The 72,089-nt window shown below is 40.0% G+C and overlaps 4 protein-coding genes and 1 long non-coding RNA gene across 5 annotated transcripts in view; 4 read left to right on the plus strand and 1 right to left on the minus strand.

The window, feature by feature from the left end:
- Positions 1–2,700: 2,700 nt before the first annotated feature.
- LOC129105087 (motor neuron and pancreas homeobox 1-like) lies at positions 2,701–5,068 on the plus strand. Its single transcript, XM_054615972.1, has 3 exons — positions 2,701–3,163; positions 4,317–4,477; positions 4,733–5,068. The coding sequence occupies exons 1-3, from the start codon at positions 2,701–2,703 to the stop codon at positions 5,066–5,068; spliced, it is 960 nt and encodes a 319-aa protein (XP_054471947.1).
- Positions 5,069–6,842: 1,774 nt separating this feature from the next.
- Positions 6,843–19,279, plus strand: cfap65 (cilia and flagella associated protein 65). Its single transcript, XM_054615829.1, has 35 exons — positions 6,843–6,931; positions 7,065–7,147; positions 8,196–8,383; positions 8,700–8,802; positions 9,173–9,339; positions 9,582–9,790; positions 9,932–10,068; positions 10,156–10,381; positions 10,513–10,781; positions 10,875–11,069; positions 11,236–11,456; positions 11,578–11,734; positions 11,937–12,065; positions 12,331–12,582; positions 12,688–12,827; positions 12,963–13,047; positions 13,161–13,307; positions 13,427–13,592; positions 14,050–14,178; positions 14,280–14,493; positions 14,693–14,821; positions 15,007–15,097; positions 15,213–15,298; positions 15,437–15,503; positions 15,751–15,861; positions 16,261–16,452; positions 16,775–16,933; positions 17,036–17,173; positions 17,331–17,447; positions 17,594–17,728; positions 17,805–17,855; positions 17,976–18,196; positions 18,298–18,429; positions 18,613–19,029; positions 19,165–19,279. Exons 2-35 carry the CDS (start codon positions 7,067–7,069, stop codon positions 19,277–19,279), a joined length of 5,376 nt encoding a protein of 1,791 aa, XP_054471804.1. The 5' UTR covers positions 6,843–6,931; positions 7,065–7,066.
- A 1,649-nt stretch (positions 19,280–20,928) lies between these two features.
- On the minus strand, positions 20,929–21,522 carry LOC129104188 (uncharacterized). The gene is made up of 3 exons (XR_008531793.1): positions 21,460–21,522; positions 21,186–21,300; positions 20,929–21,007 (listed from the first exon to the last, which is right to left on the minus strand). It is a non-coding gene; the product is annotated as an uncharacterized LOC129104188 (long non-coding RNA).
- Positions 21,523–34,640: 13,118 nt separating this feature from the next.
- On the plus strand, positions 34,641–54,661 carry wnt6b (wingless-type MMTV integration site family, member 6b). Its single transcript, XM_054615447.1, has 4 exons — positions 34,641–34,720; positions 44,427–44,647; positions 52,487–52,791; positions 54,200–54,661. Exons 1-4 carry the CDS (start codon positions 34,641–34,643, stop codon positions 54,659–54,661), a joined length of 1,068 nt encoding a protein of 355 aa, XP_054471422.1.
- A 13,818-nt stretch (positions 54,662–68,479) lies between these two features.
- wnt10a (wingless-type MMTV integration site family, member 10a) overlaps positions 68,480–72,089 on the plus strand; it is a 21,523-nt gene continuing 17,913 nt past the window's right edge. Inside the window, exons 1-2 of the mRNA XM_054614834.1 lie at positions 68,480–68,541; positions 70,279–70,544. Coding sequence (XP_054470809.1) covers positions 68,480–68,541; positions 70,279–70,544 — 328 coding nt within the window. The remainder of the gene's footprint in view (positions 68,542–70,278; positions 70,545–72,089) is intronic.

Here is a 72,089-nt window from a genome sequence, read left to right on the forward strand (position 1 = left end):
TTGTCAGATAGTTCCTGAGGTGAGCCTCCTTTAGAGTGCATCTTCAGAAAAAAAGGATATACATTGATGACTTATAGTGTGACCAGTGAGATAAAATATTTAAATTTGAATTTGGTTGACGTTTAAGATTATTTTAATTTATTTAGTGCAACTGACCACAAAAACATTCATTAGCACTTTAGAGAAGAAAGAAATAGGAATAAACATAACCCAAACTTCTGTCCTGCATTAAGGTTTTATATTGGTGCACAGGCTTCAGTCTCTGAATTGTAAATCCATTTATTAATATATTATTAGACTGACTGCTAGAAAACATTTGCAAATATCCACAAAAAAGTTGATATAGCTTAAGTAGTTTGAACAGCTTTGACTCCTGACGTCTTAATAAATGCTGCTGGAGATGAAGAGATGCCATTGATGGATAATATTTCCATTCTAATCAAACAAGACATAGGTTGACCTCATACAACTGATCGTTCCATCCGCAGAGTATATTACTGTACAAAGTATCAGGCTATGACTGCTATCTATTTATTCAAATATTAAATTATATGAACAGACTACAAAGACTCTTTTGTTATGGGTTATTAACATGGCAATTTAATGACCATAAATCACAATTCCAATCTATTACCAAACATAATACCTCTCGGTGGTGTGAAGTTTTAAATGCAATGTCCTTAATATCTGCAGAACATTATGTGCTATTTGTCCCAGGTTATAAAGATATTTTGAACTTTATTGAATGGTGATATATATTCTCCCGCATCTAATGTAGAACAGATCACAGAGTATTCATTATTTCACAGCTGGCTTTTACAACCTCAGTCCTATCCTGGCACTTCACACATTACTGTGACCTGTCCGACTAGCAAGGGCATAGAAACGAATGGCCTAATCGCTAAAAAATAAAGCATATATTTTGACATAGTTATGACTATGATAACCTTTTATTTGCAATTTGAATACTTCCTATTGTTGATGTCATGTTCTCACAGATTATTTATGACCGCTTCCTTATGGCCATTTCTTATAACTTTGCTTTTGACTCTACTGTGGTCTACCTGTGGTCTATGGGAAGCGGTCTATCAGATTCTTAGTAATGATTGATGGTTGAACTTGTTAATTATTAACCTATTTCTCCTGAAAGATGACTTCAAACATAAAACATCAAAGCCTCTTCAAACGTATGTGTGTCTTATGAGTCATATAAGGAAAGAAGCGTTATCACTTGTGAGTTCATTAAACTAAGTATTATCTTCAACTGCTATTCTAATTAGCAAATGAATATACTTTCTATCTGCAACTGGGGGAACATTGTCTACTGGTTAAACGTAAAGTCTGAAAACTGTCATATGCTGATAAACATCAGATAATCATTTGCCTTGATGGTCATACAATATAAACACATGCCTGCACACACATATGCATCTTTATGTCTTTAAGTTTATATTTTGGGTAGCTCAGCAGGTGTTGGTGTGTTTATCTTTGAAGTGAGAGCAGTTTGTTTTCTCAGGCCTATGTCTCTTATCAGTCCAGTATAAACCAGCAGGAAAGCCCCACTGGTTAAACTGTGGCAGGTAGATGCAGATTGGACGCTGTCGGGTGAAAGAGAATTGAGGTATCGTTCCGTATCAGGTAGGAATCAGTTTAGGTTGACAAGAAGATGTCTCCTGCAAAACTGTTGGCAGAATTATTTATATAAAATGTTTAAGTGTACAGTTTCATCCAGTTATGGACTACCAGCTGATCCAGTGTGAGGCATGTCATCCACTCTCCACACACAAACAACAAAAAAGCCTTAAAAAATAACTTTAAATAAGTTACGGACTTCCTATATGCACATATCTTACTACCTTTTATGACAGTCCTTGCATATTATAATGTGTATTGTGATTGTGCCGGACAGCTGCTACAGGTTAACCTGTCCATACTTTGTTTGTGTCTCTGGTGTGCGGGGTGAGAAAATGAGTTTACTCCCTTGTCGGTTTACTGCCCCTTTTATCTGCTCCATGGTGTGGTGATGACCGATAATCATGGCAGCAACCGCTGATAAGAACTGTTAGGGTTTCTGTCAACCTTACCAGACAATAAAATGTAATGAAGACTAAGTTGTAAAAAGATGAATTTCGTCATCTCGCTACAGTGAGATTACAGTCATTAACGCAATATAGTTTTTAAGTGTCTGTGAAGTTAGACCTCAATTGCACCTGAGAAGTGATAATATTATATTATTACATTGGAGGTTAAACGGCACAGACAGATAACATACAGACTGAAAGATAGAAAGTCACACACACACACACACTTATTCTTCTAAGATCAAGGATTGTGATTCCTTAAGAAGGAATGGAAGGTAAAGAATGATTACTTTGCTGTATTGGATAGTATCAATGCAACATGCAGGAGTGCACCAATGCCTGCAATTAACCCTTAAAAAGAGAGAGCATACCCTGCCCTTGTATGGGCTCTGGCCAATCACAACGCAGCAGACTTTATAGCGCTGTTGGGTGAGAGTAAGTTCTCAGTTCACTGCTGGAGTGAGTGAAGTGTGTTTTTACTCAGAGGAGGGAGTCAGAAAAAAAAAGGGAAAAAGACATCTCTTCAGGGAAAAGTAGTAAGAATATAGCCAGTTCATGAACAGTTTCTGTTCTGCAATTAGAAACACTTTTGTTTTGCAAAAGTTTATGAGTTAACAGAATGACCACCACCATGGAGAAATCTAAAAACTTTCGTATTGAAGCGATTCTGGCGCACGACGTGGAGCAGAGGGCGGAGAGTGATGCTGCGTCTCCGGGGTTGTGTTACAGCAGAAGTCCCGGCGGCAGTCCGGTGTCAAACTGCGGCTCAGAGACTCCCTCCCCTCATCCCAACCCAACAAACTACCCTCCAGCCCAGCCGGGAGTCCTCTCCAAGTCACAGCTCTTCAGCTTGTCCCAGGCAGGCTTCAGTGCTTTGCACCAGGGGGGTCTGTACGGAATGCACCCGGGCTCCATGTATCCTCTGGCCGTCCTCGGAGGCCAGCACCCCGCCTTCATGTACCCAGGTTTTACGCAGCTGGTCCAACCGTACCCGGATCATCTGAAGGGGGCCATGGGGACGCACCCTCTGGAGCCCTGGATCAGAGCCGGGATGATGATACCCAGACTGGGAGAATATGGAGGTAAACTTTATCATTCTTAAGATAGTGAGAGAACTATAATGCATGATGTTCAACCAGAGTTTATCAATCCCTTAACAATGACATGGGTGATCCAAAGGTCATAGATTGCTAAGATTCTAAATGTTAATGATTATTATTTACTACTACTACTACTACTACTACTACTAGTATGATTATTATTATTATTACTACTACTACTACTACTACTACTACTAGTATGATTATTATTATTATTATCACTACTACTACTACTACTACTACTACTAGTATGATTATTATTATTATTATCACTACTACTACTAGTAGTAGTAATAATCATAATAATAATCATCATCATAATAATATGTTCAAACGTGCATTATTATATTTATTCATAGCATGAATTATAATCATGTAATATCATACAGTATGATAAAGTACTATATTTATGTATTCGTAAATATTAAATCTTTTTAATTTGTTAAAATGAACACACAAAAATGATTTGTTTCTTGTATTAATCCTTCTCATTTATAAAATAATTGTATATGCTTATATCCTTTATATGCACAATAACTTACAAATATTTTTTTCAAATGCCGGATACACAACTACTCCAGCTAAGACCTAATTAAAATTATTTTTTTTTCTTTTTTAAATGGGAAGGTCAACAGCCAATTTATTAATATTTTTAGAGTCTCCTAACACCTGTGTGTTGGTATTGGTTTTGAAAGGACCATGACATTGAGATGCTTGCTTTTAAGAACAATGTATATCATAAAAACATGCAACATTTATGATAATGGTAACACCTGAAATAGACCTACTTAATCAATTGATAACATTTACAGTGTTTTCATTAAGGTAATGGCCTCCTGTGATGGTTTTATTACACCTCCAAAGCAATATCCTCTCACCAAAACCTCACATGATGGCAATAAATGTTAACGGACAGAGAAAACAAGATATACAGGCAGGAAGACAGATGGGCTTCAAGAGAAACCAAACTGGAAGATTTTGTAATAGCCTCTTTTGAAGATAGGCCCACTATCCATAATAGTAATAAGCAGAATTATTTGGTGAAAATGAGATAATGTAAATAAGGAAAAATGCACAGAATAACCCAACTCTCTGCTTCTGCTTGTCTCTGCCTCTCTCTGTTTTCCCATTTTAGTCCCGGGCCAGGCAGGTTTGTTGGGGAAATGTCGGAGGCCCAGAACAGCTTTCACCAGCCAGCAGCTGCTGGAATTAGAAAACCAGTTCAAGCTCAACAAATACCTGTCCAGGCCTAAACGCTTTGAGGTGGCCACTTCACTCATGCTGACTGAGACTCAGGTGAGAGAGTCAGAGCCTGTAGGATGTACTGTATTGAATATTGTATCACATGGTACATTATTTTAGTGTGTGAGTGTATTCCCTTTATCCACATCCTTCAAAGTCAGTTATGTTGCCTTGCTTTTTTAACATTCTTCCCCATCCCCAACAAGAAATCCATTCAGAGAAAGAGAACACATATTTGCATCCTGAACCCCACACAAATAAATATGTTTACAGGATTTAACTGGAATGATTCCTGTTGTTTTTCACCAGGTTAAAATCTGGTTCCAGAACAGACGTATGAAGTGGAAGAGAAGTCGCAAAGCCAAGGACCAAGCAGTGCTACTGACCGACACAGAAAGAGCTGAAACGGATATTCACAGCACCAAGCCTCAGAGTGATTCACACAGCTCGAGCCTGGAGGATGAAGAGGAGATAGAAGGGGATGAGGAGGATGACAAAGAGGAGATAGAAGTGCTGAGGGCAGGCTCTTTAGGCTCTGTAGGCTTCATGAGGTGTCCTGGAGGAGGAACAGCAAACTACAGTTCTTACTCTGAGGAGGAGCTGGAGGAGGGAGGCTCAAGAACAAGAAGTGGGGTTTTCCCATAGTCATAAAGTTCAGCATGCCTTTATTGTACGTTGTTTTATGTTTATTACTCTTGAGAAGACAATATACAATGCTATCAGGTGCACAAACATGGTGGCATGAAGAGGATCATTCATTTTTCACAGCCGAACATGGTGCCAGATCTGTACCTGGAGCACCGATATTAGCAAAAGGGCATGTCAACATCTACACATTGGGCCGGATATGAAAACTAATAACATCAACCCATAATAATGCCATATGTATGTGCTTGGACATTTAATGGTTTAAAGCTCAGTAATCCATCTGATTTATGACTTCAGAATCAACAAATAATTCAGAATTATAATGGGCATTTTTGTGCATGATTTACTTGTGATTTAAACAGTACAAACATACTGAAAGCTTATGTTCCTGTTTTGTCATTTGCAATTAACTAATTTATCTATGAATGTACATGTACTTAAACTGCATAAATGGGGTTGATGATAGCACTTTCACGGTAGTGGATGAAGAGACAGAAAAATGACTTGAAGACTCGTGTTGTGAAGAGTGTCAGTGTTACATTGGTGTCAGGTCTGTTACAAATGGTGGACAAATATTTTACCAACATTTAAATTTTTTCATATTTGTAACAAGACAAAAAATGTATATATTCAACCTTTCGTTTTGTATTATCTTTTTGAAACTGCATGTTGTATTTAGTAAAAGCCACACACACACACAATGGAATGGCTGCACGTACTGTATGGTTTTTAAATTTACAGAATTCTCCCTGTATTTTGTAAACGGCTTTCATATGAAGCGTGTTATGTTGTCAATATATAATTTAACATGATATAATTTAATATATTTTACTCTCAAAGCAACTCAAGTGTTTTTGTGGAGATGAATAGTTTGGAAATAAAGTTGCATTCATATGTGTTGAGTCTAATCCAGAGAGTGAATGAAAATCAATGCAATTTACAATTGAAGGTATAGTTCACATTTATAGCACAGGTAAGTAATTAAATAATGCTGGAGGGTGATTGCTTGAGTTCTGTCATCGATTCACGAACAATATTTCTATCACAGCTTCTTAATAACGCAAAACAATAAGTCATAACATCGTACAGTACCAGTCAAAAGTTTGGACACACCTTCTCATTCAACTACTTTGAAGAATGTAAAATATAAAACATATTCTGGTTTGTTGAGCATTTGTTTACCACATAATTCCATATGTGTTCCTTCATAGTTTGGATGTCTTCAATATTAATCTACAATGTAGAAAAAAATAAAAAATAAAGAAAAACCATTGAATGAGAAGGTGTGTCCAAACTTTTGACTGGTACTGTATATACACATATATATATATATATATATATATATATATATATATACACATAAAAGTTTGGACACACCTTCTCATTCAACTATATATATATATTCTGTGTGTGTGTGTATATACAGTACCAGTAAAAGTTTGGACACACCTTCTCATTCAACTACTTTGAAGAATCCAAAATATAAAACATATTCTGGTTTTCTTGAGCATTTGTTTGTTTACCACATTTCCATATGTTTCCTTCATAGTTTGGATGTCTTCAATATTAATCTACAATGTATAAAAAAAATAAAAAAAAATAAAGAAAAACCATTGAATGAGAAGGTGTGTCCAAACTTTTGACTGGTACTGTATGTCCTAAACACTCCCTAGTATCTATAAAAAGGCTCTCTGCCACTTCGCGAATTGCAAATGTCCCTCCTGTGTTGCCGTATTTACCATGGCGACCTCAAACAACTGCTGGTTGCCGTGGTAACGCCGTCGCCGACAGACTTTTTGTTTGTTGATAGAAGTGTTTTAATGCCTGAATGAAAAGCTGTAGTTTGACGTTTGAAAGGAGGTAAGGAGACCAGCCGTGTTTAATATATAAATAATATAGTAAGTGGTAATATAATAATATAATAATATACTTATATACATGTGCAGTTCAGCTACATGTCTTAATGTTGGATGTCTGATGTGTTTTCTTTCAGCCATGTTGGGTAATCCTCAGGGCCCTGAACCTCTGGCTTCAGGAGCAGCATGGAGGCCCTCCAGCCCTGGGAAGGACAGCAAAGTAACTAAAGTGTGAATTGAACCAGCATGGTGATAATAATAATAATAATAATAATAATAATAATAAATAATAATAATAATAATAATAATAATAATAATAATAAGATAAGATAAGCAGCATAGGTTATAGTGCAAACAAGAGACATAGTAAAAGAAAAGAAAAGTATATATATATATATGTGTATATACAGTAGCAGTCAAAACAATGTATATAAAAATAAAGTAAAACCATTGAATGATATATATATATGTGTTTGGACACACCAAAAGTTTGGACACACCTTCATTCAACTACTTTGAAGAATCTAAAATATAAAACATATTCTGGTTTGTTGAGCATTTGTTTGTTTACCACATAATTCCATATGTGTTCCTTCATAGTTTGGATGTCTTCAATATTAATCTACAATGTAGAAAAAAATAAAAATAAAGTAAAACCATTGAATGAGAAGGTGTGTCCAAACTTTTGACTGGTACTGTATATATATATATATATATATATATATATATATGTGTGTGTATATATATATGTGTATATATATATATATACACACACACACCGGGGGTGAAGCAGCCGGTGTCCTGCATGGGGTGGGAGGTGTTGTCCATCAGGGATGACAGCTTAGCCGTCATCCTCCTGTCTCCCACTACTTCCACTGTATCCAGTGGACACCCCAGCACACTGCTGCCTTCCTGACAATAATATAATATAATGGCTAATAATAAATAACTTGTAACAGACATTATAACTGAACCTGTGTGTTACATTTGATCAGTTTTTCTCACTCCCTCAATATGCAAAATAGTCCATGAGCCACAGCAGTCTGTACCTTTACATATGATTGAATTACACAAATCTGTGCATGTAGAGATTGTGGCCTTTTCTGATATACCTATCAGTATGGCTGTTCAAGTTTTGCAATAAAAATGAAACACTAAATGTTCAATTTATAATGTCTTTAGGGCCTCTTCTGAAGTTCCTTGAAAAGTAATTTATATGTCCAAAACTATCTAACGCTCACATCTTCTGCAACGCCCCACCTCTGCAGTATCCAGGGATTCACCAGAGGCAGCGGGGTGGAAAGTACCAGCGACAAACGTCCAGCCAGACAAGCGGTCTCGTAGGGTTGGAATTGAAGCCAGAGCTGGTCTGGGAGACCTGGGACCTGGGAAGAGAGTTCACCAAGACAATAGTGTTGAAAAGTACTCATAGCAAGCTGCAGAAGCTACATGTCAGGTCTTAAAAACACACACGGTCATACATATGCAAACACATATACAGTACCAGTCAAAAGTTTGGACACACCTTCTCATTCAGCTACTTTGAAGAATCTAAAATATAAAACATATTCTGGTTTGTTGAGCATTTGTTTGTTTACCACATAATTCCATATGTGTTCCTTCATAGTTTGGATGTCTTCAATATTAATCTACAATGTAGAAAAAAATAAAAATAAAGAAAAACCATTGAATGAGAAGGTGTGTCCAAACTTTTGACTGGTACTGTATAAGCTTAGTATTCACACAATATCCTGTTTTTGAACCCTTCACAGGCCTCCAGTGTCCAAGTTTTTCACCACCGTCATTCCTCAAGTAATAGTTCTCAGCCCAGGGACGTCTTTATCCATGCCAGTCTGCTTTCGACCACTCAAGAGGGTAACGCATCACTAATATAAATGCATGTATACTTAATTGCATTTATTAATAGATCAGTTTTTGAAAGTATTGTGCCCCAGGGCTTTCAAATGTGGGCTGAATTCAAATTTCTAGACAAGTAAGTTACCAGTCTTTCCATTAGAAATGGCCAGCTACTGTAAGTCTAAATAACTAGTGAGGATGGTTGAGGGAGATGGGCCAATAACAAAAAAAGAACATTCTAGACTGTTATTATCCTATTTTTTATTAGTATATTGTCTATAGCTTTACAATGATGAATGATTATCATTCATATAACAGAAGTGTAACATGATCTACTTCTCATGTCTTTGTGTCTGTGTTTGTGTGTCTTTCTGCCTGCTTGGGACAGTGTGAGTATGAAGACAGCATTGAGTTTCAAGGTAAAGATGGCAGCTTCCAGGTATGTCTCCGGGCCATCATTCCCTGCCATGCCCTGGAGGTGCCTGACTCCGTGCTGCTGCCACTCTGTGCTGTTCAAAACTCCTCCAATACTGTTTTCATGCTCAAAAATGTCAGGTATGTATGAGTGTGTTTTAGACAAATGCAGAAAAGTAGGAGGGATGAATAACCTGGTAGGAAAGGAAGCAGTATGCTTAGTATGAATGTTTTTTAACTGTTTGTGTGTTTATGTTCTTATTGGTGTGGTTGTGCTTTTGCAGCAAGTAGTAAATCAAATTATGTCAAACTATTTTCGCTTTCACTCCACTTATCTCTTGTTAATCAATCCCTCTATCTGTTGCATACTCTTTTTCCGACAGTAAACTCAAGACATGCTTCCAGTGGATGTGCACAGCACCGTTCCAGCTAAGCCCCGAGCAAGGCCTGTTGAGGCCCGGTTACGGGTGTCACATCACTGTGTCCTTCCGACCACAAGAGGCACTGGTGTACCAGCAACAGGCCTACTGCAGGTTTGGAGAAGAGGGGGACAAGGCAGAGAGCTGCTGCAGTGTGCTGCTGCAGGGACTAGGTACTGTAACTACCATTAACAAAGGAGACAGGATAATCCACTGATTTGGGATATAGTACGTGTGGTAAAATAGATATCAGAATAAATAGGAAACAATACTCTCTCTCTTTCCTCTTATCTTGACTCTGCCTTCCTTCTCAGCCAAATACCCATGTATTCAGCTTAGAAATCCAAGTACCAAGGATGGAAAAGAAAAGTGTGGTCCAGAGCTTCACTACGGCTCTGTGGCTATCGGACAAAGTTTGCAGAAACACTTTGACATCTTCAACCCCTCCCCTGTAAGTAGTACACAAAGATAACACAAATGCAAATGTACCTTCTCAATGACCTTCCCTATCATGGCTCTTTTTGCCCCTCTCCTCCAGGTAACTGCGTCATTTTCTATTTCACAACTGTCCAGTGGGGTCCACTTGTTGGAGTCAGAGTTCAGCTGTAGTGTGACCAGGGGTGAGGTGGCACCTGGAGGATCACTACGGGCTTTAGTCACCTACACTCCAGCTGTGGTGGATAGTGTCTCTGTGGAGTACTTATCTGTAAAATGTAGAGGAGCATTGAATGAAACTCTGCTCAAGCTCATTGGAAACTGTGTAGGTAAGGGACACACATAAAGGAACACACATAGTCCGTAAATGCATACTCCACTAGCATATTTTCCCTCTTTTTTGCATGAAAAAAGGAAGATAATCGACTACTAGATAAACACTTTTTCTTTTTGTAACTAGGTCCCACAGTGACCTTGTCCTCCTCTGTGCTGGACTTTGGCTGTGTTGAGGAAGGAGGAGCAGTCGTACAGACAGTGGAGCTGGTTAATTATACGCCTGTTGAGGCTTTCTACCAATGGGACCTTGACTGTACTGGGAACAGTGTGTTCAGCATCCAGCCAGCAAGTGGCACTGTATGCCCGCACAGCGTTACCACACTCAAGGCTGTCTATAGGCCCACGCAGCCTATTGCACATCACAGGAGAGTGTCATGTATCATACTGCACAGGGTAGGAGCCAATATGCAGGTGCATACAAACTCACAGCACACACACAAACATAATCAATATTCATTCTATCTACCTACTTACTCTTCCCTGTAGGACCCCATATTCCTTGACCTGATTGGTACCTGTCACTCAGAGCTCCAGAAACCAGTGATACTGAAACCTGAGCACTTGGTTCTTTACAATCTCCACTGGTACCGCAAACAGAACCCGCCTGACACTCTCACAGCCATGCAGCAAGATAATAAAGAACCCTTGGACCAACCGGGAGAGCTCTGCCCGGTGGAGGAGGTAAAGTACCATAAAGAGAAAAGAAACATGCAGATCTGTCTAGATTTAGAATACTTTTTTAATAAAACCTAAATCCCTTACTGTTTGAACAACAGATGTCACCAGTAAAGGGCTCAGTATAGGTTTGGTATTGTCTCTCTCACTCTTTCTCTGTGTCATTTTCTAGCAGTCACACCAGAGACCAGACAAGAGAACTCCCATGGAGGAATATTATCAGTCCTGCTTGGGTTGCATGGACCCCCTCTCTTGCAGTCCTTTATCCTCCCCACATGTATCTGTGGTGCCCCGTGAGCTATTGTTCAACCACAAAATATCCTCCTCTTTGTCGACTTCATCCACTCACTCTCAGCCTGTCTCCATCACCAACCACACCAGGGGGAAACTCAGGTAACAGTTCTTGCGCTGGATTGTGGCTTCTCAACATGGCGCTATACATATGCATGCTTTGTGATTCCAAATAAAACCTGACGAGAATATCTGGTTTCTGTTGCATGTGATTCTGCTCCAGCCTGGTGTGGACTGCTGCCCAAGACTCTCCGTTCACTGTCTCTCCCGCTTCATGTGACCTGGCTCCTCTAAAATCCACTTCATTCAGAGTGACCTATGACCCCAAGCAGCTCAATACTCTGCACGGAGCGCAACTTGAGTGCTTTGCATACTATAAGGTATTGCCATTAGATCATTTATATACAAATTCCATTAAAACAAGTGATTGTGCCTTTCTCTTTCTGAATAAATGTCTCAAAAATCATTCAAACTGTTCAAATCTGTCAGCTGACTTTGTTGACAGTTCAACTACAAAAAATAACAGTGTAATGTGAGACATTTGGCTCTGACTCTATTGTCTTTCTTCGGTGGATGCTGCAGGACAATCATCACATAGAGGGGCAACTGCTGTGTCCACCCTGGTGTGTGACTGTCAGAGTCATAGGCCATTCCTTCCAGCCAGGCAAAGAGAATTTCATCCCGTGCTGCTCCTTGAAGCCTCCTCAAGTGGTGAGTTAGAAGCAAGAAAAAGAACTCAAATGCTACAGCATATCTGTCTCTCTCTTTTGGAGTCTCTCATTTATCTATAGTTTTGCCATTCTCTCAGAAAACAGCCAAAGATTAAGAGCGTATTCATGCTTATTTCCCGAGAGCGAAAAAAGATGAAAGCCTTGTCAACTAAACATTTTCTTTGAAACCAGTATAAATGGCATTGTAACACCGCCATACACTAAGATATAATACTCCGGTAACTGTAATATTTTGTTCTTTCAAGGTGTTTCCAGCCTTTAGTGTTCTTTCCTATCGGACAGTGCTCCTCCAGAATTCTGGAGACCTGCCCCTCACTTTCTGTCTGGACCACAGCTCAAACCCTGCATTAGCAGAATCCGTGTCTGTGGTGCCGAACTGTGGTCTGATCCAGCCTGGGAAACACCAAATTCTCACCCTGAGAACAACGCCCACAGAAGACAGTCCCAAAGAGGGATACAGTTTACACCTTCAGCTCAATGCAGCTAAACACACAAAGGTACCAATTCACACTACACAGGAACACAGAGGACAAAAGGTGCAGCACTCACCGCACTGTGCTTTCAGGCTGTTTTATCTGTGCATCTGTTTCTGCGTCCTTTAGGAACTGAACGTTGTCAGTGTGGTGGAAAAGCTGCGTGTGTCTCTGGAAGGAGACAACAGTTTGTATTTCCAGCCAACAGCTGTGGGCTCCCGGACGCAGCGCTCCCACCACATCAGGAGCCTCAGCCGCCTGCCTCTACGGTCGGTTGACATAATGGTTGTTATTCCAGTGCTGTATTTGTGAAATTTTTCATTGTATTGTTTGTAGTCTGGAGTTATCCCAGTATCATTAATCTTGTCTACAGCTGGCTTACTGTGATTGTCCTTTTATGATAGATTCCAATGGAGCATTCCAGAGCCAGACCAGGACCTTATCTCTGTTGAACCAGATGCTGGTGAACTGCATCCCAATGAGAGCTCAGTGAGAGACTGAAAGAATCATACTTTTGTTTATTTAAGCAGAGACTTTGCACCTGATGAAAATTCTCAGCAAACTGACTTAATTAACCGTTTTTGTACTATTGTTTGTTACAGGTCCAGAAATGGTCCTTCAGTCCACTGGAAGAAAAAACATACACACTCAAACCTACTCTCACCTTCTGGCCGATCCAGACTCCTGGATCTAACAAGTCACACCTCACCCTTACAGTGGTGGGGTCAGGCTCTAAAGGATTCATAGAGGTGGGACTGTCATTGTGTGTAATTGTATGTGTGTGCATATGTACTGATGTATGCATGTGTGCATTTTCAAGAAAATTCAATAGACAAAGCAGTGTATGCATCTTTCTTTTCCCCCCCAGGCAGAGAAAGCAGTTCTGGATGTGGGAGAGATTCTGGTTGGAAGCTGTCGGGCAATTCAGGTCCCTCTGGTGAACAACAGCCCCTGTCCTGTCTCCTTTTGTCTCTCTGTACAGCAGATACTTCTGGATGAGGTTCTTAATTATGACCCCGGGACTGAGCCAAATGGTAGTATATTTTTGTGAGGTCCTTGCTGTCTTTTGCATACTGTATTTACATGATTTTGATTTCAGCATGTGCAATTGCCAGTAAGGCAAACGAAGAGTGATCACTGCACAACCTATGTGGATTTGATGTTATGACTGCCCATCAAACAATTGCACCTTACCATTACTGTGACCATTCAACCATTTAATGTGCTGTTAATAACATATTTTTCATCTATTAGGGTAACCATTCAAACATAAAACTGAAATTAATTCCATATTGTTTTGTTTTAAAAGTAACTCCAACAATGTTAGTGCTTCGTTAGTACCAGTGCTGTGACCTCACCTGCTGTAACTTAACTTAAAATGATGACCAAATGAAGACAGACAATAGAGTGGAAACAAAATTGCCTGCTGAACAGATACAGATGTAGTAAGTCCAGTGTTGTAGACTAACTTTGTCCTGTCTGGCCCTTTAGCCCTAGAGCTGGACTGTGAGAGGGGAACCATCGTCTCACACTCCAAATTGCTGCTCCGATCCACTGTCAGACCACACCGACGAGCCCAGTACCTGTGGACCATCAGCTACCAGATGCTCAACGCCAGTGGTAAAATAGAAAACACAAACACTATAAACCTGAATGTACTTTTCTATTACTTCACACTAACTGCTCTCTCCCTTTCTATATCTGTCTGTCTCCCTCCCCAGGATTTGCGTCATCCCCTCCCGAGGCAGTGTGTGAAGTGCGGGCTAAAGGTGTGTTTCCCACCCTGCAGGTGATTGATGTGTGCAGTGGTGGCAGTGTGGGCAGACTCAGCAAGGTGCACCTATGGAAACTCTTCTCACTGGACAGCCTCAATGAGCTCATGCTGTCCAACCCGTCCCCTGCAGAACTCACTTACAGAACCCCTACCAGGCACAGGTGAGGGGAAGAATATATTCATTCTCAATTAGATACTGTTTATTAAAAAAAATGAATAAGATACCAACATAAAATATTGTATGAGAGTTGTTGAGGTTTTGCATTTATTTTGCATTTTGTTTCTTTATTACAAAAGAGAACGGAATAATACTTTAATACTATAATGTTCTGTCTTAATGTCTTCTCTTTTTGCATCTAGTCTGAGCAGTTGTCCTTCAGTCTTCACCAAAGCCATGTTGGATTTCAACTTCAGTGCCACTCCCATTAATTCAGAGCCCTCAATTTTTGTGTTGATGTTTCACAACCCGGGCTCCATCCCTGTAAACTGGTGAGTAAACAGCAGAATGTAGAGAATACAGTCAATCCAAGGTCAAGATATGTGCATTTACCATTTCATTTATATTTGTCATACAATGCTCAATTTACATGTACAGTGTCTTGGAAGATTTGAATGGAATTTAATTTTTTCATTATCTTTAATTTAATGATTTTTGGCCTTCTCTTCAATGTTAGGGCTTTCTTGTTTCCAGCGGACCAACAGATAGAGTTGGAGTACTGGGCAGAGACTGGGGAGTTTAGCGCCACTGAACTGTACCAGATGAAGGTCAAGCATGTCTTTTCTTTATTGAAAAAACAGGATGGAATTGTAGATTTGATTGAACCTTTCTGAAAACCATACTGACACTAACCTTACATATCTTCCTTCACATCATTGACAGGTTCAAGACAACCATCTGTTCAGCATATCTCCCCGTTCTGGCACTCTGCTCCCTGGCCAGCAGAGGGCAGTACACTTCACCTACAGGTCAGATATTATCACAAGGAATAAAGCACAGAATGATACATCATACACTTTGTTAATATAAGCGAGGAGGAGAGTTGTGTGAGAGAAGATAACAATAATAATATGATCCCACAATAATCTTAGCTTTGTCCTTCACAGCCATGACTTCGCTGGGCCAGATCGGTTTCCTGTCGTGCTCAAACTTTCTTATGGTAGAGAGATCTTGGTGAGGCAGAGCTCCATATACATTTTCATGATCCTCATATTTATTCTTATTCTAAGAAAAAAAAATGTGATCAACTATAACGGTTGAATCAAAAATCAATTTACAATGTTTTTTAGTTCAGTGGCACTATTCCTGTCTGGTCCCTTGACCTTATTTCACCTACTATGTCACTAAGTGTGTTGAACTCTTTAAATGTGTTTGATATTTATGTTAACTTCACATGCGTGTGATTTGGCTCTGTGTGCAGCTGAACTTTCAGGGGATGACGTTGGAGAGAGACAGGCCCTATCTCCACTTTGCCTCCAAACAACATGTGTTCACCTCTGTCACTATTGGGGACTGTACTCCGCCGAGGCAGGTGTGTTACATTTCTCCAACATGCAGCCTATTTGGAGGGGACTATTCTCAGGGAGCTGAAATGAATCACGCTCTTATTAATAGTATAATATTACATATATAATATCATATTCAGTGAAACAGCTTCCACAGATTTATCCTGTTATTTAACTTGCAGCGCTGGATTCCATCAGAAATCTCAACATAGTTGTGATCCACTAAGCACCAAATGACCCATAGAGTCTTAAATTGAAAGAAAATGTCCCATAATAACTGAGGGGATATTCACTGTTGTCCATCGTTTGACTGGCATGTTTTCCTCTCTATTAAAAATACTTGTTACTGTTATCAGTACAACCTGAGCTTCCCTAAAAAGGTAAACAAAACCCACGTGACTTGGCTTTTTTTTCTTTTTCTGCAGGTGTATGAACTACACAATTGTGGTGCAGTGCCAGTCCGTTATGAGGTGGACACGGCTGTGTTGTCACAGCTAAAGGTGGACAACTTTAACCACCCAGTGCTCGTCTGCCTCAATCCAGAGGGAGAGGTCCTACCTGGGAAGACGGGCATGGTGGAATGGATCTTCTCTCCATTGGAGGCTAAGATGTACCAAGTAAGGATTGAGCCAAACAGCTTTGCTTCCTTCCCCTGCCCTCTTATCCCTGTCCCCTCAAACCGTTTATACAACTGAATTGGGCAGTATGTATGTTAGGCACAACGCTTCTCTCAATTGTACATGATTTTTCTGTAGCAATGTAATCAAGTTTATAGCAATTAAGAAATGAAGCTGACACAGACAAATACAAAATGAAATGGGTTTTCAGTCACTCATTTATTCAGAATAACGACACATACCACCATAGCATTTCTACCATTAGCAAAGAACTTAAGTGTCCAATCCCTGTGATTTTAAATCTGTCTTTGTGCATCACCAGATGGATGTTCCTATCCATGTCCAGTTTGGAGACTCCACGCTGGTGAGGTTTGAAGGATGTGGGTTTGATTCTCTTCCACTGGACTTCACAAACCCATTTAACTGCAGCCATACTAAGCCATCTGAACCATGTGTCAAGAGAGTGCCCTTCCCGGGACAGGTGAGAGCAGCTCTTTTTTTTCGTGAATTAATTCTGCTGAGTACCATTTTGTGTCTGTGACCATTTGAGGCTGTATGCATTCATTTCAATGTGTGTGTGCAGGTGGTATTTCTGTCAGAGGACAGTGTCTCTCTTGGCAACATCCCTGTCTGCTCACGATCTTCAAGAATCCTCTTCCTAACCAATGTATCCCACACAGACTCTGTCAACTATATATGGGACAAGCAGAGCTATCAGCAGGTACAGGAAGGTGTACATACATTTCACCATTTTGAAGGTGATACAAGTAGATCCTCCCTCTATGTGTCTGACTGTCCGTCATATGCAGCACAAATATACCTAGGTTGTATTTTTGGTGATTCTCACTTATTTGTATGTGTGTTTTGTGTTGTGTCAGGTGGTGCAGATCCATCCAGAACGAGGACGTCTTAGTCCAGGAGAGAGTTCCCTTTGTGTCCTTACCTTCACTTCTACTGACTACCCCACTTGTTATCAGCTCGATGTCATCTGCAAGGTACCACAGCAGCACTAGGGTAGATTTACAGCTGCATTAAGTGGCATAAGGGTTCTGCCTTTTTTTTGTTGTTGCCATTTTAGTTCAATATCGAATGACATTTTTGTTCTGGTTTGGCAGACAAATGTGTTATCCTCCCCTTCTAGGTTATCCAGGAAGCTGCAATAACTCGGTATCGTGATGCGTTGCAGCTTCGGGAGAAAGAGAAAGAGAGACGGCGAGATGAATTCACTATCACGGATAAAAATCTTACAGAAAGCCAAGGAGTTCTGATAGATAAGGTCAAATTCAAATGATATTTCTGACAGCGATGTAACAGTCTTCTTCACCATATTCACCCTTTTGTCTTTGTTACAGGAAGCTGTAGCAGCTCCAGTAAGAAAAGGGCCACCACTCAGGAAATACAAGGTGTTTTTTGTCTTGTGAAACAAAAATGAAAGTAATCAATTTCAATTTTAGACATAGAGTAAAACAAAAGCCTTGCTTCATATCGACGGCCCCTCTCTTCCTCACCCCTTCCTCCCTCAGACTCTTCCTCCCATCTGTAGCAGTGGTAGCTGTGAAACAGTGGGCACGATATGTACCAAGATAACGCGAGCTGAGCGGCGGGCCCAGCGAGAAACAGCAAAAGCACTGAGGCGCCCTGAACCCCCCCAACCTGCTCTGCTGCATCTCGGGGTTACAGCACACTCTCACGGGCTTCCGGAGTACCTTCCACACCTCTTTGACCAGTCCAATGAGCACTATAGGTAAAGGATATAAAGTTTTTCACTGTGCATCACAGGCACAAAGACAGACTGAACTTTGATTCACGCCACAGAAACATTTACATGTGTGCTGTCTTACTTAGATGCTTCCAGTCGGTCAAGCCCCAGCGACCTGAAGGCACTTCTTTAAGGACTTCCTTTCCTGCTGGGCTGCCCTCAACGACACATGGCCCTGAGAGAGAGATCACCATGCATGTGCTCACCTCTCTGCTCAGGTAACACTTACAGACACCCAGATACATCCAGTAAAGACCTATATTCATACATCCATCCTGACATATGCACCAGAGTGAACTTGTTTTTAGAATTAGTTTTTATTGAGATGGTTGAATTTACAGTTTGGAGCACACAGGCAATTGTGTATATGTGTGTGTATTAATGTGTCTCTCCTCTTCCAGTGGCATACTAGATGATCCAGTCTTCACCCAGTCTCTGACTACTTTGCCATCTAAGCCCATCCCCTACCAGATTCAAGAAACTAGTTCCTCCCACTGCTCCTCATCTCCATCTCCATCCTCCCTCCCTCCTCCTGACTGCACCACATCTTCTCACCTTACACCCAAACCTCAGAATCTGTCGAGTGGGACAACGGAACAGAAAGAACAGCACAACACAGTGGACAAAGAGGGAACTGCAGGATATTCGAGTAACAAGCCCCAAACACAAAACACACCACACACACAGCATGTTCCTGCTGACATGAATGAAGATGTTTTGCTGAACACCCTCCAGAACCTGATGATGGAAGCTGTCAGAGGAGAGCTGGTCCTCACAGCACACCCCCGCACTGTTATCTTGCCACCTGTTTTTACCAGGTGAAGACAGACACACGTCGTACACACACGCACACTTTCTGTAGCTCTGGCACTTTAACCTTCCTCTTCCATTTGTTGTATTAGTCAGAAATAAAACATTACACCAAATGGCTAACATATTGTGTGTTCCATTAGAACCAGGAAGATGTCCAAAGCCATGGCCGAAGAGGAGAGGGAAATCTTGAGGAACAAAAAGGACACAGCAGGGACTCACCATTTACCAAACGTCCCAAAAGTCCCAACTGCTTAATTTCATGTGTCTCTTTTTCCAAGTCTTTTCAGTTGTATGAAGATGTTGTTTTGGGCATTCCGACTTATTATATTCCTTTTGTATTGTTTAACATCAAAACACTTTGTCAGTTGATTTGTTTGAATGGCAAGTTAATGAGAAACTTCACACTGGCAATGATATAATGATATATTGTATACTAGATTTTGTTTCTCACTGCATTTGTGTGACATTTTGCAACACTGTTGGATAACATCTGGATGCCGTAATGTACTGCATGTTAAAATTACAAGATCAGAGCCACGAGACAAGACACAAGAATGTTGTATGTTTGAATACAAAAATGACAACAGTATATTTAAATGTTGTCTTTGTCTGAATTAATTCATCAATCTTATTGCACACAACCATTTACAGAACATTTGGATTTTTATTTCAGCACATCAGGTTTAGTCCCGTTCATTTTGCTCAACCGAAGATCTTGATTATACAGTATATTTTTAGTGTTAATATGTTTGTCTGTCTAATGAAATTAATGGCAATAGCAGTCAATAACAATATTGGTATTTATAAAGAAGGGGGATTCATTAATAGCCGTTATTGACAATTAAATCTGTTAATACATTTTTTTCTCAAAAGAATTCCGATAAATTAGAACCTGTACATTTCTGGAAAAATGTTCAATCAAACGTTCTCAGTAAGAATCAACCACCAGTCCAAGGTTAATAAAGATAAAATGCCATTTATGATATATCTTCAAACATCAAATAAAAACATATTTCAAGTCACACATTTGTACATCTCATGTACATTTCATTTCAAATACCTCGGGCATCTTGTCCAGTAAATGAGGTCACATTATTTCCCCTATCCCAGAGAAAACTGGACACCAACGGCACAGCAGGGCAAAGGTTGAAACAACAGCACTGTGCCACTCATTGTATTTTGTATTCACATTGAACACATAAATAGGCACTATAATGTCCATTTAACATAATAAATTAACAGAATACAAATATTTGGCAGTATAATTTTGATAAGTTTTGCTCACTAAAATCAGTGGCAAAGTCAGTGAAACAATAGCTATTAAAAGTAAGTCTGAACTGTAGTCATAAGGTGCAAATATTAAATATATAGTCAACACAAATGCCCAGTGACTTATTAATTCAGCTTTTAAGACGGCAAGTTTTTAGCAGCTGAATTTCCAAAGGGGAGTGATTTCAATCATATTCGTCTGGTGTCGAAGTCTTTTTTTTTTACTGTGACGTTCTAAACAAGGCAGGTTGGTTCATAAAATGTCTAAAAAACTAAAGTAAAAAAACAAAAATGCCAGATACGTCTTTTCCACTAACTGTTATGCCTATGCTTCTTGGTTCTTACTGTATATTTTAATCTGCCTTACTTATGGTCACTAGTATCCTCCCATTAGGATACGTATGACCTGAATCTGAATATCACAGATAAAAGTATTTCCGTTACGGCCATGCCTTGTATCTTCTTCATATTGTTCATAACTAGTACGCAGCATCACTCAGGTGAATGACCATGCAGTTCATTTGAAGGTTGATTGATTTGAACAGCAACATAAGCCTCAACCGCAACAACCAATAAAAGTCACTGAGGAATCTTTCGTTGAACTTGTAACTAAGATCAGTGATTGAACTTGAAGATGGTGGGAGAGATCTTGTTGTGAAGATATTGGACCTGTTCCTCCTGAGTTGTCAGCTTCTCAAATTCAAAGTAAGGGATCTGGAAAAGAAAATGATTAGTTGTTAATGACTGCTATGTTTCTCATAGTGGAGCTCATTAAAAAAAAACAACACTATTTTAAATGCAAATTGGATGAAACGTACTGTATAATAATTTATAGGTGTAAATTAGCAAAGCTGTGGCATCTATATGCAATAATCTAGTTTCTCAAGCGTACCTGCACCACCTCATAGCCCATCCTGCGGAGGTGTCTCCTTTTAGTGGCTTCCTTCCCCAGCAGGTGCTGTGTGTTGCTACAGAAACGTTTTTCACCATCCAAACATAGTGCAATCCTACACATGACACAAGACATGGAGGACAAGTTGAAATAATCAGTTCAGAACAGGCGCAAATGTCAAGCAGCTCACTTTCATTTGGCTTAAAAATGTAAATGTTTTGCGTGTCAATCTGCTTGCAATCTGCCAAAAAGCTCCGCAGAATGTGTCTCTCACCTCCTGTATGTGTGATCCCACTGAGACATAGGCAGAACATATCCCTTCTCATCCAAGCATAACTCCACATCTGGAGGGGAAAACATGGAATTCAAGAGTGCAGCAGTTCAGGTTTGATTTTAGAGTGGGTACACTGATGTTTCGCATCTTAACCTTTGGTTTCAATTTCATATTTCCCAAGTTTGATCAAATAGTTTTGTATATTTGTACATGTACTGCTGCTTACCTATTGTGTAGCCATTGTGAGTAAAGATTCTGGTGGAGTAAAACTTCCCCCCCAGCAGCTCTGTAAGTGGCCCTGTGACCTGTCTGTAGAGGAGACTCTCCATAGGTGTCTCAAAGGCCTGGTCCACAGAGGAAAACCTCTTCACATGGAGGAAGTAGGGCAGTCTGGGACCCTGATGAGGAAGAAATTATGGAGAATTCATGACTGTTATCATTCATCTGACTTAAATATTTTTCCATTAAGACATTGCTTAATTCACTTGTCAACTACTGCAAGTACTCTGACACTCAGTGAACTATTATACTACATTAATAATACCGCTATACGCACTCCCAAACGTATCAAGCCGTGTGACGCTCACCCAGTAGTAACTGCACTCTAATGCGGTGGAGAGATGGAGCTGTGTCAGCTGCCCCAGTGCATTCCTGTCCAATGGCTCCCCCTGTGCTGTAGGACAGACAACATCAAAAACATTACATACATATTACACACACCGACACGTAGGACATTTACATGCCGTGAATGAATAGCTTCTGAATGACAGCTTTTTTTTCTTTGACAAACAGCTACAATGATTACATATATGATCAGCTCTTATAAGCGCAGCTCTATACGTCTACATGTGGAGTGACAGCAGCATGTGAAAAGAGTGGCATGACAATAGCACAATCTAAATTAAACAATCTAAAGCAATCGAATACAACTGCTTTTTTCTTTTTTCTCTTGGTAAGCAGCCTTTTTGTATACCTTGCAGCCTCTGTAGGAAGTACGGGCTGAAGACTTTGGACATGTAGTTGAGTGGGAAGCGTTCCAGGTGGATGCAGGCGTGCAACACCTCTATCAGGGAGCGAGGCTGGAACTGTGAAAACCTTGTTGACAAAATGCTCTCCAGCTTTTTAAACATCTCACTGGAGCACTGAGGAGTGAAGGAGACATGGTGTAGAAACAGAGTATTTATTTGCAGACGCATTATCTTCCAATAATCAAATACGCTCTGTCATTTTCATAGTATTTTGACGTACAGACTGTATTGCGACATTACTAACGGCCCTCACCTGTGGCAGATAGTTGAGTCTCCCCATGGCGACAATCTGTTTGGCAATCTGAAGGGTGGCGTGCTTCTCAGCGTGGCATACAAAGTTCTCAGCCACAGCCTCGAAGATGGGCTCAGAGCGGCACCTCATTTTCAGACAGTACTCCATGACGGTGCTGATCAGCTCCGGATCACACTTTCCCAGCCTCCCTGACACACACACGGCACAGTACTTGAGGATTGACTTCATGCATGACCAACGTCCACGTTTCCTTAAGACCATTTGAGAAAATTAAACCATACCTGGCAGGTGTTTCTCCATAGCAGACAGGAGCTCTTCATCGTGATGTCCCAGGATCATCAGCGCAGAGAGCACCTTGATAACTTCATCGTCACTAAAAGCTTTTAAGACTCGGGATGCTCTGTGACTCAGCCTCAGCAACAGGGAAATGGCCTGTGAAACAAATGTCAGTTTTATAATCCCTAACTTTTCAGTGTAAAAGACACCAAATCACATGGTGGCACTTCAAGATGTACAGAAAAACATTCAGTGTCCCTTAAGAGCCAAACATTTAGGTGTGAGATGTTAAAAAATGTCCATATGAAATCTCATTCTACATCACAAATCAAAGAGGAGCTGAGAAGTGGCTGCTCGACCTACCTGTCTCTGCTGTAACCTCACTAGGGACTGCAGTATATCGCTGACTTGACTGGCTTTCAGCCGGTGGACCAGCCTCTGTGTGCGTCTGTGCAAAGTGGACAGCATGGATTTCTGCTGCTGGCTGGCAGGATCGTGACACAGAGCCAGCAGGGAGTAGATCCTGGCAGCCTCGCTGGGAGACACAACGTCCTCTTCTACAGCGACGCATATAGAGTCCAGGACCTCCGTCGCCAGGGCTGACTGCCGGCCTTCCAGGGCGTATGCCACCTCACCCAGGTGGCACAGCTGTGACACCCAGATGTCCCTGCTGGACAGGAGCTCCAGACACTCATTTATCAGTCTGAGGACCAGAGGGCTGTGGGACTCGAGGCCAAATTCAACGCACGCCCCGAGCAAAGTGGCCAGTCCGTCTGCCCTGTCGTTGTTGGGGAAGTCTGCCAGCCTGGAGCACAGCTCAGGGATCACATCCCCTTCCATCAGAGTCTGGATGTTGACCAGTGCGGCTGCATTGCTCTGTGGTTTGGTGTACGGGATGTATGGAGAGAGGTGTGGGGCTGCTCTGGAAGCTGTTTCAGGTGGCATGCGTCTGCCAAACTGGTACAAGTTCAGTGCATCCCCAGATGTCCCCCGGGTGGGGAGAGGGGCTGCACTCACCTGCTGCACCGCCGCAGTGGTCACCTGCGTATTGTGGAAATGACGCACTCCAGTTACGCACGGCTGTTGCGCAACGACAGTTTTGCTGGACACATCCACGTTAGAGCATCTGCCCACCGGACTGCACACATTAAGACCCCGATGGAGAGGGAAACAGGTGGAGGTGTGCTGACACGCAGCTCTGACAGAAGAGGAGAAACAGGCGATGGACTTCATGGCTGTCTGTTGATGGAAAGAAAAAAAGTCACACATTTTCCTGCTTTTACGCACAGAGTTTGGCTGTTTTAAATCCAGAGAAATAGAAGGTAATCCAACACTGCAAGGAGACAGTTACACAAGCCAACTTTTACATGCATGGAGCGGGTTTGTTCTTGTCTTCTTAGGTGGTTTTACGCGTTTGATTTAAACTTATATTACATATCTGTGCCAAAAACCTGCAGATAGATGTGTGTTATATTACAGAGGACTCACCTTCAGCGGGACAGGAGAGCCGAGCAGGGCTGCTACACATTACAGAACTCGCCTTCAGGGTTTGGTAATAGGTTGTGTAAGATTACATGTGTTTACATGTGCTGCCCCTCCGAGCTCAAACTGTGAACTGCAGTGGGCGGGGAGGTGAGGAGGGAGGCCCACATGAGGCATCATATTCATAAGCAGCACTGAATCATTATCATCATTTTTAATTAACTTTATTTCACATAAAAATGTATTAGTTAAAATAGTTTTTCTGTCTGTAAATATAATATTTCAGTTATTGTTGTTTTTCTACTGTTTTTCTTTTTTTTTTTATTGCTTATTTATAAAACTTGGGTTTTTTTATTTTCATTTTTTTTTTTATCTTGTCTTCTTCTACTATGCCTCTTGTGTGCACTTTACTCTATGCTGCTGTAAGCCTGCAAATTTCCCCGCTGCGGGACTAATAAAGGATTATCTTATCTTATCTTATCTTATTAATATCCAACTTCGAGGAAATGGAAGAAATACAAAATAAAACTAAGTGTCTAAAATGTTTTAATCAGTTGGAGTTAAGGAATATAATAAAACATGTTTCAACACTGTAATAGAAAATAAATTATAAATACAAATATATATATATATATATATATATATATATACAGTACCAGTCAAAAGTTCAATGGTTTTTCTTTATCTTTATTTGAATTTTTTTCTACATTGTAGATTAATATTGAAGACATCCAAACTATGAAGGAACACATATGGAATTATGTGGTAAACAAACAAATGCTCAACAAACCAGAATATGTTTTATATTTTAGATTCTTCAAAGTAGTTGAATGAGAAGGTGTGTCCAAACTTTTGACTGGTACTGTATGTATAATCCATTATAATTCCAAAAAATGCATGCAGGTTTCACAGTTCTAAATAAGGCAACAATCTGCAGTTATGTTAATAAATTGTCAACAAATAGATTTTTATAAATAATTTCTGCTGTTTTTTTTTTCAAAAGACAAGCTATCCATTTGAAGGTCTTCCTTATGATTTAAGGAGTTAAAAAGACAGCTGCCGTGCTGGAGGATAAACACCTTTCAGAGCGATTTTACACAATATAGCAACCCAAAAGTTGTTCTTAATAACAGCTTAGCACTGATCTATAAAGCATTGTAAAAAAAAAAATTGCATTTATGGTGAGGAAACATTGATAAAGTCATTAGTCACAATGTGCAAGCCCTTTATAAAGGGTGGCTAATCAGAAAATGTCACTATGATAATTTATCCCCAAAGCTACTCTTCAAATAGTCCTTCAAACCACACTAAAAGCAACACAAAATACACAGAGCCAAACCGGTGTCATGAATATTTATTTATATGTGAACACACAGTATCATCAGGTTAACACTTTCATAACATTTATGAACTCAGTTTTTTTCACTTGTGTTGCAATATTGAAAGTTGCGTCAGCAAACTTGATGATTAACATAGTCTTCCTCGAGGTCTCGCAGGCAGTGACTATAACTTTTATCAAGTCCCACAAGATGGTGCTACATACAAACAAACTGACTTGCCCCATAGATCACTTTGCCTCAAGACACAGCTGAGCTTAATTTAATCACAAGTTAGACGAGAGAACAGGCCGATATTGGATATGTTGCACAGCAGAGAACTTGCATTAAACACGCGTGTGTCCCAGTCAGAAAGTTCTTTGTCGAGCACAGAGCAGATAAATGGAATCACAAAAGTTTGAAATAGAGTTTCTAATGTTCGACAAACAATTGACAACACTATATACCATCGCTTTAGCTCTAATATGCGCTGTGTCTGAAATCAGTTTAAATGCAGAGTTTGCTTTTATTCAGCAATGCTTGCAGATCACATGTTTGGGTTGCACGTGTTTTCCTATTGTTCATTATTGAGGTTGTAGGCTACTTATTTTATGTGATGAGCATATATTGTGATACTAGAGTTTAAGAATACCGGAATGTGCTTCTGTTAAAAAAGCTACGCATCTGTGTTGAGTGCTCTGTGTTTGTGTGTGGCTGGCTAGACACAGAGCAGCATATGAAGGCTGATCCGAAAGTCATCTGCACCCCATATCTCCAAGACAATCTGTGTGTGTGTGTGTGTGTGTGTGTGTGTGTGTGTGTGTGTGTGTGTGTGTGTGTGTGTGTGTGTGTGTGTGTGTGTGTGTGTGTGTGTGTGTGTGTGTGTGTGTGTGTGTTACCATCTGGCTGGTTCACCCTTCTATCTCTTTGCAACACCGCAAGCCCTCTGGACACGAGTTGGACAAAGAAGAAAGAGCAAAAAGACTCAGAGCTTTCAAATGGTGAGCAGGGTAGACCAGATAAGATCTGTTATAATAAAGTTACTGTTCTGCCGGTAATGCTGATGAATCACACTGAATACTCACTCTGGCTGTGTATCCATGTGTGTGTTTGTGTGAAGGAAGTGGAAGAGTGTGTAATCATTTAGTCGGTTTTCATTTCTTATAAATACATTTGTGCTGCTGCTGTGAAACTTTTAAACAAGCAGCTCAATTTCTTCATCCCAATAATATATCATAAAATAACTCACTGAGTACCCAACTTATTGTGAAAAAAACACACATTTGAAATGATAATAAAAGAACTTAACATTTAAAAAAAAAAAAAAAAGACAAAAAGAACTGTGGAAACACTTACCAGTACACAAGCATCTATCTATGTACATGCAAACACATGGTGTATGGGAATAACATCACATCATGCTTTGGCCAAATGTAATCTAATAAAAAGTTCAGCAGTGATGTTATCATTACTCATGTCTACTCTGTCCCCGTCTTGCCTAAATTATTGCTGCTATTGGATTAAAAATAACACAGTCCAAATGGTTAATTTTCCTGGGAAATTTAGTGCGAGAGTTCATCTCACCGACACTCAAATACTTTAAAACTTGACAAAGAGATATTAAATTGATTCTCTGGCATCATGACTCTGTTGTTTTTAAATTTAAAAGTCCCATATTGTAGACTGTGAGATTTCCATGTCTTTTGATTATAAAGCAGATCTAGGTTTCTATATCAGAATTGTCAAAGTACCAGAACACTCAATCCGTGGAGAAATGAATACAGTCCACATCAGAAACGTTGCCATTTAAACATATCTCAGGATTTACGTTAGGTTGAGATGTCACAACTATACAGTCAGAGGTAGAAGTGCAGCTAAACTCTGTGTACTCTTTCAAAGTTAGAACTAGAATGTATTTTGTAAATTTACAGTGTGAACTAAGAAAGTGAAAGCTCTCCAGTCTCATGTTATGAATTTGGCTTTCCATTTATAGCTCTGCCTTTACAGCAATAAAATCATCCCCTGAAACGAGGTGACATGTTATTTATAAAGCAATAAAACCTGGCTAACTTGAGAGCTAAGCACCACGACACCACGTTGTTTAAGTGTTTTTGTCCTCTGCTCTGTACAAATATGGCACCATTGGAACATTGGATTCTGCCAAAGATCACTTGAACAATTCATATTCCTCTGACACTTCAAGTGACCTGACTGATAACTGATCTGTTCCTTGGTCATTAAAACCTTTAGGTTTAACTCCGTCCTGTCGCCTCTCTGCAGAGTTACAACTCATTCTTCCAGATGGCCAGCTGGTTGTGTTGTTTAAGATCCAAATAATGTGTGTCCAATTAAAAAAAAGGTCACTGAGCTGACACTGGACCAGCCCTATGAGAGAAAAAAGCAGGAAATATCTGAATCACACCAAATTATTTATTTTTTGTTGACAGATTGCAGCCATTCTCAGCGAGAGTCATGTACATAGAACAGGATTTACTTTCATTACTTGCTGTAACAAGACCATATATTGGCATAACTTCAGTTCCTTCCACTTCGAAAACAGTCTTTCTAGACAAGTAAAATCATGTGGCAGCGGGAGGTATCAATATTTTATACTACAACCTCTCTCACATTTTCAGTATGTGTGTGTGTGTGTGTGCCAGTTATGAAGGAATTTCATGAACATGCCTTTCTCCTGGGGATTCCAAGGATGACTGTGGTTTGTTTTATAAAGGTTAGGACCGTCATGTGTTTCTGATTTAGATCTAATTCAAGTTGTCACATAAAATATTAGCTCCAATGGGATTTTTTTATTTTTTTAAAATCTATTTTTGAGCATAACCGCCCGGGAATGTGTTTTGTGGTCTTTTCAGTGCCGGGCGAGGCCTTTTTTTTTTCTATGGAAACAAAAGGGCACACGTGTGGTACAGAAAAAGAAAGACAGGAAAAGAGAAGGAGGGTGAAAGAGGATCATATCCAGAGATAGGTGGTGCATTCTGGCAGACAGTAGGAATCCATTTCACGCCCAGATGAAAGCAGTGTGAGAGGGGGAATGTGTGTGTAGCCGTATGATAGGTGTGGCATGACAGGGGTTAGGCCTGTTAGCTTTTCCTAGGCGGAGGAGGGAGGGAGGGAACCCTCCATAACCCGGACCAATGCTCTCTCAGTTCAATCAGTGACAGACCCCAGGGGGAACCAGAAGTTATTGCAAATGATTGTTTTTTTCCTTATTTATTCTGTACAGATGTACATTTTCCAACCACAGTATGACACAGTATACAGTACAATACAGTATTCCAGTACAGGGTGTAACAGTATTTTATGATGATCCACTGTGACTTGTGTGACATGAAAGTAGACATTCTGCTGTGCAGGAAGGTTCAGCATCAGGGTACAGCTAGTTTAGGTCCTATATTCACTGGGAAGTTTGGTAAACATGACTAAGAGCCTATGCTGTACTAACGCACAGCAACGATTTGAGCTATATGCTAACGCTAGCAGGGCAACATGCTTACAATGACAATTCTGATTGGCAGGTATTTACCCTGTTCACCATCTTAGTTTAGTATGTCAGCTCTATTATCCAAAGCATTCATGAAACTAAATTCTTACAATTTTATGAAATGTGTTTGAGTAAAATTGTACGAGTGAACCAGCGTGAAATTAAATACAGTAAATGTGTGTGTGTGTGTGTGTGTGTGTGTGTGTGTGACTTAACATGCCAATATGCAAAGTGTTGGATTTTAGGGATTCCAAAGGAGACATAAGAGTATATTAAATAGTTCTGACACATAAGTGCTCCAAAATTATGTCCAATCATTCTTCTATTTCTCTAAAACACAATAGCATGTATTTTACTCCTGTCATTTTACAGAAGAAAAACAGTGTAATAAGTTGAATGTAATGATTGAAAAATGCACTGTTGGCAGCTCCGAGTGAAGCTCCGAGTGAAGCTCCCGTATCTATCAGGGCGTTCTCCTTTACAACACTGAACTAAGTCCCTACAGATGTATTTTACATGCTGGAAGGACACGTCACATTTCTCCACTCTGAGCTAGGATTAAGACGAAACAGTCAGGGAATACACAACTTCGGGGACTCCAATTCATCACAAAACTGTTTAAGGTCAACATGGCATCTTGGGAAGGGATGGAGTGTAGAAAGACACTTTAACCAGTAAGTAAACTCTGGTTTTCTAGCTCCTGTGTTGGCTAGCATTTGCTGCTGAAGTGTCTTTGAGCAGGACACTGATTCTTTACCGATTCTGACAAGCAGAGGGGAGTTAGAGAAACACTTAACGGACTCCACTGATTGTTCAAGCTCGTTAACCACAAATCACTTACACTTCTCTGCCAAATCTACTGTGTTTTGGATCGTTTTAGTGCTGAGCAGTCACTTGGTCCAAACTCAATTTATTATTAAAACTGGAAAAAAAATGGTAATTTAAAAAACTAAATTTATTGTAATTTGTAATTGTGTGGTAATGCGGTTGCAAGCTCAGGCTAGAGGAGTCACATGCATTCAACAGCATGGATGCATTCAAAGAAACTCCAACATTTAAGAGTCAGCTGGAATATCAACCCCTATCATGCAAAACCTATATATGCACATTTTTATCGTTTATTTACAGACAAAATAGCTTGTAAGTTAAATGCTTTTTGCTTTCAGTGCTGCAGTGTAATTAATATAAAATGTCAGAGTATTATAACACGGTTAGTGGTCACTTTGAGGAGATCAGTGCAGATAGGTGACTCTGTAATGTTGAAGTATGAAGCTGCACACAGCCAAGAATGTGAACAATACACATAATGTACAATAGGAATCTACTGTATGTGGGCTGATGGCCATCTGGTTAGGGGCTGTGCAGTGTCTCCTCCCAGCAGGCAGCTAAAGCTGTGAGCCAAGACCCCAGGCCCAACACCCTGCCGGACTTTGAAATCAGATCTTTATTGTCCATAAAGCCTCAGCCAAGTATGAAGCATCAGCCCTCCCTAACAAAACACAAGACGAGAGAGAACTTGGGGGTAAGTGAGACACAGACAGAGAAATGGAAGGAGAAATTGGGGAAGGAGTGTAAGGGGGGTTGTAAATTTGATGTGGCGAGAGAACAGCCAGTACATATTATAGAACAATGCTCGTGCTCACAACTATGCCACAGTTATTTATAGGTCATTAAGAGATAACTCAATTTTCATAACTTTCTAATTTTGTTACGGGTGGTCCCAGTTCACATATCAATACAGCACTCTCCACTGGGGTCAGCATTCTCTGCTAGAACATCAGAGTATATTCTGTTTCAGCCAATTTATACAAATTTTTCACCTTGTTTTGACTATATGAAGTGAGATATGCAATGGAGATAGAGGCAACAAGAGAAAGTATAAAAGGTCAACTAAACAATGTAGGTTTATAAGCACCTGCCGGAGTAGCAGATACAGCATACATTACTTCTGAAGAGGTTGTAGAAACTAGAAAGGGAGCAAAGTGACCTTGACCTTTGACCTCCAAAATCGAAACGAATATTTCCCAAAATTTCCTCAAGGTGTTCCACAGATATCCCGTATACTAGAATGGGTCGAAAGTGAAGTCACAGTGACCTTTGACCACCAAAAATCTACTCAGTTCCTCCTTGAGTCCAAGTGGATCATGACGCCAAATTTGAAGAAATTCCCTCCCGGCGTTCCTGCGAGTTTGCGTTCAGAAGAATGGACCGGATTGATGGACAGCTTGAAAAGGTAATGCCTCTGCACAGACAAGTCAATCAACAAAATCTGTCAAAAAAATCAACATGCCGCTTTTTATGAGTGGGTTTCAATGTTGCTTTCAGCTGCCTACTATGACTGGAAAACGCAGTTGAAGAGAGTGGTGAGGGTGGACCAAGACTGCATATAGAGTTAAGGGTAAAGGCAGAGCCCAGAGGTCGGTGGGTTCATCACTATGAGCGAACTCTCAAATTACATACAGCAATTTGATCCATTCTTAATTTAAAAAGAATTATTGCTAATCTGTGGATGTTTCTGCTTCTGAATTTTCTGAATTCTGTTCCGTAAACAGCACAGAAGTGTCTGGAAAGCAACTTCATGTAAGACAAAGTACATCATTCAAGGTAAATGAGCCCAAATGGCAGGATCATGCACATAATTTGCAACCTCGTCATGTGGTCTAACAAACAGCAGGAAGCAATCACCATCTTCATGTGAAAACAAGTCATACATTTCCCCTTGACTACCTTCCACCTGACATAATGTGAATGCTGCATGAATAGCTCACTGATAAACATCTTATATATAACTCTGTATATTTGAGAGACATGCACATTTTAAAAGAGACGTGTGTGTCCATACTGAAAGTCAAAATCTGAGGCAATGAAGTGCTCAGCCATTTTACAGTTTGTACAAGAGTCCTTGTCTGAGCTCACAGACAATTCAGCTTTATTAAGAATGCGTTAAGGACAGGCAATTTGCTGTTAATATTATGGGATCAAATATACATTCTGCCCTCATAGATGCACTTCTTTATTGCAATAAAGAAACGGGAAATATGTGTAAATCTCATTCACTCAAACATTAATCATACGGCAAATACGTTGCATGTATAATTATATTTACAGGACTTGGAATGAACACCGCCAAATGCGGGTAAAAGTTAACTGGAGCAGTGGACAACTTGAAAATTGTTGACTCTGACTGTGATAGTCCTAATAATGTCGAACTGCAAACATCTGCACTAAACAGAAGGTGCCAGGTGTAAGTTATGACAGTGTGTCCAAACCACATTGTGTTTCCAAAAAAAATTTGTCCACATAATATGTTAGTTTCATTTGAATAGCGTGTAAAGAGTTGGGCAAAATGAAAAAGCAATTTTTTAACAGATTTTGCTCATACGCATCTGAATGAACCTTTCCAGTTGACTTTTCATGCCTAGTTTTCAGCTGCATTTCACTATATGATACTTTGACCAATAGAGAGCATGAAATTAAATGTGACAAATGACCTCAAGCCAGCTTGATTTTCATGCTGCAGGGAAATAAATGGGAACAACCAATGTCTGACAGCAAGTAAAGGAAAAAGCATCAGATGTTCTAAAAAGCTACGGTGTGCTTTGGTCAGCAGCGATGTGAAGTATACACGATCGAAACGGACCAAATCAAGCAAAAACTCCATTGTGTTGTCTATGGACCTGTATCAAGTTGTTTCAACCCTTGCATTTGGCACTGACACACAAAAATATTTCAATGGATGAAAAGTTTGGATAAATAAATGAAACCTGCCACTACGGATCGGACTAACCAAAAAAATCTGAGTTAAACGTGACTTCATTCTATTTCTTAAACTTGGAAAGTTTTTGTCAAAATGTATAATTCAACACTTTTAATCGTCAACCTTCAGACAGAGTTACAGCATAAGTGGATGGGACCGAGGACAGGGGTACTTGACTGGCTGAATTAGCCTTGTGTTACACTTGTGATTGATTGCATCACTGCAGTGGAACGAAGTCGGGTGTCAGGGCTTTTATGGGCCACTACAGTACAATGGGGTTGGATTTCAATGGATATGCCCTTGGCCAGATAGGTGATAATACCACCCATTCCACACACACACACACACACACACACACATACACACATTTAGGAATGCAGAACATAAAAAAAAATATTCTTTTTGAGGGCAACTGATTAACTTTGGCACCTTTTTGTGTAAAAATAAAGTTATGTGAATCAGCAGTTTATCATTCTGACCACAGTGGAGTGGAACATAGTGTGATCTTCTTTGGTTTTAGCCAAAAGAAAAGACACCCACACAGTGACAAGGTGCCAGTCTGTTTGGCACAGATATCAGAAAGGTACCACCACACCTGTGCTGACATCACCTCATTCCATGGGCTCTGATTTCTGCTCCACCGTAAACATACTGTATGACATGTCTCTCTCTCTCTCTCTCTCTCTCTCTCTCTCTGAGTGTGTGTGTGTGTGTGTGTGTGTGTTTGTGTGTGTGTGTGTGTGTGTGTGTGTGTTTACTCCCCTCTCTCTCAGCCGGGTCCTCCTGAAACTAATTGCAGTTTCTTTCTCTCTCTCTCTCTCTCTCTTGAGTGACAGCGAGGATTTCGCTTCGCCCGGAGCGACGTCACACCAAGGTGGAAGAAGAGGAGCGCATTTTTTTTTCTTCCCTTCCTTTATCATCCAAAGAAAACAGTGTGGCACACAGACGCCTCTACCTGCAGCCGGTGCGCACCGAGAAAAAACCCACTTCACCAAATCCATCAGTCCACAGCCACGGGACGAGACACATCCAGCAGCACCTGGAAATCCAACCTTTTCTTTTTCATTTTTTTCTTTTTAAAGTTTCCAGCTGTTCTATTCTTCTTCTCAAAATTAATTTCATTGTTTTAAAAGTGGCGAGACTCCCAGTAGCCTCATAACCACTTTTCGTTTCGCACTCAAGAGAGGACTTTTCCTGCTTGGAGTCTGTTCTCGTTCCTCCTCAGACACGTTTTGTAAGCATGTAGTGATCTAGAGCAGAACTACAATGATGGGGTTAACCACACCTTTCAATGCGGACACCTCTCCAGCAGCCTCTTGACCAAACTTTGTTGCGCATTAAGATGCGCCCCACAGAAGAGGAGCTGGATGAGGAACTTTGTGCGCTCTTGTTGACAGACAGTTTCCACTGAGCTTTTCTTTTTTTTTTTATATATATATATATATATACACCGTAAGAAAAACCAGGTACCTCTTATGTATTTTAGAAATAATCCAACTCGGTGTTGGCTGAGCTGGTCGGTTATTTAAACTTTGTTGGAGAAACTCCTTGAGGATCTGCTGCGTTCACCATGACGGTCCGTCTCTCCCGGATCCAGCTGGCCCTGTTCTTTATCCTGCTCTGTCCGGTCAACATCATCGGGCTCTGGTGGTAAGTGCTCTGCATTTACCACGTGTTTCATGTTAATCTGTCTCGTGTCAGCCTGGGATTCAAACCATCTCACCTGACTTAGTTATATTTGATTTCCGCGCACTAACATGGGACGTACAATCATGTTGAACTATATTTACCCACAGCACCATCAGCCAGCATTAGCCGACCGGCTTTTCACCTAAATACTCAGGATAGCCCGGGAGCTGTCTGCGTTACTTATTGAGTCTGGGCCAAAGAGACATATGATCATCAGATTCAAGGCTGCAATAAGAAAAAAAATACAGCTAACACAATATAGACAATTCATTAAAATGACTAATTAAAGCAGATAGATCAGTCGTGATAAAAAAGATGCATGTTACCATTGATTTGTAAGTAATACATGTAATTAATAGTGTTTAAAATGAATACTTAACTTCAGTTATTTACATTTAATATGTTTTTAAGTTATTCTTGAATATCAAAATAAACAAAGCTAAAACTTTTATATGTGCTAGACATCATGAAACCCTCAAATCAAAGTTTGTTTCAATGAGACAAATATGAGTCCCCAGCATGCAGGACAAAGAGACAGAGAAACAGGGTGGTGAGAGAGGTGTCTGCTGTTCATTGCCTGCAGTAATACACGGAGGAGAGAAGACAGGGAGTTTGGTGGAGGTAGTGTGTTTGTGTGTGTGTGTGTGTGTGTGTGTGTGTGTGTGTGTGTGTGTGTGTGTGTGTGTGTGTGTGTGTGTGTGTGTGTGGGGGTTCAGAGTCAGGAATGTCAGGTGGCCCTCTAGGCGCAGTGGATATGTCATCATAAAACAATCCATATAGGCTCAGCTCGCAAGGTGTGTGACAGTCGGACAGACAGACAGACAGACAGACAGACAGACAGACAGACAGACAGACAGACAGACAGACAGACAGACAGACAGACAGACCCTATAGATCTGCTGATTACATGTTTTCTATCCTGTGGGTCTCTGTCTATAGTTCTGTTCATTTCATTAGGCAATATCCAATATTTCTGTCCATATTTCCCTCACACACACACACACACAGTACACACACACACACACACACACACACACACACACACACAGTAACACACACACACTTCTGCAAAGCGGCAGTGTTTGAATGTGAAGCTTTGTTATTTTTTTTTTCTTTACCCAGCGAATCCTCCCACTGTTCATTCACAGCCCAGTCAAGGTCAATGTGGGTTGTAGTGTCACAGGGGCTGTGTAAGACAACTGAATGTCCTTGTGTGACTAGCAGATGGACTGGCAGCATCATGTCTCTTCACACGCAATCAGTACAAATGTGAGCTAAACACAAACAACCTGTAGGAAATTATTAGAATTACGGAGTTGCCATTGTTAGTACAAATGAGTTTCCGTTAGTATCTAAAGAATTTATTGGATATGGAATGGAAAAAAAAGACCTGCCCCACATTGCATACTGACAGACCATAAGGTGAACATAGATTCGAGCTCTACTTTTTGTTACCTTCTGGGGTGTCAGAGAGTAATAAAATGCAGCTAACATGTATAAAAGACGTGTCTTCACACTTTCACATAAAACTTACAGCCACACTAAGATGCCTGAACAGTTTAAAATCGGATCTTTGTCCTCTTTTTGTTGGCAAACCACAGGAGTGTATCAAAGCCGACATCTGTGAAGAAAAAGGACTGACAGAGTCTGGTTTCTCTGCTGAGTCTCAGACGGGTAAACCGCTGTTCTGTCCATCCCATGCTCTCCGTCGTTAGTGTTATGTTATACTGTAGTATTCAAGCTGGACACAGCAATGAGGACTTGGCTCAAAAATGCTACCTGTTGATCAGGTGAACGGAAAGTCCTATACTGCAATGCTGAATGACTATTTAATGATCTCAAAGTTGTCTGACAAAACCAATCAACATGATGTGGGTTAATGACACCTTGTGGACCATTTGATCATCAATATTGATGTTTAAAATTGACTGATTATGGAGAGGGTTATTTCAGTTAAATTGTCGTAACTGTACTGCTACATGTCCACTGACGGTGCCTGAGAAGGATTTTCTGATCCTTTTTCTTAAAAGCTCAGTTTTCCCTGTGCACTCTCAAACACAGGACTGGACTTTTCAGAGATGGGGTTTCTCTAGACAGTTTTCGAAAAGCTCAGATTTCAGGTGTGAACATGCCGCTTCAGTGTAGATAGAGGGCATAGTATTGACAAAGACAAGTCACTTTTAGTCAGAGGGGTCGTGGTGTGGAGCTGAACTTTCCTGCGACCAAGCTGTGGAGAGAAAAAGCAAAAAAAAATACAGGGGTCAGGCATTTACATTGCCTCGGGACACTTGGTGTATTTGGGCTAAATCTGGCAAAGTTCTGACATCTACCAGGGCTGAATCCAATAAAAAAATAGAAAGACAAAAAAAAAAAGCCACATGAGAAGATATATACAGTGCCATAATAAAGACAATTTAACACGTGTTACGTCATAATTCATAAAACTGAATTTGTGAGAAACTCTGATTAAGTAGCTGTTGTGGTAAACTATATTCAATCTCCTCATGTTCATGTCAACTTTCTAGTGGCGGCACATTCTGCAAGACTCGGGAGATTCATTTCAAATAAAACTGCAGTGGATTAAGGGAATCAACGCTGAGAAATCTGCTACTTCCTTTTTATCCCCACTGACATACGTTGTCATCTTCTTTCACTCACTCACTTGTTCGCTGGCGGACTTGCACACTCACACAGACACACATGTGAATGCTTTCAGGCACAGATTCACACAGACACACACACACACACACACACACACACACACACACACACACACACACACACACACACACACACACACACACACACACACACACACACACACACACACACAGACACAGACACACTGGCCAACTGTGGAGCAGCTAGGGTGAAGCCACACCTGTGGGTTGCTCCCCAGTCTGCCAGGACAATGATGCTCTCTGTTGAAAGCTGCTGGACATACCATCATACATCTCTCTTTTCTCTGTCTCGTGCTCGCTCCTCTTCGATGTCTTTAGCCATACTTGTCTTTCGAAGGAAAATACCTATCATGCAGATAGGTTGTCGCTGAGGGAAAAGAGAGAGAGAGAGAGAGAGAGAGAGAGCTGCAGTGATGGACAGAGAGTGAGAGAGAGATGAAATGCGGGGAGATAGCTGTCCTTTCAGAGCCTCTGCTGATTAGAGCGCTCTAATCATTTGGCCAGAGAGCAGAGAGCACAGCTCAGACAGTCAGAGGAGTGAGGAATGTCTTTGCTCTCTTATACTGGTTTTGACTGCGGTGCTTAGCATGGCCAACTTTGCTCTATGTGTGTGTGTGTGTGTGTGTGTGTGTGTGTGTGTGTGTGTGTGTGTGTGTGTGTGTGTGTGTGTGTGTGTGTGTGTGTGTGTGTGCCCCACTTTGGCCGTCAGCCCGCCTGCAGCGTGCCACAGGCCTACAGGTGCACACATACACTGCATTTGTATGTGTGTGTGTGTGTGTGTGTTTCAGCTTTCTCCTTTGTGTGTTTATGTGTGTGTGTCACTCCATATACATCTCCAACCAGTGGATCCTGGTTAATCTGTTTAACGTGCACACACAGAGATGTACAAATGCACTCATTCAGTCAGTTATGGGAGAATATACGCACATACAAAGAAACACACACGCACACGAACACAGACTCTATAGCCAGAACCGCCATGATCACCAGAGGAGAGTCTCATTGTAACAGATCTTATCTTGTCCACTCCACTCCTGGTCTGAAAACCTAGATGTCTAATCAGGACCAGGGAGATGGGCATAGATAAAGATAATGACGATGTGGGTTTGGCATCAGGGAGAGAACTGAATTAAACATGTTTATGTGTGTGTGTGTGTGTGTGTGTGTGTGTGTGTGTGTGTGTGTGTGTGTGTGTGTGTGTGTGTGTGTGTGTGTGTGTGTGTGTCAGTGTGTTTCTCTGCACTTTTGAGCATGCACGTAGTTTTGTGGACATTCATACTTTAATTGTGTTTTAGTGTCAGAAATATAAAGGCCACAGGGTATAAATGGTCCAAGAAATGCCAAAACGCATCTACAATTCACAATGATTGGCCAAAACTGTGTTCACTGTTTGAGGGTTGGCAGAAGCCCGTTTGAAATGGAAATGTAACATTGAACCTAATGTTAAGGCTACATCAGCTAGGCACAGGTTTTGATGCCTTTCGGATAACTGCGTAAAATAGGAGTTGCTATCTGGTCCTTTCCATGTTACTCTAATTTGTTGCTCATTTTATCAAAGTTTTCTGATCCGCTCTCATACGTCATATTGCCTGAAATGGAGAACACGCCAGACTATAGCTTCAAAGAAAAAACAGAAGTCTTATAAACTTTTTTTCATGACATAATTTGTAGAACACAACATGTTTGCCAGCATGTGTGGCCTCACATATGCATAAGCGTTGAACATATGTGTTAAAGACTGTTATGACCTGGAATCAGCAGTAAATGTCATATTATTGGCACATTAATACAACATTTATTTTAAACAATATAGCACCAGCTCTGCTTCCCATATTCCATAGTAATTGCTGAGCCCCACAAATCCATCCATGCACCTTTCCAACCTCTACTTTTCATCTGATTATACACATTCTCGGACAATGTGTACCTTTTGGCTGTCTTCGCTGTTGGGTGTGCCACTGAACCAAGTTTTAACAACAGAACGAACTTGTGAATGTTTTTCTTATGTGCAATTGGTTTGGTGTTTTTGGTTTCTCCTTGGTCACACTTTATTGCTGCTATTTAAATTGGGTGCATTACAAATTATGAGTGCTGAAACGTGTTATTGAGACACTCCATTGTTCTCCACCTTGTTTTACATCAGCAAAAAAAACAAACATGTTCAAACATGTCTGAAAGTGATCGACGTGTACCAGACTGCATGGTCAGAAAAACAAGGGGCCGATTATTGAGAGCACGCAGACTGTCGCACACTGTTCTCGCAGGGACGCTGGATAAGTGCTGGAATTGTTCAGATCCATTTTCAATTTTTTTGTATTTTTTGGGACGCCAGACAAGTTTTACATGTGTTTTCATATTCATCACCATTTCTTGATAATTTTATCATTGCTTGATCTCTTTGTATCTCTTACACTGAAACCCCACCGTCTCTTTCCTTTTCTACACACACCCTCTTTAGCTGTCTCTCATTTACCCTTTTTCTTATTTTCTCCCACACTGGCGTCTCAGACTAGCGCTTGTCGTGACTGTCTTCATCTCCAGCATACTTTAAGGATTAAGGAGGGATGAAATTCACTCATTCGTGGGCGGAGTGAAAAAAAAAAAGAAGGGCCCCGTACAGTACAGTACTTTATCTATGGTGCTGTGAGATCCTTAATGTAACCTGAGGTCGCTTTGAGCACTAATGTTTCATCTCTGTCTGCAGCACCTCTAGGCTCAGAACAAACTGAATAAGGCATGTATTTCTATTAAAACCTCAAGAGTGTTTTGTTCCTAATTTTCAGCCACAATAGGAAAAACAAACCAATGTAAAACCTATCATTGATATGATCGTATTTAGATTTTTCAAGCAAAACAAGCAAGCACAAGGTTAAGGTTTGGATTGGATTACATGTTAACTTGTCACAGGTGTTAGCAGCATGGACAGACCTGCTGTCACTCAATGTTTGATGTGGGTATTTTGTCCCTTTGTCTTGTTTTATCTCTTACTGTATGACCCCCAGTCTCTGTCTCGGGACTTTATCCTCATGAAGAACTATTCATGCGAGACAGTGTTTCCTCAAAGCCCCAGATAATATCAATGACTGCATGTCCTGGATGGTGTTTTGCACTTATTTCTTCAAGAGATGTTTTATAATTGACATTGTCACTTTGCATGAAGCAGATCTGATTGCTGTCCGGCCTTGTAGTTCCTTCTGCGAATGTGTGCTTTGATCTCTGTGCATGCCTGCATAGTAGTGAATACGTCTGCTTGTGGGTACTGTATATATGAAGGATTGTGTGTGCAAACTGCTTTTGTGTGCATGAATGCATCCTCTTGGAGCATCCCATTGTGAGTTTGATTAACAGGGTGACTTTTATCTTTATATGATGCAGTAGATAATATTTTTATCTTCATTGAAGCTGCAGAAAGTCATGGAGCTGGAGACAAACATGATGTTTCTCGTAGGATTTGAGTTAGGCTAACAGTTGTATATTGTATTCGGTAGAAATCACATAGGGTGCTATTCAGTGCACCATTTTGTCCACTACTGCTCCATGGAAACCAAAAGAGAGAAGAGAAGTGAAGAGTAGATTGATGTCTGATTTCTTTAGTAATGATCACTGTGCAGACACATAAACCCTAGCTCTGGTCGATTTATTAAAAATAATTACTTTGCCCCTGTCACATGCACTTTCTGAAATCTACAAAGTGTTTCCATATCCAATTCAACTTCGCAGGGATGCACACTTTTATGTACCGATCTCCAAACAAGGGCAAGAATGCCGGCCGCTCACTGTCATCCTATCATCCAATTATTGCACCCCATTTTTGGTTATATCGCCAGCACGGCGCTTTTCCACCTCAGTTCACTCCACTTTCCGATTCATACTTCCTTCCCATTTCTCCTCCCATCATGCCCCATTTCTAAACTTTTATTGAAGACAGTCCAATGGGGATTATAAAAATAGCTTTCCTCCAAAATAAAGGGATGATTTCACCCTACTGTGTCAAAAGGGTTTCACAATTTAGTTTCAAAGTACCTACTTACTTACTACTTAATCCATACATACTTTGATATCTGTTTTAATTGTTAAAATTCACAAAACCCTGTCATTTGACTAAACAAAGGACAGTTTAAAGTCTGACCGATGTCTTTTTCCATTGTTTCCCCTTGCAGACGCTTCTCAGTTTTAGGAAGATACTGTAGAAATGAATTCAGTTGTATGATGTGGCAGATGGCAGCATGTTATTCATTGTCCTTATTTGTTGTGAAAAATGAGAAAAGAGAGGAGAGATTGCTTACACGGATGTAAGATATGTCCCTAATCCATATTACACACAAATAAAGTAATCTCCAGGATTTATCTCCAAGGCCAAATGTCAAACATGGAAACTGAACAAAGAGAAAGCAAAACATCAATTTAGCGTTACAAAGTGTATGCAAACAACTATAGTTCATTATAAAGTGCATAAGTACACAAACATTGACATTTTCATTATTGTTGCATCTGATCTTCCATAAGAAGCTATTTAAATATTTCACCAGATAACTTAGCAGTATTTGCTTTCTTTGCAAAAAGAGATCATAAGGAAACTTTCCTCTCGTTGTCAAAGCCCTCTAACTGTCTCTGTCAATTGCTTCCAGGACTACGTCCAAACGTCATCCAGTACATTCACTGGTTTTACAACTCTACACCTCCCATTGTAAAAAACCAAGCAGGCTATTGTAAGCTGCAGACAGAGCTGACTTCCCAGCCCCTGACACGTGCACATGCACAAGCACAGACTCAAACAAACACAAAATCTTTTTCCCATATCCTTAAAAATCTACACATACTGTATCGAAATGCACCTGAATGCATCGCCCTCCCTGTCTCTCACACACACACGCACGCAGCCTGAGAGCGGTGGGTTTGTAATGAGTGGTTGTTGAGAGGGAGTGTGCGTTGCTAAGTATTGTATTGCTACCTGCTAATTAACACATACAGACTGTCTGTATGATTTCATTATCCGTGTTACTTCCACATGCACACACTTGAGCAGAACACACACAGACACACACACACTCACAGGTTGTAAAGTTCCGCACACACATAACACCTGCATTGGAAATACAGCATTGTTTCCATAGTGATGTTGTCATTACACTCTCAGCAATCATAGAAGGAATGCAGCAGTGGGTGTCCCTGGCAAGTGCATTCACATATTTGTTTGTGTGAAGACTCTGCATGCATGCATGCTTGTGTGTCAATACATTTATCATCTTTTACTATGATTTACACATTAAACACCAGATATTATGGCTCACACTGTAGGATTGAGTACAAATACTCTCCCTAATGTTTAGACAAATGGAATTATTATAATGGAAATCATAATCGCTGTCTATGTTGCCTGCTGTTATCACATGTCAAGTCCTGGTGGGCAGTTTGCCTCTGGATCTTCCTTTCCATGATGTTATTGGCTAAGAGGCTGACACAAGATTCCCTGTGAATGATGTTCTCATTCAATCCTGTGTTAACATGTTCATCAGTCATATAAATAGCTTTATCAAATGAAAAAATAGATCGATTTTCAAAACCTTCAAAAACACAGGGAACACAGTGTGCATGGATAATCATGCATGCATGTGTGTGTGTGTGTGTGTGTGTGTGTGTGTGTGTGTGTGTGTGTGTGTGTGTGTGTGTGTGTGTGTGTGTGTGTGTGTGTGCGTGTGTGTGCAAATGTCTTGCTCGGTATCAGACCGCCAGGAGAGGGGATTGGCGAGAGTGTTTGTTCTGCTTCTTAAAACAAACTCTCGAAGCAGATGAATGATATCAGGCGGTGCGATTAACAGGGACAAGGCTGAATGAAAACCTATGAGGTAGTCTTTTGCTCTCCCTCGCTCTTTTGCTCTCCCTCTCTCTGTCATGCACCCTTTCGACTCCCATTTCGTGGTAAAACCTGAAGTTATGGATCACATCTGCTGAGATTCAGTGACTTGAAGTCAACTGTGGAGAAGAGTCAAGAGAGAGATGGACTAAATGAAAGGGGGGTGTAAAAAAAAAAAGGAATTGAATGTACATAAAGTTAACAGCATAGAGGGGATGAGTGGGGGACAGTTAAGGCAAGGTGAGGTGGAAAATAATGGATATAAAGTCATCTCATAAAGCCACTGAAGTGGCCACATATGCTGGCAGTGCTTCTAAGTCCCTCTTTCCCATTAAGAGTTAGACTAAACGCTTTCTTTATTATATACACTCATCTGTCAAAGCTATTGAGGAGATCCAGGTCCTTATTCATCAAATACAAGATGTATGTATATATCTTTTTTTTTATGTTTTAAATATTTGCACTATATGAGGTGCACTTGATTTTTTTTTATTGCCACACATTTAAACATTCTTTTTTTTGGTTCTTTTTATTAATACAATATGTGAGTTTCTCATGTAGATGGGTTAAATCTGGGAATTGTTTTAGCAGTGCTGATTCAAGCGATACATGTGGTTTAAGCGGTTGAAAACCTTAACTGCTACAAAATCTCCCCAGAGGTTGTATCATCAGGAAATCTAGAAAGTCTGCCTTCTGGTTCCCCAAAATCAACCTAGCATTAAGATCAACTGTAAGCGGCCTGTCTGTTAAGAGACGTCCAACTGTTTCACTTCCAGCTTTGTGAGGACCACACAGTTCTCAACTGCAGTCCAGGAGCAAAATACAGACTTGTAAATCTGATGTCAGAGATGCCTCTGGGAAACTGGGTTCTCTGTTGTCTCCCATGTGTCTATTCAAGAAGCACATTGTCACCGCAACTGAGAAGTGGTGGGTAGCGTTGGCAGTCTTTGCGGCCACAGAATGAACTGACCTTGCATTTGGTCTGTGGCTGCTGATGAGTGCAGCCACATTGTTTACTGTGCGATTAAGTTAACAGGTGTTGCTAACCAAAACGAAAAGTGGGAACTTGCTATTGTTATCATGTTACTTAGAGGTTGTTCTCCTCTCTGACATTTCTTTCTAACTTTTCCAGGGCGGTGGGCAGTCCGCTGGTGATGGACCCCAACAGCATTTGCAGGAAGGCGAAGCGTCTGGCGGGGAAGCAGGCTGAGCTGTGCCAGACTCAGCCGGAGATCGTCAGTGAGGTGGCCAAAGGAGCCAGGCTGGGCGTCAGGGAGTGCCAGTACCAGTTCAGGTACCGACGCTGGAATTGTACTAGCCACAACAAGTACTTTGGCAAAATACTGCAGCAAGGTGAGTAAGGAAAGAATGTGTTTTTTGCTTCTTGGTAACTACCTTAATGTCTATGTTTCCCTGTCATTTCCCCCTTTTATCTACTAAGGAGTGCCATTTATAGGCAAAGCAATAGTCCAACATTTTGGGAATACACACATTCTATTGTTGCTGAGCGTTAGATGTGAAGATCAATACTTATATTATAGATATTCTTTTATCTGTCTGTTCAATAAAAGATACAGATACAGTTTATCTTAGATAAAGAAGGGGAAGCTGTTAGTCTTCCTCCATCCAAAGGTAATAAAAGTTACCTATAAGCACTCTAAAGCCCATTTTATTTCTTGTTAATTTAATCCTTACAAACATGGAAGTATAAACACAGCACAGCAATACATACAAGATATTACTTGTAAATTAGTGAGCTTTAGAGGAGGTTGTAGACAGATTTTGTTACTTTTGGACAGAGCGAGGTTAGCTGCTTTCCCCTGTTTTCAGTCGTTTTGTGAAGCTAAGCCAACTGTCTCTTGACTCTGTGGCCTTTTATTGGAATATGGACAGAAATGACAGTGGTATTGATCAGAAATTCCCATAAATCGTCTTTGTTGCTCTCTCCATCAGCCCTTCCAAAAGCCTTTCACAGGGTTTTTATAGAACACATTCAAAATATTGTATTGTCATGTCCCATTTTCCAGCCGTGAGTACCTTAGGATCTGAACCCATGACCTCACGACCGCAGCTGACGGTCCGACGTCAACTTGAGGACAGATCCCTGTCTGATGGTACTCCAACAGACAAGGGCTGCTGTTGTATTTCAGACCAGACGTATTCACACTTGACTGACTCTCCTCTTCATCAGATCGGGCACGCTTGAATTGATCAGCTAAAATTGCCCTTTTGCTCCGAACATCTCTCTTAAGATCTCGTAACATCTTCCTCCAGCTCTTTGAAGTCTGTAATATAACTGATGTTGGGTCAGCGCTTGGTCTCCCCCAATTACTGTGTTGGTTTTAGATTCATAGAGAGCTGCCTGTCTCCTCTTTGACTGCTACTACAGAGATCCTTTATCCTTGTGTTTAGTCAACAAACAGGGAATAACTGTTGTTAATATACAACAACAAATGTGTCAAGCATGTTATTAAATCCATTTTGGGTCTCATTTCTAGAAGATGTGCATACTTAGGCTTTGTGCTTGCCTACCATTATTGTCTTAAGCGAGTGGCACATGAAATGATAGTCATATTCATTTCCCATGCCATGATATAACAGTCAATACTGAATTGTTATTCTCAATTTAAATAAGCCTTTAACTTTCAAGTGTATGTGCAAAGCTAATTTCCCATTAATTATAAATATAGCAGTTAGATGTCAAAAAATGTTTACTTTGTCCCCGCTATCAAAACAGAGAATCTCTGACCCAAATCTTTCACTGCTGCAAGTCAGTCTTATAGTATGCTATCACTTGTAAAGACAAAGTGTTATAAAAAAGACTAGACTGTGTGTCTGTCCTGTTCCAAACACTGCAGATTTCCAAAGTTAAATGTTGCAGTCAGGAAGCTGATATTAATATACAATAGCTTTAAGGCTATCAAAGCAAACGCAGGATACTGGAATTTTATTCTCAGTTCTATGTTATTGCAATTGATAAGATCTTTTTTTAAAAACACATACTAAGCTTATACACATTAAGCCATTCAGAATGCAGAATCACGCATGAAATCTTTGTCACTCTAAACCACATGAGTACATTTTCACCCTTTTTTTTCATAAATATCCTGGGCCATTTATCTTCAATATTTACATGTCACTTCATAGGACCAGCAATTTGGCCTTACAACATCTGAAAAGTTGACTCTATTTATCAGTTACTCATGTAGCTAAATCTGTCTATATTGTTAAAAAGCATATTTTCTTCCTCTTATCCCATTGGACACTGTCGGTATTGCCAGTGTCTCCGGCAGAAAAATAGAGAAGAAGAAAAAAGAAATGCAGACAGAAAGATTGGGAGGGAGAGAAAAAAGGGGACAAGAATCTACCAGTAGAAGATAGACGAGCAATTAATCATAAATTCCTGCCTGTCTATAAGGGAGGCCAGAGTGCTGCTCTGTTTTGAAGCCTTTGTCCTCAATTACTGGGATCTGCTCTTAATGGCTGTTTATCATGAACTAGTAGCAGTAAATGTCAAAATAAAAGTGCCTTTGTATTTAATGCTCACTCTCTCTAAGTGGTTTACTTAACCTCATTGACCTCCATATAAATTTGAAGTGATAATAGACTGTCATTAAAGTATTTTAATGACATGCTGTTTTCTTTGTAGAGAATTTAGACAATCATAGTGGAAGCTGGTGCAGTCTGTTGGCTTCAAGTCCATTCATCCCTGTCAATGAGATGCTTCTTATTTAATTACACAGAATTATTTAAAAAAAAAAAAAAAATTGTTTACTTTACATAGTGGCTTTAAAGGTGGAGATCTTCCTATCTTCCCATCAGACTAGTGGATTGTAAACCTCATGTGGCTGTAGAATAGTAGTTTTAGAGATTTTTTGTAAGCCAACGGGGAAGTTAGCATCACAATCCTTGGATTTGGGATTTTACAGAAAATAAGATCTGTGGCAAACAAATGATATATGATACGTAGACGTTTTGCAAATTAATCTTTATCAATTAACACCACTTTTTGGATTACAGAAGTCTAAATGCATTTGCCAGAAGTAAAAAGCTAACGTTAGGCTATTAATAACGACACCACAGTCACATCACTTAGGCGGACTAGTGTTTAGCGTTCTAATGTTTAGTAGTCTAAGTTACTCTCTTAGCAGCATGTAAGTCTGTTGTTAGCAACCCCCTTTTTAAAGACACTGAAAAGCCTCAAAAGTCAAGAGTGGTATATTTATTGAAGTATTTCATGATGTAGAACATAATGTTATCTCTTAAGCTTGCTTTACCACAGACCTTATTTAAGACATTTAACCAGAAATCCACTCAAAAAACCCTTTGACTTTGAGATGAGGGAATGGGATGAAGGAAAATTCTAACTCATTCCTGCAGCACTCCATATGTGACACTCTTAACCACGGCCTGTATCATAAGCAGTACCAGTGCTTTGGCACAATAAACTATGAGGAATTGTTTTCAACCAAAACAAGTTGTATAAAGATGCCTCAGTCCCTAATGTGTGTTTCATGTGTCTGTGTGCACATGCATGTTTAGAAAACTGTTTAAGTCAAAATTTGGAGTAAATCTGATTAAAATACAGTCTACGTAAATGCTGGTTTAAGTATGGTAGTAATGACGTCTGTGTGCAACCCTTTTTGACTTTGTAGAACACTGAATTGGATTTCTGGAAAAAGAATATTCCATTGTGTGCTATGTTAGGGTTATGACTGTACAGTGAAAACAAATCCACAGGGTGTTTGGGAGATTAGCCAAGCTGGCTGAAACACCCTTTTCTGCTTTCCACTTTGCAAAAATATCTTCAGGCTATATTCACCCACAATTCAAACCTTAGAGCACTTGTGTGGCCTGTTAATTAGCTAATGGCCCCACTGCTGTGTGTCAACATGTGTCTGACTGCAAAGCTTGTCTGTCGAGTACCAAGATCAGAAAGTCTGCATGTGTCTTTGTATTTCTTTCATTCCAATGTTTTTGGATGACGAACATGATTTTGCATACATCATCTCCAGCTGTATGGCTGGACTAACAAACACACAGACATTCATGGCATGGTCCATGAGTCTACTTTTTGACTTGAAAACTCTTATGCATGAAGCCACTTGAAGAGAGAGAGGGGTGTGGAAATGTGTGTGTCTGGATGTGTGTGTGTGTCATATAACAGGGGCTTTAGTTGATTTCACAACATAACTGAAACCTTGCCATCTTGCACCTTCACTGCAACAACTGCGAATAATTGAACATGTCGAAACAATCATGACAACTTATTCTGCGGTATTCATCGGTATTGAAACGGTTTATCCTCTGGACATGAACCTTTCACGTATATTCAGCTTCAAAACAAGGTCAAATTCATGGCTTCTCATAATTAATTGGGAGTTATCATCCTCTTTTCCTTGATCTTTGCTGTGTTCCAATAACATACAGGCCCCGGAGCGCTCATGACTGGCAGTGTGAGCCAGTCAGCCAGCATACTGTCCAGTGATGCGGTTAATCACATACGGGATGTTGCTTTACTTTGAAACTCATCATAGGTGGTGTACAGAATGTGTGTGTGGAGGATTTCTCCGGGCTGTACAGTGGTTGCAAAGTAATTAAACCAGTCATCAATTGTGTCAGTTATTTTCTCATGAACGAATTTCACAGGTAGACACACAGTTATAGAGACAGTTATACACAACACAGTTTCTTGTCAAAGGAAACTTTGACACACTGACAGGAGGAGCCGAGGATCAAACCACCCATCCAATAAGTCAACAACCCACTCCAACTCCTGAACCACAGCCATGTGTGGCTTTGGCATTTGTCACTTGAGGGCTTTGTCACATGAGACATTTTTCTTTGGGGCACTTGACCAAAAGACTGATGCCGTTGTTTTTTGGGGGGTTTTCTCTAGGGAGTATCACAGTCTGGCTTCATAGATTACTGTTAAATCCATGTTATGTCTATTGGTTTACACCTTTCATTTTAATTTCAGTTCGTTGGCAAAGTGTTATTTATTGTTTTTCTTGTACTCTACATTGTCTTGGATTTATATCCGCTTGTTGTACCTTTTGCCAATTATAATAGTTTACTTAGCTCAGGGTTTCTTTACATGTACAGATTGGTGATGACCTGATATCACAGAGTATCTAATATGAAGGTGCACACAGTAAGTCATAGCCAAAACAGAGAGAACTTTTTCCAAAGACTTTCTGGCACAGAAGCGGCAGGAAGCATTGCAGTATTCTAGTGTACTCAGTGCATGCTCCTGTCTTTGTGCATTTTGAAAAAGCAGCTGATGTGACCACTAGTCGCAGTGGGGGTCACCAAAGAGACAATCCTCGGAATTAACACCTTTCCCTGCAAAAACAAATACGTTTTTATTAAACTATGCTTGTAAGGTGATTTTATATTGGACTGCTTTCAGTTTTTACATCCCATATCCTTAAAGTATTAAATGTGCTAATCCCTGCAGAAGGGCTTTCTGGAATTAGAAGCACACGTAGACAGGCCCAGACACCCACTGCAGCAGGGAATTTGTTTGGAATTCATGTCTCCGAGGAAAATATGAAACAGGGGGCCTCAAATAATCTGTTTTCTGAAAGCTTTTTTGTATGCGTAATAATATTTTTTTTTTTCAACCCTCTGTTAGTTCTGTCCTCTAACTCTCTCCTGTTTGGCTCTCTCTTTTTGTCCGCTTTGATGATATTTTTTTAAATGAACCAAAGTAAAGTTTCAGTGATAATTGAAGTACTTGTTTTCTTTTATTCAACATGATATTTTCCTTCATGCAGACTTCTTGTATTACTGTAAATGCAATGATTCACGAGTGCAGCTGGGGACATCTGGACATGCTCTCAGCTTGTTTGGACACAGCTCTTGTAGCTATCACCATATTGGAATAATATTGAGTTGTGTACTGATGATTCACACACGTGTCTCTTAATAAGTCCAGGGAGGTTTTGAACAATGACACATCTTGATTTCAGTATGTTGCTGCTCCTGAAAATCTCTACCCTATTCTGCTGAACAGCAGGAGCAGCAAGGTGTGGTCCTAACTGAGCTGCACACACCACACACACACACACACACACACACACACACACACACACACACACACACACACACACACACACACACACACACACAGTTGCAGAAGCTGTGTAGAGCTGTAGCTGTACTTGCACCACCATGCACATGTGATTTATTTTTAATCTGCAATCAACCGCAAATCGCAAACAAACCACGAGATCGAAAATCCACAGGACTCGTTCATTTAACAAATATCAAAACAAGACGCACTATTGACTATTTGTGTAATTTCATAAATACTTTAAATCTACTAAATAAACCAAGGTTATTCACACATTGACACAAACGTACACATATTTGCCTGCGTTGGAGACTTTTCTGGGTGTTGGGGTGTACAGCTGGTATTGATATCACCGTGTGCTGGGGTGTGCATGTCTCGTCGCACGCCACCCAATCTCTGTGTGTGTGTTACCATTTCTAATGAATCCCATTCACTGAATCATGCGATATGGAGTTGGCAGTGTTGACGGTGGTGACTGCACGCTCACCGCCTTCCAGATTTTTAAAGTCCTTCCCTAAGTCTCCGAACACGCATACAAGGGCTTGCTAAGTGGCTATACTCCCTCTCATTCTCTCTATCACACACACACACACACACACGCACACACACACACACACACACACACACACACACACACACACACACACACACACACACACACACACACACACACATACATATACTCAGTCCCTAGTTTATCATCATCTAGGCAGAATAATGCCAAATGAAATAATCAATGTCCTAAACAATTCCCACTGCTTGCTTGTTTCTAGGCAAAATTTACACTGCAGTTAGTCACTAGGTAGTCCCTTGACTTGTAAGTAAGTCAATTAACATATAAACCCACTCTTTTCCGACACTGATCTAATGGGTTTTGTTGCCTTAACTTAAACTTATTTCGAAAAGACACTATGGATGTAACAATTGGAAACTGACACGGCGTCCCGGACACATCCAAATCTGATGCTAGAAGGGTAACTAGAGCCTCATACATTGATGCTTAAAGCCACTGACAATACGCTTGTATTTGATGAGTTGGTTTCGATTTTGTCAAGGGATTTGCTTATAATGATAAAAATAAAGAATATCACCAGCTTTATCATCTGTATTCAAATTTAGGTCAAAATTGATTTGAAAGATCTGGAAGGTTTTAGATATTAGATTTGTTCTGCATCAATAAAGATTTGTTTTTTTTATATAGACAAATAGGGCAAAGCATGCATACGATAGTCAGCCAAGTAGGTCTCTGAGATTCTTTCATAGCTGTGATAACTGTGGATAAAGACTCATTTGGCCGTAGGTGAGAATGATGCCGAAGCCACCGGTGAGGACAGACGATCAATTTGCAGTTGTAGTTGGACATGCCTTCAACAAGGAGTGTTAAGCTCTGCACCCAAAATAAACCAGCAGCTGTGGTGTGTGCATGCACAACAAATCCAACGGCGCTTAAGATCGTAGTAATGGACGAGGATTGAGAGGAAGGTGCTTTTATCCTGTTCCACAGGGCTGCAATATTAACGGACTGGATGGAAGGACAGATGCATGGATGACTGGATGGATGGATGGAAACTAGCTTCTGTCATTTGTAGTGCTCTATTTTCCACCAGTTGTTATCCTGTGATAGATTGAGTATGAGTATGATCAACAGATGTCTGAATGTGGTGTTGTGTAATGTGTTGGTATTTATCATGTGCATGTCATTGTGTCACAATGAAAGGGTTGGATTGAAAGAAAGGAAATGTCTGTGTGCATTAGCGTATTTTGATTTCTCATTCTATTTTCGAGATGATGGCCCTGTTTTCAACCCCCTGTTTAAAATTTGCTTCCAAGATATAGTTTAATATTTTGGGAATATGCACATTTGCTTTACTTTTCTGGCAAAGCAGCTGCTTAGCTTTGCTGTTAAGTTTAAATCCTCTATTTTAACTTTTAATATTGTGCCTGTTTCAATTTGGATTATGAATTATTCTTTTAAGCTGTGGTAAAATCATAACAGATTTCTCAATATCCTCAGATATCAGTTTATTCTGCATTTTGGAGACTTCTGTGCAAACCAAACTTGGGAACCAATCAATAAACTAAAACCCCTCTTATTCTCGTCCCTTGTATCGTAGATATCAGGGAGACAGCGTTTGTTTACGCCATCACGGCGGCCGGTGTGACCCACGCTGTGACCCAGGCCTGCAGCATGGGAGACCTCCTGCTGTGTGGCTGTGAGGCGACCAGGAACAGAGCACCTCCGAGGCCGTCCTCATCCTCCTCCACCGGAGACGGAGTCAAGTGGGAGTGGGGGGGCTGCGGAGATGATGTGGAGTTTGGTTATGAAAAGTCGAAACAGTTTATGGATGCCAAGAGAAGACGGGGCAAGAGTGACATCAGGACGCTCATTGACCTGCACAACAACGAGGCCGGGCGGCTGGTAAGAAATTGTTTCAGAATTAGGACATCAGTATGTCTTTGCAGTTTCTGTTTACATATTGAATGGGTAGAGTAAGAAATAGATTGAACACAACTGTAATGTGTGAAAAAAACCTGTTTTTTAACTGCTACTGTGCTGTACTAAAGACCAGTGTCTGATATTTCACCTAATTCTCAAAGATTTTAGCAGCAAAGGTGTTGCTTGTCCTGTGGAATGTTCCATCATTCCACGAACATGCAAAAAGAGAAAGACATCGCCCCCAGCCATATATGTGTAGCGGCGTAAGCTGATATTCTAACAAGAATCAGGTTTCTGAAACACAAAAACAAGAGCGTGCCACACATTTTGTTTTCGAGCCTCCGAGGCAGGTAGCTTCTAGTGTTTCCACAGCCCTTGTAGAATTTTAAAGTTCCTCTTTGTTGCACATATGAACGCCGAGTGAAGTATGGCCTCGACAACTCAACGTACTACTGAGAAAGTGGATATAAAGTAGCAACTTTTTAGCGTAGTTAATTACATTCTTTTGAAATATATCTCGGTAAATCTTCCAGATCACATTTACCTTTAAGCTGTTGGTGTTGCTCCTCAGTTTGTCACACCGTTTTGCAGAAGTGTTGACACATACACAAGCAAAACACAGAGTCACACGGTTCACTTTGATTGGGGTCAAAGGCAGGTAGAGAGCAGAGGAGGAGGGAGGATTTTGGGACTAAATCCAATTGAAGCATTAGCGAACAAACCATTTGAACAAAAGGAGAAACCTGCACACAAATGCCCAGAGGTTGAGAAATTAAGCGTGTTGTGATGCGTGCAAGTGTCTGTTTATGTGCAAGCATGCGTTCATTCTCGTATACACGTTTTGCAAGTATGTGTGTATGTGTGTCTGAACGGGCAGGTGTGTGTGTGTGTGTGTGTGTGTGTGTGTGTGTGTGTGTGTGTGTGTGTGTGTGTGTGTGTGTGTGTGTGTGTGTGTGTGTGTGTGTGATGGGTTAATTATGTGGAGAATAAGTGAATGATCTGTTGTCAAGGCTTGTTAGATGTAGGAAGGCCAGAGGCAACATGGAGGCAGAGGGGGTTGGGGAGCTAAATTCCTTCTGAATAGCGTCTGCTTTTATCTTACCTATCTATCAGTGTGTGTATTTGTGTGTGTGAGTGATCCAGTGGCTTTGTCTGTGATATAATATGAAAACACAATAATAAATAACTTCTTTAGAGTGCTTGTCATTTGTCCAAAGCTGTCCTCCTCTTCAGGGTACAAGTTTAAAAGTTTCCTTTGTCCTCTTTTTTTGTTTGTTTGATCAACCATCTCCGCTTCTTTTAATTTATTGGCAATTTATCCTCTGCAACTTTCCTCTGCCACCCATAACCTTACACCCACCCACCCCTCTCCTTGCTCTCCCCCTCCCAGTCGGTGAAACTCTACATGCGGACAGAGTGCAAGTGCCACGGTCTGTCCGGGTCGTGCACCTTGCGCACGTGCTGGAAAAAGATGCCTCATTTCCGTGAGGTGGGCGACCGCCTGCTGGAGCGCTTCAACGGTGCTTCAAAGGTGATGGGCGGCAACGACGGCAAGACCCTGATCCCTGTAGGCCAGAACATTAAGCCACCGGATAAGGAGGATCTGATCTACTCCGATGAGTCGCCCGATTTCTGCCTAGCAAATCGGAAAACTGGTTCACTTGGGACACGGGGCCGCATGTGCAACAGCACAGCCATGGACATCAGCGGCTGCGACCTGCTGTGCTGCGAGCGCGGCTACCGGGAGGAAACAGTGGTGTTGGAGGAGAACTGTCTGTGTCGTTTCCACTGGTGCTGTGTGGTCCAGTGCAAGAAGTGCTTGGTCCGGAAAGAGCTTAGTCTCTGTCACTGATGAACTGATGATGACAGCAGTCAATATGACTTGGTTACTTCTGTGACATTTGGAAGTTCTAGCTTTAGTTTGGCTGGTGTGAAAGAAGGAAAGGATTTGGATTTTCGTGGGAATCCTTTTGTTTCTGTCACATTCAGATAGAACCTCAAAAATGATTCATTTCCAATAGTATTTGATCATAGTTTTGGCTTTTTGGTTTCGACAAAAGAGGTGTTCAAAATGTTCAAATGGCAACCACATGGAAACAAAGGCAGGGGGACTAAAAGAAGCCAAATAGAGAATATGTTTGTTTCTGAGCTACCTACTTTTCTTTTTCTTGTTTATGAAAAAGGACCAAAGAATGTCAAATATGTATTTTTCTCAAATGAAAGTGGTCGTTCCTTGTTGTCATTTCCACCACCAACTAAACAACAGAGCTTGACTTCAGCTGCCAGTAAAACCAAGGAGTTTCATAATTCACCGTGTACTGATGCATCTGATTTGGTTATGGAATTTCCACGACTGTCCATTCCCTAGGCCCCTTCCTCCTAGATTAATTCCTGTTGCTACACCTGTCTAGCTTTCCATTCTCACGTTGTACATATACAGTTTAAAATAACAGTGTAAGATTTACTAATCATAATTTTTGCAACAATGGGTCCTTGATTTCAGACAGAAGTAGACAAAGTTAGGCTTCAGTTTTGCTGGGTAAAGTTGCAATGGTCACTGGCAGCTTTTATCAGGTGTAGCTGATGAGCTGGTTGAAGGTCCAATCTCCAACTGACTTGTTTTTAAAACAGGAACTTTGACGTAGACTTCGACGTAATTGAATTAGGTTACTTCTGTAGGTAGAAAGCATGCAAAGCCTTTATTGGAGTAATCCATTCTTCACACTTTTACTCTTGTCTATTGGGTTTCAGAAAAACACCACCCAGCAAACTCTTTATATGCAGAGCATCACTCTGACCTGCATGCACATCATTTAAGCATGTGGAGAAACCCAAAGCTTGACAGACCTGCTGTTCCTGGTTACAGATGCTGAGCTACGATTGGACGATTGCTAATGTGGGAGAGGTTTAGCAAACTGTTAATTGTATCAATGGGCTGCTAATCTATGAGGGCATCACTGACTTTTATGAAACTTCTGAGTCTCTAACAATGTTTTATTGTGAAATCTGTCAGATCTACAGGATCATAGAAAGATAAAGCCCAAATATTCCTAATTAGGCATTAGCAATAAATATATATATATCTCAGTTACATTAACTGTAACTTTACGTAAATATCAAACATCAAATACAAACAATGCAGGTTTTGATTTTTTTTCATGCAACTGCGCCAAAAATAAATAAAAAAGGGAAATGGTCTCACATTAGCATATTTGAAGAATTCTGTCAACACCATGTTCTGCAGGTGTGGACTTGGCCTGCCAGCAAAGACTGTTATTTATATAAAGATACGATGACAAGACTACTCACTTCCATCTCTCTCAGAAGCACTTTGGATACGATGGCTGCCGTGGACTTTTTTCAATAGCTTGGCAATAAAACCTTTTGTGGTTGTCTGTTTCTATTAAACCAAAAGAGAAACCTTTATTCACATTTCATTGTTTGGTATCAAGAAAATGTATATAATGTATTTTGTTTATCTTTTATGATATACAGGGCTAATGTAATAATGCACTTTGTTAGCTTTTGTTGATACTGTATATGCAGATGTGTGTGTGTGTGCGTGTGTGTGTGTGTGTGTGTGTGTGTGTGTGTGTGTGTGTGTGTGTGTGTGTGTGTGTGTGTGTGTGTGTGTGTGTGTGTGTGTGTGTGTGTGTGTGTGTGCGTGTGTGTTTGAGAGAAAGTGCTGAGTATGTGTTTGTGCATGTTGGCTGGTTATCTCTGTATCCTTCAGTTGACAGTACCGTTTATAGGCCTATATCTTCAATCAAGTTGCTGTCAGACGTTAAACTGCATTATGTTGGTTATTAAAAGCACACTGCTCTTTGACTCTCTGCCTCTGTGTGAGGCAGACAAGATCTTATATTTGCTCATATTCAGAGGAAGTATGTTTCCCATAAACCTGTCATCTCATTTACACTCACGTTTAAGTACCAGACAATGTAGAGTAAATGTACTGAACTATGATAATACATTACCTCCACTTGTCTCTGCTGTTGTGTCTGAGTGTGTAGGTTCAGTATCAGCTTGTTTTTAATTTACAGTTAGTGCTGTTTGTGTTTCTGGAAGCTATCATTATACAGATCCGGCTGTTAGACTTACATTTAAGAGATGATAGTCTGATGGTTTTTGGAATATTCCCCAACAGCATTTTCAGCAACACAGTTTCATATTTAGCATGTGCCGTTGCAAGAATGCATTCTTGTCATTTCAATGACCTAATGCAACATATGTGGTCACTGTTGCAGCAATCAAGCAACGTAGAGTATTTTTATGAAGAGCAAACATGTATTTAATATTACAATGAGATCAAGAGCAACATCTCTCACACGCAATAGTTATGAAAGGGCCAGTAAATATTTGTAAGTGGTAATCATGATGACATGCTTTTCAGTTAGTTATTGTTTTACAGTAACTTTGATTGTGTTAATATACTTTGAGGAATGATGAGGGTAAGGCAACATGATATGATGTTTGTATAACGTTTTGGGCTCACTTTAAAATGTAATTTATAGCTATACCTTCTGTAACTCTCACATTCAAAGTACTTTTGAATGTGCTTAATTTAACTAGATCTGGTGGGAAACAACTGCATGTAGCAAAAGGGATCAAAAGGAAGGAGCAGATTAAAGCATTTGTACCAGCATGGAAATAAATAAAACACCTCAGTTACAAATACATAATGCAACCCATCTTTGGCCAACTAAGTTATGTGTCAACTGTATCATTTTGTTATCTATTCAAAGGCATTTTGTTTGCTTCACAGTTTGTAATGCTCTTCATTTTTGTATTCTTCAGATATCATTTCATATCTAGATGTCATGTTGCATTTTTCATTTAGCGTAAAACTACTGTGTGTGACTCACAATCAAAACACTATTCAAATAAAAAGTAAAACATTCTGTTTTTTTATTGTGCAGTTTTAAGCTCAAATCAGAGGTGAGGTGTTGAGACCCTCATTTTGATGATTCAAATGTGATGAATTTTGCAGTATATTTGGAAAATGTTGTATTTGAATAATTTAAACACATTTATGTGTGCCTAAAGTTAGCTGATTGTGTCAAAAATACAGGAAACTGGTTGTGTAGCATACTCTATCTCTGTAAAGGTTTTGTGTGACGATATGTCATTTTAAACTTTGTATTGGTTTTGAGCCAAATCCTGACAGAAATATTCCATATCAAACCTCCTATATATCCTGCAAGAATTCGAGATTTCAACCTGCAAAATTAATAGAAACATTAAACATTTACAGACTAATTTATTTACATCTTATGGCACTTTTTCCTTTCGTAGTTCTCCCTGGCATTGTGTGAGTATATATTTTATTTTATACAGAGACAGGGTTTTCACTTTGGTGATGATTATCACCAAATTAGACCTTTTTTTTGCCACTCGGCAAAAAGAGGTGTTGTTGTGACGTATTTATTCTGTAGAAATGAAAAGACAAGGAAGGGGGAAAAAAAGTCAGCCTGCATTAGTTTGAGCTCTACAAGTTGACACAAGTTCATATTTTCCAGGAATTTGTTGCATGGTAGTAGCAGAGTCGGGCCAGCAGTTGTGTTTAAGACATGAGGAGAGGTAGGCCAAAGAAGAGGAAATTGCCAGGGGGCTCTCGTCTCCTCCTATATCCCCTACTGTAGATCCTTTGCCCTCTCCTCCCCTCTCCTCTCCTCCTCCTCTCCTCTCCTCTCCTCTCCTCTCCTCCTCTCCTCTGTCTTTAAGCTGTGCAGGCATTCAGTGCTGCATGGGCAAAGCCAGAGAAAATAGACAAGTGAGCAGATAGATTTATTAGAGCATTGGTATAAATATGGTAAGCTGTCGACATCTGTGTGCATGTGGCTGCATGTGTCTGTCTTTGTCAGTGTGTGTGTGTGTGTGTGTGTGTGTGTGTGTGTGTGTGTGTGTGTGTGTGTGTGTGTGTGTGTGTGTGTGTCCATATGTGTGTGTGTCCGTGAGAGTGCGCGGCCAGGTTAGAAGTTTTCCATGTGTCCCTCTGAGAAAGAAATAGTGCGTGAGGAATGCACCACTGTCCCTATTACAGTTTCGTTCTGTCTCCACCTGCAATGACGGTTAAGTGCATACACACAAACAAACACAAATGCAACCTCCCACAAAGCATTAATGAAGGGTTGCCACTGTAAATGGATCTGTAGTGTTGAGCTGCTGACAGTCATTTCCGTAAATCAGTAAGATAAGTAGAGACCTCCTATTTCTTATCTCTTACAGGGGACTCTAGGTGGTCTGCTGCTTTTATTTACCATGAATTTCCTGTACATGTGTGTAAAATAAAACAAGAAGAGCCCTAGAACATGGAGAGGAGGGATGACATTATATAAAAATGAGAAATGGGTGGGCCATTGCGGGGAAATGAGCGACAAGGGAGGGGAAATTATTAATGAAGGAAAAGGGAAAGGAGGGAAAGAGTGAGTAGATAACAAGAGAGAGAGAGAGAACTTAGAGGTAACCAGACACTGTAATGCTCCTCATTTGTGTGAACTCCTCCAATTCTCCATCAATCTAGCAGTGAGATGTTGCTTACACAAAGGGCACATCTCCGGATCAACTCTGTGTGGGGTTTCATCTGATACCAATGACTGTAATTATAGGAGTGGGAGAGTTACACACACACACCCACTTGTTTCAGAGATAGAAATAAAGCAAGCTTACTTCTTTTACAAATGAAATGTGCACTAAAAGTATCATTTTTCATGCTTTTAAGATCCAGACTTGCACATTTGCACACATCCACATGAACACACATGACCTCCACTTTGGCTCGGTGTGTTTGGAGGAGACAGTGATCTTTATGAGTTAATGCAGGCCCCGGAGGTGATGGCTCAGCTGCTGCCTTGGTTCCACAGGCCACCCAACTAGGCTGCCAGTGCTGTGAGATTTAATAGTCCATTTTGTGCAAAACATTGCATCTCCGCCTTCTTAGGCACAGCTTGTCCCGGGACCCTTAAATGACTTTTACTTTACAGCAAAACACATACAGAGAATGACTTATCATGCAGTGTGTTGTTCCCTGCACGCGAGGTGAGTCCAGTGTTAAGCCAGACAAATTGCTGTATAGATAAAGCTCAGCTAGAGTAGTTTCTTTTTTAAAATGTATTTTGGCAAAATCAACCTCCTTGAGAAATGCACTTTTTGAGAAAATATGAGCGCTTTCATCGAGGAACCTGTCATCATTGCAACATCCTGAAACAACACTTGGCGCCTTGAGAAACACTCCTTGACCCACATCATTGTCGTGGGTGGATAAACATTGAGATGACCTCTCAATGTGTCTTTTACTCATCCCTTTCTCCCACCCAGCCTCCTAAATCCCCCTGCATCTGTCCCACATCTTCCTCTCTCTTTCTCTCTCCATCACATCTTCCTCCCGATTGTGTCATTCATCAAACTCCGTAACTGTTCTCTCTGTTATCTTGGGTTGTGAAAACATGGCCGCCACAGTTTGGTACGAGACAGAGTGGGGGCTGCCGTCTATAGTGGCTGCTTTTGCTCAGTGTTTCCATGTGAAGACAAGGTAGGTCTCCTTCACTTTAGGGCAGAGATAATAAACATGGTTGTTTGTGCAACAATTGTCGTGGAATGCCTTGATGCTAAAGTGTGTGCACATGTGCATGGGCAACCTTTGGTCAGCGTACAAAGCATTGTTTCCGTTTAGGGTAACTGAGTGGAAAATACTATTTCTGCTAGGTACACACACAGACATGAAGGCATCCTTTAATAAGACCACTGACCTTAGCAACATGTTAGCTGATACGGTGTTTAAATGAAGAATGATATTACTGTAACATACAGTATATATATATATGTTTAGGCAGATAATCACACCAAGCAGTAAGAACAATTTTACTACCTTTGTTTTGCAGGATTATATATTTGTACACATATTGTACTGAGATGCTCTATTCATTTTGGTTTTTGAACACAAGATGGCGTCCTTGGAGTACGACACCTCTATCCCACTCAGACTACACTGAGGGGACTACTGGTAATGATAACCATGATCACAAAAGAAAATCAACTGAAGTAAAATAAAGTAAAGTAATATCAAGTGAAATGCACTATAATACAATATTGACAATAAAGCATAAATTATTTGCACATACAAATCAGGTACATCTGTCCATCATGTGGATTTGTTTCAATCAGCTAAACTTTTCAGGCAATGTAACCATTTATGCTGGAATTATGTGGGTTCATATTTGTGTGTGTGTGCTTGTATGTGATCGTTCATTTTTTTAAGAGTGCCAAAAATCAAAAAAAGAGATTTTTTGCGTAATTTGTAGTTTAGAAATCCATATAAGTATCCAACTGTTCTTCATAAAGTTCGCTCTGAAGCAAGGATAATGGTTAGTAAACACAGTGTTGGGATGGCTGTGTCTGCTACCTTGCATACCTCCCTAGTTGAATAACACACACCCACACACAAAAAGACATACTCCAGAAGCATGCACACACACACACAACAAGGCATAGAGACAACAACAGCATGCAAACATGTTGTAATCATTCCCAATTAGAGATACCCAGGGGTAAGTGAGGCGGGAAGGAAAACAAGCACTTTTGATTCCGCTAAACCAAAAAGACTGCAGGAATGTGTAATTGTGTGTGTGCATAAATGCACCCACGTATTGGCATTATGATTCGAATTTTCAAGTCTTCAGAAAAGCATGATTCACCTGTCTTATCCATGACCATGATTTGCCTGCACAGTTAGACTTTTCTGATTAAAAAGCAAAACTGGTCTGGTGTTCTGCTGGATGTTTTGATTGATTTTTCTTTTTTTTGATGCCCTCTAGGAAGTTTAAAGAACAAAATAAGTGTAATGATATAAATTAACTAAATCGAAACAAAGCATTATAATGCACTGAGATTCTAAACTTTCACCTCCTCCTTCTATTCCAAAAAATACAACTTGAGAAGTATTTTCTTTTCCATTCACTGGGGGGAACAAAAAATCACAGAAGTTTTGCATCTCTCTTAGGTGCCTGTTTTGTTAAAGGATCCTCAGCGAAGTTGTACCTCCCCTCAGGCATCTCTGCTCTCTGTACATTCTGTGAATCGCCAGGATCATCCAAAATAAAGCCGGTTCTCACAACCCCCGGGATATTTCATTCCCCGAAGTGACGGGCTAATTGATTAGAACCACACTAGGGTCTTGGCGTGGGTACAATAGTACGAAACAGCTCTGTGACTGCTCTAATAACATGCATGTGTTACTGGCACGTGAAGGTACAACAAACATTAGGTGTAAAGCATAGCATAGCAGGAGTGGTTTGATTACTAGATTATATTAAATTAATAAAAAGAACCACCTCCCAAATTATGAATTCCAATATGTTATTTCCATGGTTTAGGAAATTGAATCAACATTTGTGAACATGAGCTATTGTCTCTCAAAGCCAGAAAACCAGTGAAGTAAGTCTCAAACTTGTGATGCCACCAAGAATAAAGTCTGGAGCTCCTAAATATACGCTGGATGGGGGACTGATTTTGTGGACCGACTGAATGTTTGTTTTCAGTTTTAACCCCAAAAAACTTATATTATATTGCAGGGTTGTCAGTTCTGACAGGGAAAATGTGATGACATTAAAAAATGTAGTTTTTGCACTCAAGTTTGGGGATTTCTGGGAGTTGTTTTTACTAATTTCTTAGGACGGTCTTAGACTAAAGCAATAACAGCCATGAAAATGGGCGTAGTTCCCTATAAGATAAAGTGGTTGAGTAACACATAAATAACAGTTATTAAATGTCAATCACAGTGAAGAAATCCATGCAGAGTCCTGCTCATTTACCTGCTGTTCAAATGATATCCCTGTTTGGCTGCCAGATGAAGCCAAACAAGGTTATATTGTTGCTTCAGTCAAAGTATCCTATTCAAAAGAAGTAATAAAAAAAAAAAAAAAAAAATGCTTTATGAGTACTTTTTAACTTTCTCTTTTTCAAACACTTCAATCACAGATGCAATCGATCCGGTCCACTGATTGGCTCACTGACAGCCCTGTCATTTGTCTCAGTTCCCTCTGGTGTAATTGCACAGCTGTCCTTTCCTTTGCACTTTGTTTGTCCTGCCTGCTCTCCACATTTCACACGAAAATCACAAAACATGTGTCCCTGCATGCAAAAGCATTCAAACAGCCGAGCTTATTGACAGCCTTGTGCACCCATACTGTTTTCCTCCCCTCTCTATGTCTCTCACACAAACACACGCACACAGAGCCAAGAATTTGCTTTTTAGAAGTTTGTTACGAGAGTGGAGCCTTGTAATTGACTAACCTCTGCTCCGACGCGCTCTCCTCTGCTTTGCTCATTTTCATCAGCTCAGTCCAAAACTCTCCAAGAAACATGAACTTATCTTGAACTCCCTTCTCAGAGAGACACACAGAGAGAGAGAGGGTGTGACAAACATAACTTCTGTCAGTTAGTATATTGCACTCTGTACTGTCACAATGTTATTGGTCCATGAAGTGAGAGAGAGTTCGGATAAGAAAGGCCAAGACCAGCCAGAGACGCAGAGAGAGAAGATGAGGGAGTTTGCGAACTAGCCACAAGCTATCTTTAAATTACTATGTGTTGTAGTTATTTCTGACCTTCTATCATAAATCCTATCAGAGTTCACTACCTTCTACTTAATTTGGTATGAGATCCCAGGGTGACAGTGAGAGTGGTTTGCGTTCATTATAGTCCTGTGCATCAAATGGTGACGGTAACCATGACACCCACTCTGCTATTTCTGCAACAATGAAGTAAAGCTTAAAAAGTTCATGGCAGCAAAAGAGGAGGGGGGACGCTGCAAACTAATGAAAACTCAATACTGTACTGAGTATAATGCACTTAAGTAAAGACACAATGGGAACCCTCGTCAATGTTAAAGGCAATAATATACTTCATCACCATTTATATGTCACCTTTAAGTTTACAAGTGTGACAGAAGTAATCAGACCAAAGTTACCATGGTGTGCAACCAAGCCGTAAGGGAGCAATGCAGTTAACATTGCTAGAAAGGAATTGATCTTGATACTAACCAAGTGGAGATTGATAACAAAGTGTTGAAAAAACAGTTTGGATCCAGTTTAAACAGCTTTTGAGACACAAGTGAAGTTCTTGACATGTTTTCTTGTTATGTTATGTGGTTTCTGTATGTATTTGATCTACTGTTATCTACTTCATTTTAGCCCAATAATCTTTTCCCTACACCTAATTAGATTATTTTGTTGTTTAAACCTTACTGAAGCTGTTGCTGCAGATGTGTTAATGTGCTATACAATATGTCCTGTCGTACAAAACTGAAGCAACTGTCCTGTTTACAGCTGTATACAGTCTTTATGCTAAAGCTAAACTCATAGGCTGCTGGTGATAGCTTCATGTTGAGCATACAGAAGGAGAGTCGCATTGATCTTCTTATCTAAATCTTGGCAAAAATGTAAATTGATTGAAATTGCTATTGCTTTAAATTGGATCAAAACTGGATCATTTTAAACTCCTCTTCCTTTGCTGATTAAAAACCATAACTTCTATCACACTTGTAAATTCAATGGTGATATTATAATGTTATAAGTAGGCATTACTGTTTAGGGGATATTATTCCTAAATGAGTACCATAGTAAGCAAGTACAAACCATAAGTGTTTAGGGGGAAATCATTACTTGATGTTCAGGCGAATTACTAAAAAGTTTAAATTGATCATTTAAAGATCAATCTTTTATTTTTTAAACAATAATTTCTTTATTTCATGTATTACAGCTTGTTTCACTTTTTAAACTTTTTAAATGTCACTTTTTCTTATATGAAAAAAAGCATCTTGTTTTGTTTTACACATAATCTAAATTTGCATGGTACACCCATTTTTTTACAGAACAAGATCACTTGAAAAGAGTGACCACTGCTTTGGTGTTGGAGATTTTCTGTTGAGCCTGAGGCGAAGGCCACATGATAAATCTAGTCTTTACATTTACTGTATTTAGTTCTTAAGCCCACATTTTACAGCTATATTTATCTGACAGGAACAGCACAAACATAAAGATAAAGTCTTATATTTCCATACATTTCAGTAGTAAATCATTGCTGTTCCATCATTCTGCCACACTAAAAGTCTGATTGCACAAGACCAGAAACTATATTTTCCTAAATACTGTATGACCTAATGTGTTTACATGGCACTCGCCACCAGACTGTGAAAACTTAGCTCGGCCGTGTCTCTCCCTGAAGGACAATAAAGTTTCAATTGAACCAGATACTGCAACTCCACAGAAATACTGGCGCTGTTGGGAAAACTCTGTGTTTTGGTTTATTATTAAATTAAATGTTCAGCACGTTCATATTTCACCTAGCAGAGTGAGTGAGAGTGAACAGTGCAAGATAAAAAAAAATGGTTTCAAGGCCTACAGGAACATCATGTTAAAAATAAAAATAAATGTTCAGGCACAAAACATGGAACTATGAAGTGAACCTGGCGTGAGCATTTGACAAAGATAAAGTCTCTCTGTCTCTAGACACAGGAGTCAAGTTGAACTGGGACTCGCACTGAAATGTTTCCCATATCATTTTTAATGAAAGTAAGTGAACATGGGAACCAATAAAGGTGTGTGTGTCGGTGTGTCTGTGTGTGTGGAGAGGAGAGAGAGAGAGGAAGAATGAGAAACACACACAAACGAGGCAGCGAGAGAGTAAGACGGCAGACCCAAGTCTTTGGCAGAGGACTCCGGTCCAGATGTGGAAGTTGTGTGTATTATGTGTCCTCATGTGTGCGACTGGGTGCGCACATTATTCTTTTCATTATGAATACTGTGTAATAGGTCTGCAGCATGAATATGTAACGTGTAAAGTGCTGTTGCCTGCTGGGACCTACACTTGTCATTCAAGTTTGAAAAAATGAGGCCCCAAAGTCATCATCCCTGACACATTTTAAGAGTACATATGCATGGAAACTGTTTTTAATGGGGTTTGCTTGAGCCACATTGACTTTGACTGAATACTTGGTGAATAATTTGAAAAAAAATTATTATTATCAAAAAAAGGGTCCCAATAGAAGCTCATATTCGCAAGGAAAATGAAAAGAAGTTTAAAAGTTAGTCATTATGAAAATAAAGAAAGTTCCCATGGTATACATGTTAGATTTGAAGTTAGTTGAAAAATAGATTCAAAATTTGTTAAGATAAAAAAAAAAAAAAAAAAAAACACAATATGTCAGATTTGGACTTTTTACTTTCTTTCTTTCTTATTGTCTTTTTAAAGCGAGACTGTGTAACTTTAAAATAATAATAATGCAGTGCTCTTTCAAAATAAAATATAAATATCAATATAACCAGCAGCAAATAGGAAGCTAATGTTTGCTAATGTTATTAAACTTCTGGTAGTTTAACCTCTTTGCTCTTATCTACTTGTGCTCTTGTCTCAAACCAAAATAATCTCGATTGAAAAATAGCACAGCAAGTAAGAGTAACAATATGTATTTTAAACAGAGCCTATGTGTGTCAGTACTTTTGACCTATAATGAGAGTTTTTATTATATCATGTCCAAATATCTTTCTGGCAGTAATCAGACTGTAATCAGAAAAAATCCCTTTCAACTTGATTGAAAGGGATTCACTGGATCACAATGTAGCTGCTGTTGTTGATTATCCAAGTGGAGATAAGGCAGTGAGTCACATTTCTCAAGAACAGTGATTCAGAAGGTAATTTTGTCAACACTCATGATGAGACCTAAAGACACAGAGTTTCGGATGACTGCATGCAAAACTCTCCATGCCAAACCTTCCAGATCAGGGTGCTCTAATAAATCCCTCTGAGAGAAAATTTGATGTGGGATTGTTTCCCTGATCTTCTAAAATTGTGTATGGCAACTTAATTGCGTCTGAATGCTGCACTCATGTAGTGTTTTACTACTCTGGTGACTCCATGCTGGCAGAAAGCTCCCTTCCCTCCACTGATGGGGGAAAACCTTTTTATTTGTGGTTTCTGAATCTTTATTCTAGCCTAGTCATAAAGCACTGAGATGAGTGATATCATGTGGCCTTCATCAACAAGGGAGCTTTTTGTTATACTTTATAGTCTTTCAAATTGAAAGATTAAAGGCCATGACACACAGGCAAGGTTAGAGGAGAATGAGAACTCGCCGACAATTTTAACAAGCCCTCATTTTTCATGATAGTTCTATTTCTCTCAGAGCACAAGAGCGAACTCACATTGTCAGAGTTCAAACTTTGCAAACCCAACTCCAATACACATATTATTGCTTTTATATAGATGCTTGTAATTAAAGGGCAACTCATCAACATCAGTTTACTTGGCAGTTCTCAGCCTGTGAAAACAGTCACAGAAAAGGCTCTGAGAAAATACCCCACTCTGATGATGCAAACAGGGGTTACCCGACAGGGAGGATGTAATGAAAATATGCTGTTATATTATAGCTATATTATATTATGCATGTAGGGACTTAAAGCCAGGATATTTCAGCCTCTTCTCTATCTAGATCTTTCTTTCTTTTTTTTTTTTACAGTTCTTTTTAGAGTCCTCACACTTTATGGAGGTGAAACACAAAATGTATTCAATATTAATTCATCTAATTCAAGCCTGCAGGTTAAAGATAATTGAAGTTTTAAAGTAAAATATAGAGTAAAATGAATCATTAACTTGTAAAGTAAATACTCTATTTTTGTCATTGAAGGGCACACAACGTATGCCATTGTACACACACACACACACACACACACACACACACACACACACACACACACACACACACACACATGCACACCCACACACACAGTAGCTGAAAACAATGGTCTGATTTGAGGATAAAAAAAAAAAGTCAGCCTTCCCTGGTCTTCATCACAGTTATCATCCTCATTCTGTCTTCCTCCTCATAATCATCTTACATCCTTTTAGGCAAATTGCTAAAGTCAATATAACATTCTTCACTTTTGCAATACTATATATATATATATATATATATATATATATATATATATATATAGTCCACCTCCTCCTCTCCTCCTGTGAATACAAATGTTCTCCGTCACAGAGGGCGCAGGCTAAGTGTTTCTGGTTTCCTTATCTAAAAGGATCTCTATCCTGCTTTAACGAGGCACTTGACCTCCCTCGGCGCTCCTCTTCTCCCTGGGTGACGCAAAAAGAAAAGTGGGCTGGCGGAGCGCTAAGTGCAGTAGTTTAGAGGACTATCGGAGCGCACGAGACATCACAGAGGAGCAGACTTCATTCAGAGCGACCCTCTCGGATGTTACATCAATGCAAATGTCTCGGCGGAGATACCGGGATGTGTACGGATGTGTATGAGAAAGACCACACTGAGTATTTTTCCTTTAAACTTGTAGCAAACCTCCTCCATTCAGTAAGTTGAGAGGTGCATGAAACTTTTTTTTTTTTTTTTTTTTTTTTTTTTTTTTTTTTTTTTTTTTTTTTTTTTTTTTTTTTTTTTTTTTTTGTGAATGAGTATCCCGCCGCTGGCTGGCACATCTGGACGTCGTCGGGAGCTGTCAAGTCCAGCGCCAACGTTCAGCCGGACCTGACCTGACCCCCTTCTTCTGTTCCGTCCTCCCTTTAACTTTAAGGAATACTGGACTTTAAACTCTTGTCTTCTTTATTTTTGAAAACTTTTTTTTCTTTCTTATTTTTCCAAAAATTACAAGGCATAAAAATGGAACAAGCGATCCTCAGAATAACGTGCATCTTGGTGGTTATCTGTCTCTTGGATAAAAGGTGAGTTGAGTTTAATAAGGAATGAATTCACACTAAAAAAAAAAAAAAAAAAAAAGTTCATCTCTGTGTTGGTTTACTTTACTAAAATGCATCTTTGTTTTTTTGTTTTTTTTATTAAATGAAAATGTCTTTATCAAGTGTATTTATTTATTATTTTCTATGAATTAAATAATGCTGTACTCAAACAGCATTAATGTCAGCTTTCCTTTTCAAGGTAAAAGTTAAATAACACTCACTATTCTGGCTGACATGATTAAAGGGAACGTATACAATCATGAAATAAAGAAGTAAACATTAGTCTACTTTTCAAAAGGTCATGGTCTATTGCCAATTGTCTGCCTTCCAGGCATCCCTCGTTCCCGAACAACGTTGCCAATCAATAAACAGTCCTTTAGAAAAAGATGGTTGTCGGAACAGGTCTACTCTCAAAACACAACAGGTAGGAACAAAAACTGGAATTACAGAGAAACAGAGTTCAACATGCAATGCCACCTAGAAAATAAGCCACCACTATATGCAAATGAGCAACATTTAATGTCATGGCATGTTGTATTTCAGCTTGTAATTATACTCCAAAAATACTGGTTGCTTTTTCAGTCAGAAATTAAACTTTTAGGTCTGTTTTTTGTTTGTTGAAGGGGCTCACATAAAATAAACTTTCAGTTACACATGTTGAGGAAACTATGGAAAGAAAAGTTTCTACAGCTGTGTGAGTGCCTCTGTGTGTCTTACCGTACACTCCTCCCTACACCTGGGTATATGTGTGTGCGTGTCTGGCTGTGCAAGCATGTGTGCACACAGATGTGGATGTATGTGTGTGTGCCCACCGCCAAACATAACCTTCATTTGTGTGTCTCAGTCATACAAACGCTGTGACACCCAACCTGTGTTTTACTTGTAATGATAATGAGAAGCAAAAGCTGAGCACCTTTCAGGTCTCAAGCCATCATCAGCGCAGCCGGTGTTTTCCTTGTTACTGCTGTTACTGTTTCTCTGTGAAGTAGAAAGGAGCTTTGACCGCTGTCAGTTGGATTACTGTTGTTCACATGATTGATCTGCAGCATAAGCAGCCGACAGTTGAGTACAGAGACACACCTCACTGCTAAAAAGCCATTGGATTTGCTTGTTAACTGATTTCCTGAGGTGATTTTACAGCATGACGGGTAAATTGCTTTTTCCCCTGCTGTGTATCTAAAACTCTTACTAGAACTGTTGGATAGATGCCAACGAGTTGAAACTGTTCCCTCACTCCCCACACTTCAACTCACCTGATCTACTGTGCAGCTATTATCATGCACGGCATCAAAGTGAAGATCAGGATACAAAACCTGAATTTGGCATAAATTAATACTAAATGCAAGTACACAATTGCAGGTTTCAGCGCAGGCATTTAAACCACATGTTATATTCTTAGCTCTCTTTTTATATTGGTGACAACTTTGCATGATCATAAAGTGAATCAATCTAAAAAAAAAAAAAAAAAAAAAATGTAATAGATGTGAGAGTGCATTTCCAACGCCAGCATGTGGAGATCAACCCACAGTTTGTGTAATATTTAGGTTTTACACTGGGGATCATCAAGTCTGGTCGTCTGTTGGTTACTGTGGGAACTGACTGCTGTGGCACTCTAGGACCAACAGAAACCCTACTTCTCCCAAGCAGACTTTTGTGAGCAACAAAAGGTGTATTAGTTGTCCGTTTGTCTTGTCAATAACCTGACCTGTATGCTCCATGCAGGGTAGACTCCAATGAAATCTTGGGCCTGAAGCTCCCCAACATCGACCCGATCCTGAATGCCAACACGGTGTGCCTCACACTGCCTGGTTTGACGAGGCGCCAGCTGGAGGTGTGCATGAGGAACCCAGACGTGACGGCTTCAGCAATCCAGGGAATCCAGATTGCAATCCACGAGTGCCAGCATCAGTTCAGAGGACACCGCTGGAACTGCTCCAGCCTGGAGACTAGGAACAAAATACCCTACGACAGCATCGTCTTTAAAAGAGGTCAGTTTTATGGTCAAGATACAATATGCTATAGAAAAAGGCAGACTGTACATTTTCATTTCAATTCGATATACGCTTTTCTTATAACCATTTTGCATCTTTTTCATCAAACACTTGAATCGAAGCAAGTAGAATGCACATATCTCATTTAAGAAAACTTAAGAGACGTCTTTACGGCAATGGGGTGGGAGGTCGACTCAATAACCTGTTGAAAAAAACAACAATGAAGTACAGACAGAAGTGCAGTTCAAAAGTTTATTCTTCAAACAGGCTGTGGTTTCATCCTCAAACACACTTTGATAGAATACCTTGAAAGGATCGGCTTAGAAGATTAGTTTCCACAAAAATACACATCCTAAAAAAGCATTGGCGTGATATTATTCTCCAAACGCAGATACTTTTTCCTAATGCAATTCTTAAATGTTATCTCCAGTTGGTAAAGTTATTTCTAGTGCCTCGCAGTCTGGTATCTACTTTCTAACCCTCACTGTATCTACTCAATAGCTAGTACAAAAGAACACGTAACTTCAAAAGCAGTTAGTCACCTCAAGATTACCAAACCTCATGCAGATCAGTTTTCTGTGATGGTTTGTAGAGCTTGGAGCTTTGCGCGTAAGCCACAAAGGATGAAAGAGGATCTTTAGAGTTGGGAAGCTCTTCAGATGGACTCATTGGGGTTATTGACTGGTAAATGCATCAGTTACTTAATAGCCAGAGCACCTGAATGGATGAACAGCGAACAATGTGGTTGGTAGTTGAGTCTTGGGTTTGTTTTCAATTTTGCCACAGGAGGAACAAGATAGAGCTCAAAGCTGAATTATTTATAGTTCCAAATATTTAAAATGTTAAAAAAGCAAGTTCATTTTCACCGAAAAGCCCCTGACTTGTTGAGATAAAGTGCATCACAGTGCTCTAATGGCAATTTTCGCATTTTATATTAATGTATTGCATTATAGTGAATTTGGCTTTGGTACGACAAAATCAATTTGTTAATTTAAACTTTGAGTTTTCATTGTATAAAAATAAGTGTAAAAGAAGGGTTTATAAATCTGGATTTTTCAAAGTATCCTTTAAGACCGTGTCACAAGATTGTTCATGGAATTCCCCATAATAAAAAAAAAACCTGAACTGATTAAATGTTTCAGATCTTACCTGGAGGGGTGTTGCTATAATTTATGTTCTCCTTAATCTGTGTGCAAATACAATCATGAAACTTAAGTTTTGAAACCCTCACTGAGGACTTTATTCCCTGTCATCGCTGTGGATAGTAGAAATAAACACTATTAACTTAAAACAACATTTTGCTCACACACCTCTGGTCTTACTTTCACTCCTCACTGACTCATTGAAAGGCTGTTTGTCATTATTAGTACAGGCAGTTGCTGGTTGTCTGGCATCCCTGGTTTGCCTCGGGTGCAGAAACTCCAAACCACTGACATAAACAACCTCTTTAAAATTGGATGATTCATCTGTTACATGTTGATACATTCACAAAATCTCCACAGTAGCTATAAGAAATAGATGTAAGTGAGCTTTCTGCAGCCA

Source organism: Anoplopoma fimbria, chromosome 16, assembly GCF_027596085.1.
Source record: "Anoplopoma fimbria isolate UVic2021 breed Golden Eagle Sablefish chromosome 16, Afim_UVic_2022, whole genome shotgun sequence".
In the NCBI taxonomy this organism is placed as follows: domain Eukaryota; kingdom Metazoa; phylum Chordata; class Actinopteri; order Perciformes; family Anoplopomatidae; genus Anoplopoma; species Anoplopoma fimbria.

What these genes read in the sequence shown, in the direction of transcription:
- wnt6b (XM_054615447.1), top strand. Translation starts at nt 34,641, where the DNA reads ATGACGGTCCGTCTCTCCCGGATCCAGCTGGCCCTGTTCTTTATCCTG. An exon ending in AACATCATCGGGCTCTGGTG is followed by an intron (nt 34,721 to 44,426) that starts GTAAGTGCTCTG and finishes TAACTTTTCCAG; the next exon opens with GGCGGTGGGCAGTCCGCTGG. An exon ending in ACAACGAGGCCGGGCGGCTG is followed by an intron (nt 52,792 to 54,199) that starts GTAAGAAATTGT and finishes TCCCCCTCCCAG; the next exon opens with TCGGTGAAACTCTACATGCG.
- LOC129105087 (XM_054615972.1), top strand. Translation starts at nt 2,701, where the DNA reads ATGACCACCACCATGGAGAAATCTAAAAACTTTCGTATTGAAGCGATT. An exon ending in CAGACTGGGAGAATATGGAG is followed by an intron (nt 3,164 to 4,316) that starts GTAAACTTTATC and finishes TTCCCATTTTAG; the next exon opens with TCCCGGGCCAGGCAGGTTTG. An exon ending in TCATGCTGACTGAGACTCAG is followed by an intron (nt 4,478 to 4,732) that starts GTGAGAGAGTCA and finishes GTTTTTCACCAG; the next exon opens with GTTAAAATCTGGTTCCAGAA.
- cfap65 (XM_054615829.1), top strand. Translation starts at nt 7,067, where the DNA reads ATGTTGGGTAATCCTCAGGGCCCTGAACCTCTGGCTTCAGGAGCAGCA. An exon ending in TGTGCTGCTGCAGGGACTAG is followed by an intron (nt 9,791 to 9,931) that starts GTACTGTAACTA and finishes CTTCCTTCTCAG; the next exon opens with CCAAATACCCATGTATTCAG. An exon ending in CCTTGAAGCCTCCTCAAGTG is followed by an intron (nt 12,066 to 12,330) that starts GTGAGTTAGAAG and finishes TGTTCTTTCAAG; the next exon opens with GTGTTTCCAGCCTTTAGTGT.